Source organism: Podarcis cretensis, assembly GCF_951804945.1.
Source record: "Podarcis cretensis genome assembly, chromosome: 6".
Classification (NCBI taxonomy): domain Eukaryota; kingdom Metazoa; phylum Chordata; class Lepidosauria; order Squamata; family Lacertidae; genus Podarcis; species Podarcis cretensis.
Genome location: NC_137175.1, coordinates 47,940,468 through 47,991,619, shown reverse-complemented (window position 1 = coordinate 47,991,619; position 51,152 = coordinate 47,940,468). Strand labels below are relative to the sequence as shown.

The 51,152-nt window shown below is 42.6% G+C and overlaps 1 protein-coding gene across 2 annotated transcripts; it reads right to left on the bottom strand.

Moving 5' to 3' along the window:
- Positions 1–23,810: 23,810 nt before the first annotated feature.
- PI16 (peptidase inhibitor 16) lies at positions 23,811–41,793 on the bottom strand. 2 transcript variants are annotated; one of them, XM_079980619.1, is made up of 5 exons: positions 41,365–41,793; positions 29,542–29,760; positions 28,307–28,416; positions 26,568–26,656; positions 23,811–25,530 (listed from the first exon to the last, which is right to left on the bottom strand). In XM_079980619.1, exons 1-5 carry the CDS (start codon positions 41,536–41,538, stop codon positions 24,689–24,691), a joined length of 1,434 nt encoding a protein of 477 aa, XP_079836745.1. In that variant the 5' UTR covers positions 41,539–41,793; the 3' UTR covers positions 23,811–24,688. The 2 variants fall into 2 exon arrangements, with proteins under 2 accessions (XP_079836745.1, XP_079836746.1); XM_079980620.1 differs by lacking the exon at positions 41,365–41,793 and adding an exon at positions 31,458–31,860.
- Between the last annotated feature and the right edge of the window lie 9,359 nt (positions 41,794–51,152).

The following is a 51,152-nucleotide window of genomic DNA, read 5'->3' as shown; positions in this document are numbered from 1 at the left end:
TCATGTTACGGATGGGATCCATTCCGGAGGCCTGTCTGTAACACGTAACTGACGCAAGCCAAAGTTCTGTGTCTGCACACACACTTCTGCGCATGCACGAGGGCGAAACCCAGAAGTGATACTTCTGGATTGCCACAGGACACAACACGAAAACACGTAACCTGAAGCGGACACAACATGAGGTATGACTGTATGCAGTCAAAACTGCATATAAAAATGTTTATTGGTGACAGTGCTGATGAATTTTCATAAGAATTAAAAATATATATAATCAGCCACAAAATGTGAAGAACAGCATTTAAAATTGGAAAAATAAGAAAGTGAGAGAACCAAAATCAACAGATCATTCCACCCCTATTTGTGAATACAAGGGAGTCAGACTGCGCATTAAACGCAATATCATGAGTGGAGTATTGTATGTAATTTATTATCTTCAGCCTGTACTTTTGTCACTAATATATTTCTCTTACCATCATTATTTCACTGTATTTAATGTACCATATTATCACTAGGGTGCCCTGTCTTTTATTTGGTTTTTCATGTACCCTTTGTGGCACAATTTAAAGTAAAGGTAATAAGCTGAATATTTCACTGGAGTACAAAGTGCTGGTTATGTTCTAAATCCCCATAACTTACCTTAAAATTGCCATAATAAGTAAGGACCAGATCCTCGATTGAAAACCTCACTTATCAAAGCAGGTGGGAGCATTTCTATGTGGTTTATCTCACTGGTGCTTGACTGTTCCCTTTTGTTTGTGCATCCTTATGTACATATTTATTTCTGCCTATTCCCATGTCTCTAATACTAACAGGTCTATGTAAACAGCCTCTTAAATCAATTGCTTTGGTTTCTCAAAATGTGCTGAGTAGAAGAGATACTATGACAAAGTTTCTCCTTTTCTCAAGAGGCCATAATATCCTCTCATGCCCTACCTGGACTTCTAGTGTGCTGCCCATGTGATCTGTAACCCAAGCTGATCTATAGCAGGGCCCTATCCTGTTAAGATTTTGATAATATTTCATTTCGTTTCATTTCTGATGTACCTAGAGGACTTGTTTAATTTGAAATTATGTATAGATGTGTATTTCCCATGTGCATTTATGTGGGGAAAGGAAATGGAGAGTGTTGCATTGCAATCTGTCAATCTATTTTTTTTTTAATATAATTTTTATTAATTTTCCAACATAGATTGAAAACAAAATAACATACACACATAGACATACAAAAACATATAAACAAGTATAATTTCAGATCCTCTTTTCATAAACCTTCTTTCTTGGACTTCCCCTTACCTCCCCCTCTCTGCATCCTTATTTTAAATTTTTTCAACAACCCTTCGCTCCAATTAAATAATAACTTATTTTCTTTTTCAATTTTTTCTCCTAATTCATCAACCAAATACAGCTATAATTCTATCTTTTCCTTTCCCTTGACATTTTAGCACTCATCAATTTTACAACAGTTCTTAAGATATACTTTAAATTTCTTCCAATCTTCTTCCACCGTCTCTTTCTCTTGGTCACGGATTCTGCCAGTCATTTCCGCCAGTCCCATAAAGTCAATCACTTTCGTTTGCCATTCTTCCAATGTGGGTAATTCTTGTGTCTTCCAATACTTTGCTAAAAGAATCCTTGCTGCCGTAGTGGAGTACATAAAAAAAGTCCTATCCTTCCTTGACACCAGTTGGCCGACCATGCCCAAAAGAAATGCCTCTGGTTTCTTATGAAAAGTACATTTAAGTACCTTCTTAATTTCATTATAAATCATTTCCCAAAAGGCCTTAATCTTTGGGCAAGTCCACCAAAGGTGAAAGAAGGTACCTTCAGTCTCATTACATTTCCAACATTTGTTATTGGGCAAATGATAAATTTTCGCAAGCTTGACTAGGGTCATGTACCACCTAAATCTGTCAATCTATCCCATGCTATGCAGTTCACACAGTTAAGATTCACAAATTTAGTATGTCCAACATATATATATACAGGAGTGACTTACACATCATAATGCCCAGTCATGTCTTGCACCTTTAAATGGGGTGTCTCCAATGGCTATTTATACCTGGGAGAAGTCTAGCACCTCCAACTCCCTTTATGATCTTTTGAAACTTGCCCTTTTCCTTAAAGAGGAGCAGGCCACCTCTAGTTTCATATGAAGGAAACGGAATTTGGGACACAGTGGAGTCCTTGGAATCAGAGCAGCTGCCTTGTGATTTGGTTGTATCATGCATGTGTTCTGCACAGAGATTAATAGTCATTCCTAAAGCATGCAGCAAGCATGCCATTCCACCACTGATGCCCCACCTATGCACAATGATTATGCCAGTCTTCAAACTAGGCCCACCATCCACCTGGTTAATGTAAAAAAAATACTATTAAGTGTGCAGCTTAGAGATTATTCTTTTAGTGGGAAATTGAAAATAGGAAGAGGCTCCACGGGGCATGTCCTGATCTAGTATATAACCTTTAGAGACTAACTGAATTAAACAAGACAGATATGCCTTGACTCTCTTTTTCCATGGTCTTCCTAACGTACCTGGCTGGGAATTAAGTTCCCTTCAGTGCTTTGTGTAGCTTTTACGCAATGACCTGTCCTGATCCTTGCTATTAACTGAACAGACTTTGGCTTATGAGGTTGGATTTCAGCAAATTTCCTTGGGATGTGCTGAGAAAGCAGTTCTAGCTAATCGTATCTTGACCGTTGCTTGTAAGACTTGACTCACTGGTGTATGCTAGATGAACCATATAACTGATGCTACCAACTAAGTCTAACTGGTTTTTCCCCAAAAGAGACCAATATCACTTGATCATCTCTGGAAAAGGATGTGCAGCTGATTTATGCACCCCTGTCACCTGTCGTCGTCCCCTTCCTTTTTGCTTTGGCGCATTCCATGGAGGGGCATTGTAGACTGTGTTTCCAGTTGCTTGCTTCCAGACTAACATTTGAACCCACATTTGATCCCAAACATTTTCACTAGATATTTGGCCTTAGAGTGGCACCCTACCCCATTCTGCCAAGCACCAAGCTTTGAAACATTTCTAACTCTGGACCATTATATCTTACGTCTGGTATCTGGCCCTACTGAATAACTCTCACTAAGAGTTAATCTGTGCTCTGCTGTCACACCACTATGATTAAAAAAAATGAAGATTACTCCCAGAGCAAGCACCTCTTCATTTATAATAAATCTGCCATTAACTATACAAGGATGTCTCTGGCCTTAGCAGCAGAAGTAAATACCATATTTTTCGCTCTATAAGACGCACCAGACCACAAGACGCACCTAGTTTTTGGAGGAGGAAAACAAGAAAAAAAATATTCTGAATCTCAGAAGCCAGAACAGCAAGAGGGATCGTTGCGCAGTGAAAGTAGCAATCCCTCTTGCTGTTCTGGCTCCTGTGATAGCTGCGCAGCCTGCATTCGCTCCATAAGACGCACACACATTTCCCATTACTTTTTAGGAGGGAAAAAGTGAGTCTTATAGAGCAAAAAATACGGTAACTAAATAAATAATACAGCTAAATAAGGTGGTTCGAAAGAATTGCCTTCCAGAGAACTAACAGACCATGCCTTCATATTTGCATTTGATAAAAGCATCATGTGAAATATTACAAATGTTGCTACACTAGTCTCAAATTACTGTCAAAGCATTCTTATCAGCTCTAATGGCATGCCAAACAATAAAAGGGTCATCAGCAGTCCATTTATGAGATTGCTATGTGGTTTGTTCCTTCCTATAAACATTTTAAATATGTCCACTTGTTCATTAACATAATCTGCTATACAGTCTATCTTTGTTTCACTATTGCTAGCAAAAGCTCCCCCAGCTTTCAATATTTTGCCAGCAAAATCACGGCTATTACCAATAAATTTCTCACCAAAACTGTATGCTTTTTCATGACATATAGCTTCAGCCCTGATGGTAACTTATATACAACAATATATTTAGTTTTTAAACCAATATTTGTCCAAAAATCCATCGCTTATTTGAAGTTCAGCTGGATATGCATAAAATATAGATCTGCATGATTTCACTTCCAATTTCTATCAAATTATTTTAATTTTCAATAGCATGTAATATCTTTGACATAACAGACAGCAAACATTTTTATCTGAGTTTTCATTCAGTTATATTATGGCCTTTTCTTACAAATATATATTCAGTGAGCATTCAGAATTGCAGCTTGTAGGCCTTTTCCTATCTGAAAGCACTCAAATTCCAAGAAGGAGATCAGCATGTAGAAGGATCTTCCATGTGTGGATATATTTCTTTGGATTGTGAATCAGATGCATAAATTGGATGTGCAGCTGGATGCAGATGCCGTCAACCTACATTACACGGGTTTCAATGGGAAGCACATCTCCCTTCAATACTCTGGTGCAACTAGTCTTGTGTAACAATGTGAGTAGAACTGCAGAGGAATAAGGATTCTTTGGCTCAATTCCCATTAGTATTTCATATATCTTGGATGAGAAATAGCCTCTCAGATACCTTATGAGGTCAACACTTCTATTAATTCCTGTATTTAGCCTTTAATTTGCAAATACTGGCAACAAACAAGGATGGTTCTGAATTTTGCCCTTCAGTTCATTGTAACTTATAATATATATAGGGGTTTTGAGCTCTTCTAGAGGAACTATAAGCTGTTCATGAAACATCTTTCTCCTTGTCATTTCTTCTTCATTCTTTTTCTGTTGTGATGGAAAATCATGTCTTACGCAATCATCAGAACTAGGTTATTGGCTTCTTTCACAAATATTTCTGAAGGATTCCTTAGCCATAACAACATAGGCTTTATATTGATTACCATCTTCATACTGATCTCTACGCCTTTCTTCCTGGTTCTCAAGGCTCTCCAAAGCTCTCCTTCGCACCCTCCTTGAGTGCTTTTGCCTGACTGGAATGTGTCCTTGAAGTTTGACAACACCTCTTGCTAGTCTGGATGGAGGATGGAGAAATGTGGAAGTGGGAGGGAGTGTCTGTAGAACCTCTGACTGTTGTGTGGCTGGAATGTAGCCTATTGTACAAAGCTAAGAGTCCTATCCATTGCCCTGCCCACTCTGGACCCATTCACTGCAGGCCCACTGCCCACTGAAAGTTGCCCACGAGGGAATGCAGTCCTCAGGATGAAAAAGGCTTCCCATTCTGCCCCATGATCTAGATTTGGAGTGGACAATTAGAGGACTTAACACGTCCAGTGGCAATTATATTCTGTATAAAGCTTTGAGCTTTCTTAGATAGCTGGTTTGTCTGGTGATGCTAGTAGTAAAATGTAGTGGGAAAGAAACATTTGATGGATAGGGTCCTAACTAAGCATGGGAGGTAGGCACTGCCATCACTGGTTTTGTGCCATCTCACTGATCTTATCCATCCATCTGGGCGTAATGAGATCAGCATGGTGATTTTAACAGCAGGGATCATAACTCTCTACATAGAAACTCCTTTTCAATATTGTATTATAGAATTGTAGATACTTCGAATGACATGCTGAAGACTGTAGCACCAGAATATGCTAGCAGTGAAGATATGGTGTTCACATTCAAGCTACAATTCAGTTATGCTCAACTATTAATTACTACTACTGCAGGTATTGATGAAAGATGATGTGGTCCTAAAAAGAAAGTGGATTTTCCCTTGCAAGCCCTCTTCATGGTGGCATGAGGAGCCATCTAGAGTCAGTGCTGTCCATCTAGCCAAAGACCTTCTGCTGAGGGAACCCTAACTGTGCTTTTATTGAAATATTTGCGGAGCTTCCCACTGGTCAGGAAAGTTTGACACTGCCAGGTGGTTTCCATTACCCTGCTTTCTTCCCAATGGGAATTTTCCTCAAGAATTTTTTCCTCCTGTATGTCCCTTTTTGGCTAAGATGTATAAGCTGAGTCATGTTTCTACTTGTGCCAGGAGTAGGCTAGCCCTAGGAAAGGCGTGTTTCTCCTTTAAGATCAGGAGATTCAAACTTCAGGAGCAATAACATGTTAGAAACCTCAGAAGCTGGTCTTTTTAGGCTTAGGTCTTCTGTTCAAATAGCAGGAAAGGAAGGTGTGTCTCTGTGGAGCTTTGATGTTCCCTATTTTTTAAACTCAAAACACACACTCATATCCTGGCCTCCCTCTCCTCTCCTCTCTTCTCTTCTCCCCTCCCTTTCGTTTTTAGTCTCCCTCTTTTGAGGCGTGCAAAATGGCTGCCGCCTGGCCAACATATCTTCCGTCAGGAAGGGGAAGCGAAGAGGCTGGGACGTGGCTCTCTGGCTATCTTCGGCCATGTTAGGACCTAGCTCTCTCATCTCTGCATGGCACCATCTGTAACAAAACCGAGAAAGCCAGTTTGGAATAAAACCAGAGTTGGAGGCAAATGTGGGTAGTTTTGGCGTGTGCCGAGTGTTGCAAATAGGCTGGGTTGCCAAAATGAGCTATTGTGTTATCGGTGTACTCGGAATGTGTGACTGTGCCTAGAACCAGCTGGAAAGGTTTGTTCGCAGTATGAAAGGGAAACGGTCGGTCTTGTATGTTTCTTGTATCAGTTGCTGTTATGTGCTAGGATTGTAAACAATTATATGTGGTTGGGCAATGTGCTTATCCATTCTGCAGCGTAGGGTTTAACTTATTTCATTTCTTGTATTTCATTTATGAAAATGGAATTCAGTATTTGGGGGGGGGGTGCTGATGGTCGTTCTATTGTGGGTCTGCATCTATCAATTTATCTATATCAACTTTTTCTCAAAAATGTTATCGTCCAGGGAAATCTAACTTTTATTTTTATTTTTTTTAAAAAAGCACTGTGGTGGTTTCTCAGGGCCCATGATTTCTTGGTTGTTTATAGGAAAAGTAGAGCTAGCAATGTAAAGAAAAAAATCTTGTAGAAATAGGTATGTGTGCTGAAATAATTTGTGGGATTCCGTGACGTGTCATGCAAGTTGAATCTGAAGAACAGTTGGAAAGACCTTGGTCTCATTTTGAAGCGTCTCTCTACAAATCCGTGTAGAGAGTCTGCTAGTTGAGTCTGTTAAGGAATGTATATCTGGTCAATAGTAGCAAAGAGCAGGTACTAGAGAAGAAAGTGGTCCATGACTATTTTATGAATGCCTACTGTAAAGGTTTTAAACTTTAAAGGACTGGATTCAAGTTACCTAGCAAGAGCAATGTATTTATATCTATATGTTTCCATCTATCTGTCTATCTATATAATTTCTCTCTCTTTAAGCAAATTTAAAAGATCACAATGGATTCATAAAAAATGGCAATAACTACAATTCTGTTATTAGACAGTCATTTTTGAAATACTTAACTGGGAATAGAGAAAATGCCTTTCCCCTTTTATATATGGACAATGAATTTCTATACAATAGATGAGTAACTACAAACATGGCATTAAAGAGACTAGAACAGCCCTCCTCAGTCTGGTTCCCTCTAGAAGTTTTGGACTACAACTCCCATCACCCCATGGCTGTGCTGGCTGGGATTGATGGGACTTGTAGTCCAAAATATATGGAGACCATCAGACTGGGAAAAGTTGGAGTCATAGATGACAGTCACAGTACAATATGGTTTGAATTATGAGGTGCAGGTACACAGTGAATGCTTAACAAAAAGTACCGTTGCTCAACTTTTCAGTTTGCCAGAAATATTCCAAAATGTGATACAATGTATAGAAAGCTACTTTATGAGCAACTCTTTAAATCAAGATTGCCAGTTGTAGTTTAAAAAGTAAAAATAAAATAAAATACTGTACTTTATCTCACTATATGGTATCTAGCATGCTGAAACCATATTAATGCCATGAAATTACATTCTAAGGACTCTCCTGAAAGGGAATCTACTTAATAAAGTAAATTATGGATGGTATGCGGTATATAGAGTGGATCTAATTTGCAGCTATGATGTGTGTTGCATTTACATTTACAGTGGAACCTCGGCTTACAGACGTAATCCGTGACGGAGGAACGTCCGCAACCTGCAGCGTTCATAACCTGCAGCACTGCATCTGCACACGTGCGTGATGCAATTTGGTGCTTCTGCGCATGCGCAAGCGGCAAAACCCAGAAGTAACACTTTCTGGTACTTCCGGGTTTCCCGCGGTACGCAACCTGAAAACGCGTAACCCAAAGCGTCTGTAACTCAAGGTACCACTGTATAAATATTTTGTACATGACTGATGAAGAGTTAGTAAAAATCATAAGCACGATGCAGGAACAGTTAAAGTGACATTGAAATTTGTAATCATAGTGAAAACCGTTGAAGGTAATTAAGGAAGATGTGACAATATATTTAGAGCTGCAGACCTATAACCAGGGCTGGATTTAGGTTTGATGAGGCCCTAAGCTACTGAAGCTAATGGGGCCCTTTATATATTCAGCTGTCCTTTGTCAACAACAAATTGTCACTGTTTTTTGTGTTGAATATATACTATATGGTAATTTATGGACCTAATAGGTATCTAAATCCATTTGCACATAACAAAATATGTATTTTATCAAAGTAATTGTTGAACTGAAATACAATTAAGAAGAAGGATATTAATAGTGAAATAATCATTAAGCTATTTTATTTGTTTTTTATCTTATATTTTGGAAATGTACACCCAGGTGGGGTTTTTTTCCCTATAATTTTTTTGGGATGCCCCCAAGAAAGTGGGGCCTTAAGCTATAGCTTGTTTAGCTTACTGTATACGTAAATCCAGCACTACCTATAACCACTTATCTGAAGCAAGCAGCATTAAACTGAATAGACACATACCGGTAATTTCACTGTAAATCAGTAAACTCAACTGCTATATTCCTTAATACAGTGATTGTTTCTGATATGAGTCGTTTTTACAAATGTCACATTAATCTCCAACTTGAATTACAGCTGAAGGAAAAGAAGGGGGAATTTCTCACTTGCGCTGTTCCTATTTTTAAAACATAGCATGAGTTGCATAGTTTGTCTAAAGAATTGAGGTGTCAAGCCATTGAATAATCTGTTGAGCTGCCTGCGGAGTTAGGAAAATATTTTCCTTCCCTGAAATGTGAATGGCAACGGGCCATTCTAAGGGCATTTCCAAGTTTCATTTATTAGTGCAATATGGATTGTAGCCAACTAAAGTTTACTAAGAGTAGACCCATTGAAATTAATGAACCTAAGTTAGCCACGCTCATTAATTTCAGTAGGACTGCTCTGAGCAGGACCAGCCTAGGTTTCAACTCTATATGTGCAATCGTCACCTGCTTATTGTTGTGAACCAGAAATCTTCCCTTCAGGTAGTGCTTCTGTTGCAGTGATACTGGGTGGTATCAAATTCAGAGATGGCCTATTGAATTAAATGGGCTTAAGTCAGTCTTATAACTAATTTGTCCACTGATGTCACTCATTGCTTTTTCCCGGATTGCAAAACTTTGTTGCTGGGGAACTGCTGTTCTTCCCCTGACACTACCCCCATTTCTTATGCTTTTGCTATATGGAATGTGCCTGTAGCATCACTGGTGCTGAGTGAAATGAATGAGAACTTTAGCATATTGTGCACTTCCTATAAAGGCTTGGTAATTCCTTCTAGCCCAGGAATACTCATAAAGCCTTTCTAAAAGTGGAAGATGGACACACATCTAGGAAGACCACCCCTTCTGCTTCAAAAATGCTGTCAAGGCAGCTGATGGTCATGTTAAATAAATGCATGCAAGCAAACACGTGCAGGGCTGTGGATAGCCAGGCTTTCATTTTTATTTCCTCCCCTGCTGAAAATTCTTTTTTTAAAAAAAAAAAAAAAGAAAGAAAGAAAGAAAGTCATCAGCATAGAAATGGGTAAATCTGTTAGTCTGGGTATCTCTCAGTTTCAGATTTTTTTCAGGCTTAACCTGAGTTATTCACATTTCCACATCAGTTTGTTGCTGTCGTTTTTCAAAAATCCTCATGAAAACTCACCAGCATTTTAGTGTAAAAGTCTCCTAATTTTCGTATGCAATTTTGCGTGATATACAGAATTCGGCAAATGGATATATTCCCTCTAATGTAATGCAGTTTTGCATGCAGTTTTCACTGATGTGTGCATTTTTTATGCACACTTTACCACGATATACGAATTTGTGCATGCATTACTAGGCTAGAGTATTGCATTGCAAAATTCGGAGAAGAGCAAATTTCAAAGGATGCTTGTTTTGGATTGCATATTGTTTCAGAAAGTGCATTAGGTAGATTCACTATTAAATGCAAATTGAATTGAATTTCTCCTGCATCCCTATAACCCACTGCAAGGCCAATACTCACCCCAGTCCATTGTCCATTGCTCAGATAAGGGACAAAATATTGCTTTGCCGCTTTCAAACTAGAATCTGCTATCCTACGGCACCTAGTCCTTATTTTAAAGCTGTACACATTGTTGCCTTTCTGCTTGTGGATTAATGACTGCCGGATCTGTTTATCTGCATGCATTTTGCGATCATTTCGGTTTTCAGATTATGGCTGTCAGCTGCTTTTAAACAAGGCATAAAGTGGATGCAAATTTTAAGGAAAAGTTTTTTATATATAAAAATGTTTTGTTTGCGAGAAAGTTCCTGAATGTTTTACAGATGCTTGTTGCTTCCCTATTATTTGGACTTTCATTCTTGCCATAAAGGATTGAGCCTGGCATTTGGCAAACTAATTGAAAGCAAAAAAAAATTTAAAATATTCCGGTTACTTCAACTGGGCACACACAGACGAAAGCCCATGACGATTAAGATGCTACTGTGTGCTTTAAATAAAATAGTTCCAAGTCGAGATTATAAAGTACTCTGGATGCAAATAGTAATACTGCAATGTTTTGAAAGTTTGGGTGACTTTAAAAAATATTCATTCCTTTTCGTTTTCCTGCTTTCTAAAGAAATCAGTTACACAAATTGGATATCAAATCGCTGCAGCCTTCCATAGGCAAATCTAAATGACAAAATGGCTGACTGTCAGCCATTTTGTAGGAATGCAGACAGCTGACTTAATGCAGTTCTTTTCTTTCAGGTTGGTTGTCTCCCAATTTAGCTATCACTGTGCGCGACTGAAAAGATTTTAGGAGAGACTGGCACAAATTTTTCTCTCTGGGAAATGTCCCCGGATCGTTTTGGCAGCGCCTCTCCGGACTGTGACTACACAAAAGCTGAAAGCAGCGTCCTCTTTTAAAAGAGCTATTTTGTTCTTTGTTTTTTTCAGTTTGACAGACTCTCTTAATAAACCAGATCAGCACCTGAAGCTTTTAGAAACGTCTCCTAAAACCTTTTTCGGTTTTGAAGTGAGCTTAGGATTTCACAATGGCTCAAGTTTGTTTGCATTCTAAATTGCTGCCTTAACTACTTTCAGACTTTCACTTTCTGGCATTGCGAACGCTCAAATTCTAAGACATTTGATCAGATATGCTGGTCATGGACAATGCTGCTTTGATACCAAGCCATAGGGAAAGCACAGCTGTGGCATCTCTCCCGCCCGCCCCCCATCCCCCAGAAATGTGCATGAAACCAGCATTCAAAGCACCTGATTTCTTGCTATGGATGATTTTTTTAAAAAAAAAACCATGACATCTTGAGAACCATCCCAGTCTGTACAATGAATAGTCTTTGCAAACCGTATTGCTTCCCCCCCCACACACACACTGCTGTGTTATACTGCTTGAACTTTTGAGCTGTGGCCGTGGGGAGGGGGGACAGAGAAGAACATTCTGTTTTGGTCTATGCTCTTTCTGGAGATTGGAGCAGATATTTCCTCTAAAATCCACACAGAGAGGAAGGCGGTGATACCAGCATGCCGAAGAGCTCTATTTCTGTACAGAATGCTAAACTTTACCAAATAAATGCATTATTTGGGTATTAGGGGTGGGGTTTAAAATTTCCCTTGTCCATACCATGAATTTCTTTCCTGCCAGATGTTCACTATTTTTATCACAACACGCGCGTGCACACAATGTTGGGATTATTCTTGCATTTGCTCTCCTGGATGCCTTCCTCCCTCAGCAAGTTGTGTGTGCCTAAAACAACTAAACAAGTAGGAAACAATAATTTCAGAAGGGTGGGCAGGGGACCAGCCTTGCTGCCTGCTTTTCTGGCAATTGGCCCGAAAGCAAAACAGAATCACTTTCTTTTAGCTGCTGGATTTGCCTCGCCCCCCCCCTCTCCACAACCGTAGTTCCTCCCCATCCTGTGCTGTACAATGTAGCAGCCATCAGAGGAAAGGAAATGGAGCTTTTATGTCATAATTTCAAGGTTACAGCAGGTCCCTTGCTATAAGAAGGGCAAGGCAGGGTTGTGGAAGGACAGCCTTTCTCAAGAATATTTCAGGGCTGTTCCTGAACATTCACCTTTCATCATTTTTATGTATCTTTTGTTCAACTATGCATACTGTTTACTGGAGCACAAATCCTCTAAGTGGTTTGCAAGATGTTCTAAGGAGTTTATTTAAAATGCCATTTAAAAAATAAACATCAAAAAGAAGTTACATTTTAAAATAATAATAAAAGCAGCCATTTTAAAGCACTGAAACAACATGTCAGAAAGGTCGGCTTGGTGGAATAATAAAGTTTTTCCCATGCTCCGTTAGCATTTTTTTAGTAAGTCTCTAGCTCTTTTGGAGATCTCATTTAAATAACAATAATGTGGACAGTATATTCTGTTCAGTAGCACAATACTAAGTAAATGTGGTTTTGATTTCCAGTGTTCTGACCAAGGAGTGTAAAGTCACGGAGATAATAAATGCCAAGTGCCTATTAATTATTTAATTTTACTGGGGCTTTAAAAAAAAGATTCGCGTTATTTAATTAAATACTGTAGACACATTACATTACTTATATTTATGCCTCTGCAGTTTTATGTTGACTTATTTATGTTCCCTACCCGCCACCGCAAAACGTCTGGCTCTGATCGCAGGTTCAATGCCCACTTGTGTGCCTTTCTGGTGGTCTTATTTAATTATTTTGTGTTTTCTTCCTCATAACAGCTCTTTTCAACTGTACTTGCACAGTTTCAAGTTAAGGCGGGGTACTTGTTACAGTTGGCGCCTCTGTCCCCTATTGTAATACTAAAAATAGAGTTTCCTGGATCAGCTTCTAGCTGTTGCTATGAGGGGCAATGCAAGTTATTGTGATACTTTGCTTCCCATGTTGCTCCTTGCTTTATATAACATTGTCGACCGGGAATTGTAGTCTCCTGGATCTACAGCATTGCTTGCTGGGAGTGGTAGTCTCACAGCTTCAAAATAAAGGGATTAGGATAGATAATTCTCTAGAATATTAATCCATATAAATATATAACATATATAAAATTGACCTAGTATTGAGGTTAAGCTTTAAAAATGAGAATGAACAGATGGCAACCCTAAAGAGGATTTGCTCAGGCATTGCTAAAGGTAGATTTGCGCTGCACTTGTGTCATGTTTAATGAATCATACTTCTTTTTCGAAGGGAAAAAGGAAGGGGGAAAGCTCTTTATCACACACAACTTTTTCTCATCCGCAAAACAAGCTATCTTGAATTTGTCTGACAGCAGTGTTAACATGAACCCTACTTCTTGAACTGGCAAGACCCAGCACAAAGGCCATTCTGCCTGCAGAATATTTTCTGCCTTTCTTTAAAAACAAACAAACAAAAAACAAACCAAAGAGCTTCACACATACTAATGCTCAATGAAGACTAATCCCCGTGGTAACGTGTTGGCCAGGAGACATTAAGAGAGAAACTTTGTTGTTTTTAGACAATGATCAGCTAGTGGGATGGAAGAGATTGGTGCATGTAGAATAAAAAAAATTAACAGGATGCCAATATATTGCATGCTCCGAGGCAGGGCGGCTGTGGCCCCCTCACAGGTTTTTGGACTCCCCTCAGTCTCTGCCAGCATGACCAATGTTCAGGGATGATTGGAGTCGTAATGCAGCAACATATGGAAAGCCACAGGTTCCCATTCATATTAGACTGATACTAACATGGCCCCTAACTTTGGAATGACTTCCCTCAGGAACCTAGTGTGGGGTCTTCATTGCTCGCTTTTCAGCAAGCAGCAAAGACCTAGCTCTTTAGGTTTCATTCATTGTATGATTTATTAGCTGTTGCCATGTTTTAAATTATGTCTGTATCTCCTTTTGCCTAGGAATTTATATTGTTTTAGTTGTGAGCAGTGTTGAATGTTTTGCTTTTTAAAGATATTGTTAGCTGCCTTATGGGTCAGTTCCAGTGCCTTTTTTCTTTAAAAATATGTTTAGGGGTACTCTCATTTTGACTCAAGAAGAATCACCATTTTATAGTTCAAATAGGGAAAAATAAATACAGAGAATGGACAAAAGTACAAAGATTCACATAATATTTAGGAGTATGCGTACCCCTGCATACCCCCAGAAAAAAGCACTGGTCTGTTCCAACTGTAGAAGTATTTTAATTCATAAATAAATGATGATGAGGATTATAGTCCAGTCTGCTCAGTGATTTTAATTTACTGTTGTTATTTTCATTATATAACACCCAGTAGCCGTCCAGAGTGGCTGCTGGGGGAACCCAGCCAGATGGGCAGGATATAAATAATTTTTATTATTATTATTATTATTATTATTATTATTATTATTACCATAGATTCATGCATGTTATGTCTTTTGCTGCATATTGGGTAGTGGGTTTTACATGTCCAATGTTTTTGACAAACGCACAGCTGAACTGGGGAAGGCAAGTGAAGGTGTAACAGCCTCAAAGTGGTTGCAAGAGGCCCTCACATTGCGCTTATGTTTCTTCGTCTTTTCTTTTTGCAGGCTGCACTTCACCAGCTCCCTCTCCCTAAAGCCTCCGACCATCGCCGTTCTCCTCTGCCATTGCTTCGCCATCGAGTTCGCCATTCAGGATCATCAACAAAATGATGCTGTCCTTGAGGCTGAGGTAGTAGATTGAATAGTTGTGGAGCCATATTCTCCCTCTGAGCTAACTATACAATCTACTGTCTTTCCTAAGGAGACAGTCAGGTCATCTCACTCTTTCAGATCACCCATCCTCATCTGCCATGGAGAATATCGCTTTTGCCCCCTTTGGCACCGGGCCCACGCTCCCCCAGCTGCTGGAAATTCTGGGACATCCTCTGTCCTGCCCCGTGGAGGTGAGGTAGTAGGTTGTATAGTTTGTGGGAGGGATTACATCCCAGTTCAGGTGATAACTATACAGTCTATTGCCTTCCTTAAGGAGCAGCAAATCTGCCTTAGGAACAGTTTGATGCACTCAACTTCAGAATGGTTTCTCCTTTCATGACACGGGGCCCTCATTATGTTCAGGAACTTGTTTCTTACAAAGCACACCATGAGTTTTCCTTTTGAAGGTCCTTCATGTGCTACTTTCCCTCCTTCCCTTTTCCACAGGAGTGAGGAACTTTCTTCTGCCCAAAGGTCACATTTCCTTCCAAGGGCCACAAGCCTATAGTGGAATGATTGAGGGTCAGTAATTCCTGGATGATCAACTGCAAATCACCAGTAGATCCTGAACTAACTTTCTCTTGTTCCTGTCCTACGTGCATGGAAGATGGACAATTCTGGCAGTTTCAATTTCTCTTTTTTCTGGTCTCAAATTCAGTTTCCACATTAGCTAGTAGCCTAGCAGTTGTGCTTTGTACTAACTGCAGTTTACCAGATCATTGGTAACTGTAGCAAAACTATAACTCTCCAGGAGGGATCACGACCGGCACCCTGATCTTAGCTGATGAAAACTGTTCCATGCCTCTTGGGCCTCTGACCATAGAGCTTTCCCTCACATGAAGCAGGACACAAGCCAAAGCATATTGTATTTGTCTTACGTTTTATGTTATGTTTTAAAATAGGTGAGTTGTGAAGTATGGAACTCTTAAAGATTGTATATTGTTCTATGCCTTCATTTTTTGATTCTCAGATGATGTCAAAGGGCTAACTAATAGGAAACCAGTATCTTCTGGATGGGCCTCTGGAATGACTGTGGTGGGAGACTAGAGAGGCTGAGCAGGCCAGGAAGCACAGACATGTGCCCAGAACCAGGACAGAGGCACACAAGTAGAGCACAAGAAACTCTGGCCAACTCTTGTTACATATCACTGTGACTCCTGCTTCAAGTTGCACTTGAAACAGAGACCTAGGGAGAAGGATTGTGTGGGTCTCCTAATGTTTCTGATCTACAGCTCCCATCATCGCTGATGATTAGTCATGCAGGCTGGGGCTGATGGGAGTTGGAGTCAAATGATACCATGAAGACCACATGTTCACCACAGGCATAATACATGGGCAGGTTTGTATGGAAGCAGGCAGCCCTTGTGCAAGAACCAGTAGCTTGAAGTTTTCCTGGAAACACATTCATATCTAGTGAAGGTCTTTGAACATTGGAGAAAAACAGCCAAATCTATGGGTCCCTGTTATTAATTGTGCTGCCGTATTTTGTACCAACTGAGGTTTTTTAATTTTTCCTTCCGAGACGGCACCACAATTAATGCACTGCAACAATCCAGTTAAGTGTGGTAAAATCAGGTTGGCTAACAGCAACTGATACAAATCTCCCCACACATCCAGATCTCGCTGGTGCCACAGACAAGACACTGGGCAGGATGGTCTCTTGGTTGGACCCAGCCAGGCCAATCTGGTTTAAATACAGCTAACCACATGACAATAAATTTCTAGGACAAATGCCAAGTGTAATATAAACCCTTACATTTTTGCATCGCTTGGGGGAGAGGAGGAGGAGGAAGTGAGAGATGCGGGAATTCAGAATGGAGCCTTTTTGAACTTCTCATTGGTTTTGCTGCCATTGGAGTACGTGGCTGGCTTTGTGTGCTGTCTGTGGCTAGATAAACACTCGCCTCAGACTTGCTGTAGATACCCAGCACCTTATGCCAACAGTTCAGCTCTTATCACAGTGACAGGGAGCTTGCAGAAGCTGTTTCATGAGTCATGAAAATCCATAAAGTGACTCTGAGCTTCAGCAGCAGTGACCTACGAACATAGCACCCTCTCCTGCTAAATGCATGCAAATGGGTAATTCGCTGGTGCCAGGCCGCATGCAAGCACCTCACCATTGGGGGTCACCATAGTGAGGGGAGCTGAAACCCCAGCTGCATGCAGTCCTGCCTTCCTGGAGCTTCACCCTTCCTATGCGCAGAATGTGTAATTCAGAGACTTGTGAAGCTTCTGACAGAGGGAAGGGAGGGGTAGCTTGGAGCTGGTCCATGAATGCTAACAAAAGGGCTTGTGTTTGACAGCTTCAGCTGCTATAGCAACATGGCTGCAGATAAAGAGTGTTAGCTGTCCCATCCTGCAACTCTCAGGAGAGGCAAGTTTAGGCAAAAAGGGAGTCATCAATGCCCACGGCCAGCAGGGCAAACGAGGGTGGGACTGCCAGCTCCCTCTCATTTGCCTGCAATCCACGGTTGTAGGAGGGGTTTGCAGCTTCTGCAGCTCTTGTGCTTGATCTATATAACCTTGGTAGATTTTTTAAAGTAGCTTTTATCACCATCAACAATGAGCCCAGAGGAGACTTTTGAGCACTGGTTGTGCCATACAGAGGCATTGTAGCAATGTAAGTTTAAGGGTTTCGTCCCTTAACTTAATGTTTTTATTTAAATAAAAATGTCAAAAGTTCCTCTCTCTGTGTTTTGGCAGGTTACTGAGTAAACATTTGGGTTTTGACATCCAGTAAAAAAAATTGAAACGTGCAGAGGGGAAAAGTTGAAATACATATTTGGATTTCAAAATCTGACATCAGCATCTAAGAACTGCATTTATAAATCAAGATTTGGCATGGGTGATCTGGAGTTCGAAATATGAATATTTTGAAATTCACCGGATTTCACATTTTTTCTCAATATTCCCCTGACTTCCTCAAGGCCAAAGCTGAGGAACCTGAAGCCCTCCAGAAACTTTAGGATCATCTGTGATCACTGGTCATCTGAGATCACTTGCTGGGGCTGAACCAACAATGTTAGAGGGTCTTAGATTTCCCATCCCTGCTCTAGGTCATGGAGGATAGTCACAATTCGAGGCAAGAAGTTAGATGTTCTTGAGATGCACCTAATAAAAATGTTCTTCTAGGATGACTCCACAGTTTTGTTTATTCTTTCATTTGTTTTTAATCTAAGTCAGAGCTAAGCAAGAATGGCCTTGCTCAAGAAGTTGGGATCAGCTGTTCCTGCACTGGGGAGCCTGACCAGATTCATAGCTCATCTGAAACAAATGATGTGGCACCTGCTTTTCACATTGTCGATCTCAAGTGTTTCAAAATCTTGAAAAGAGCAATGATCTGACCCAAAAAAACCACAAGCACCTTTTTAAAAAATGGATTCATGCAACAGCATTCGGACTGTAGTGCAGCCTTCAATAACCTGGGGTCCTCTGGACATTTTGGACTATAACTCCCATCATATTATCCGGGGCTGATGGGAGTTGTAGGGAGAAAGCCAACATTCATCAGTAGAATCTTTGAAAGCAAAGGTTCCTGATGCAGGGGTAGGCAAATAAGGCCCGGGGGCCAGATGCGGCCCAATCGCCTTCTCAGTCCGGCCTGTGGACAATCCGGGAATCAGCGTGTTTTTACATAAGTAGAATGTGTCCTTTTATTTAAAATGAATCTCTGGGTTATTTGTGGGGCATAGGAATTCGTTCATTTTTTCTCTCTTCAAAATATAGTCCGGCCCCCCACATGGTTTGAGGGACAGTGGACCGGCCCCCTGCTGAAAAAGGTTGCTGATCCCTGCGACGCTTCCAGTGAAAAAGGAACCTCAGATGCTGAAAAAGACCTTGCCCTCAGGTCTTTGAGAGTAAGCCACTGCCAGGCTGAGCTGGCTGTACTGAACCAGACAGGTTGATGTTGTGATTAAAGCAGCTTTAATATGCTTCTCTGCTTCAACCCTCTCAGCCTGTATTGGCTAGTGTTCTGGTGGCAGAAAATACATATATAAGGGCCTGGGGTTTCCTTTCAAAATGTTGCAGCAGCCTTCCCCAACCTGGTGCCCTCCAGAGGTTGCTGGTCTACATCTCCAGCACCAGCCACCATGACCAATGAGTCGAGGTTGACACTATATAAAGCGCCACAGGTTCCCTACCCTTGTTAAAGTAGATGTGAAAACATCCAAAATGCTCCTTTTGGCCACCTTAGTGGATGATTCAGGGCAGATAGGAGCCCAAGGCTCACCTAGTCTTATTTCTGAAGCAATGAACCCTTATAAATGGTATTAATGATAATTTATTGTTACACCCAAATATGGTGTATATATTGAATGGGAAGAGAAAAGCAAAAGGTATTTGAGACATCTTTTAAAAGCCATTAGCTTGTGTCTGATATCTCTTTGGATGTTGTTGTGTAGGGTTGCCATACTTCGAACGGTGAAAATCCGGACAGAAAAGTTTTTGAGCTTTTTAAAGTTTTGCCCAAAGCTTTTGAGCTTTGTGGGCAAAATCAAAAAAAAATAAATAAATACTATTTTTGAGCTATTTTGATGGGAAAATGGCAATAATAATAATAATAATAGCACTGCCAACATGGGCTGCTATATGGATTTCCCCGGACACTTTCCTGATTTCCGCCTGGACACTGCTGCCGACTGCAGCATTCCAGATATGTCTGGGGAAATCTGGATGTATGGCAACCTTATTGCTCTGACTCCAGTTCCCATCATCCCTGGCTTCTGGCCATGCCTGGGGCTGATGGGAGTTGGAGTCCAACACATACAGTGGGCCACAAATTCCCCACCCCTGTTTTAGTCACTGTATTGGTGATGCCTAGCAGACCATTAACCAGTCATCACCAGCATCCAGCAGCAGCAGGTGCAATAGCTGTACAAAAGAAAAAAAAGGGTGAAAGGTAAAGGTATGTATTTGTAATCAACGTGGCCAGATTTGCATGTTGAATGGCATCTGTGCAGCATTCAACTAAAGCACACGTGGCAGACAGATCATTTCAGCACATTCCATACTCTCAGCACAACCCACTTTTAGGTGTTTGTGTTGTTTAATGGTTATTACAAGAGAGAAGGATCAGTAGGTCTTAAATCCTATTAACCATCAAGATTACACTCCTTTCAGCTTGCCGCAGCGCAAGTGTGAGATGGCATTACTTTTGATTTGATGGTTAAATACAAGTGAGTTTCCTGATTAATTAAAGAAGTTAAAGTCTCTGTAGATCTGTGCCAGAAACAGGCTTGCTGTCTGTTCGGTGCTGCTCAAGGATCTGTGTTGCTTTTCCTCTTCTTTTTAAAAACCGTCAGCCGTTTAAAAATACAGTCAGCCTTCATCAGTGCCATCTACTGGCTAGAAGTTAGAACAGCTGGTGGGAATATGTGACCTCAAAAAACCTTAGCTCGTTATTATGCAACTGCTGCATTACTGTACAGATATTAATGAAAGAAGCACTCTGCATACTTAAATGTAAATTAACCAGACTCTAAACTCAGGAAATGCCCATTTTGGGCATGGTTTTGCTGAAATGCCATGCAAACCATAATGACACAAGAGTGCACAAGTTATGTTAGCATTCAACACGGTTGTTTGATGCAATTTAGAGTGTGCCAATGCCACAGTTTCAATAACCACTGAAATTTCCCTTACTTTGTAGCTTTTGCACTTCTGCAACAGTAATTATTTCTCGTGTAAAGTTCAGCCAAAACTAAAAAACACACTTTATAGTGGCAGCACGAGCCTCTGTGTGTTTACTAAGCAGCAAGTCCCGCAGTGTTTAATGAGACTTATTCCCATATACAGTAAGTGTGAAGAGGATTTCTGCCTTCATTATTCTTCCTTTCTGCTTGGGTGCAGAATAGGATTAAGTGTCCATGCATTCTTTACCTCTCAATTGATCAAATGATGGAAAGATAGTCCTGAGCCTATATTTTTCAGTAAGGAAATCCTGACTATCCCATTTCTCTGAGGCCAGGATGCTAGTTGATGTGGGAAATGCTATATAGCATTCCTTGATCTGTGGCCTATACACCTGTTGAGTCACTTGCACTAGTAGACAAGCTACTCTCCCCTTCTCAGGTGCCTTCAGCAGGGCAGGCAACTCCACTTGCTACCTAGTTCAAACCCTCCTTTTCAAAACAGCTCTAGCAATGTATCCACAAGAGAATCCAGCAACCATCCAGCAAAAACAGTGCATTTTCCAGACCAATGTTTTTTAGAAGAACATTTATTAATAGCAGGATTTTCCAGGTGCATTAAAGACACACCTCACAATGTTACTTCATTGCACCATTTCAAAATTAATCCCGTCTTCACAACTCTTGTTGGCAAAGAACACCACATTGGCTGACCTCCATTTCAAGTAGCACCTTCAACTGGATCTTAGCTAGGCCAGCTGTGGCTTGTCATGATGAGGTTAGTATAATGCAAGGACCATTCAGCAATACAGAGGGGGGGGGGGAGAATGCCTGGATGTGGCGTGCAATGAACCTAATTGTCCAGCAATTTGGTCTCTGTTCTTCATTGGCTAGAGCCAGTATCATCTGGTTTGGCAAGGTGTGTGGTTGGCATCTCACTTTATATATATCCCTAATTTGAGAAATCCATCTAAAATACTGCAGCCACCCCACAAGGTGTTTTGGAAACCAACACACCTTGTTTTGCTGGGTGACATGGAATGTGCCCAAGAGGCAAGGCAAAACTGATGAGCTGATCTTTAGAGCTGATCTATGTCAAGACCTGTATGAAAGAACTGGGGTGTGCAATGTTTCAGCTATTCCTTCAAACTAGGAGTCAGCCATTGCTAAGAGAAGGCACCTAACCCATGATCCTCCAGATGTCAGTGGACTACAGCTTCCCACATCTCTGAACATCAGCCATACTGGCTGGGATTGGGAGGAGTTGCGAGACCACAGCTTCCCCAAGCCTGCCTTGCTAGCTTTCCTTAGAGACAACTGGAAAGGGCCGGCTCCATATGGATACTGGAGAACTTTGCCTTATTGCTCTCAGATTGGAGACAGTAGTACAGCTCACTGCCTGCAGAATTACAGGAAAGAAATGAACTGATGTAGTCTTGGTCCCTTGGTCTCACTCCTATGAACCACACCACTGGCTAACCTGGAGTAAAAGATGGGATATTGAATGACTTCAGGAGCAGCACATGATCGCAGATCTTTGGAGATGGTGTGGCCCCATACCGGGGCAGTGTCCAACTGCCTCGTTCCATCAGCACTAGGATTTCTACTTGTGCAATGGAGCTTTCCCGCTCTTCTCCCCATGCATGTCCCATACCCTCCCCCAAACTGTTGCGGAGAGTCGGGAAAAGCCCCAGAACAGGGGGCACACAGGTAGAAGAGGGGGCGAAATCCCATTATGCAAGTGGAAATCCTTGTGCTAACAGGATGAGGACATTAGCACTACACTGGATTCCACCCAGGGAAGTAGCAAAGATGCAGTAAACTGGGCGCAAGTTCTGATGTACAATCCTGCAAATTTTACTGTGCTGCCTAGGGCTGATGAGAGTTGGAGTCCAGCAACATCTGAAAAGTCACAGGTTCACCACCTCTGCTTTACGGAGCTGCAAATACTGTGGGCCAGACTAAGCAAAGACTGCTCCTGTAGCTATGACAGCCTAAGTTGCTCTGTGTACCCCTGTAGCTATGCACACTTTTAGGTGGGATGCAGAGTTGCAGTTCTAAGCCCAGTTACTCGGAAAGTGAGCTCAGTTGAAATGAGTGGAATAGTCATCCAACCAAACATGCATACTATAGCATTCCAGTATTGTCAAGTAGTTTCAGGTTGAACTTGGTGATAAGTTGAAGGCATATTCACATACCTGGCTGAGATGCTAGTCAGTTATCAAGCAATGTACTTTTGCATATTGTACAACAGTCACATGATAAGAAAGCTCAGTCAGTTATTAGCTGAGCCAAGAGGCATCTCACACCATCGTGTTTCATCCATTGTAGCAACTGATAAAAATGGCTTTGTGAATCAGACTCATACAAATGATCTCTCCTCCTTCATTTACACACCCACAAAGAACCATACCATCACACCTGAGGCTAGATGCCAAGAAGTAGGAGCTCTGTTAGACTCTCCAGGCCTTTTTATTGAGAGGGACCTTAGAGCACATCACATGCTTTGCATGCAGAAAATTTCAAGCTCTATCCTGGCATCTCCTCTTTTCCTTCTTTTAAAGAATCAGTTAGCAGCTGATAGGAAATACTTCTGTCTGTTGACCATTGCCAGTCACAATTCTGGGCTAGGTGACTTGACCTGATAAAGGGCAGCTTCCTATGTTTCTAATCTAACCAGAATGACCACAGAGGTCAGGGGGAGCAAGAAACAGGGAGAGAGTTTCACCTTTGTCTTTCACACACCCCAAACACAGCAAGATGAAGAAACAAACCACAAGTAGCATAGGAGAATGGCAATCAGGAGCAAATATTCTTATAAGACAACCATCAAAGGAGAAGGCTTATCAGAACAGGAGTACTCAGGAATGGAAAACAGAAAGGCAAAATAGGGCTGCTGCCTGTAGGTGTGGGCTGCTCAGAATCTTTCCTGGGTGAGTCTGTCAGCAGATCTTCAGTATCTTTGGCACCTGGTTGTGCTTTGAAAAAACGTAAGAGAGGGGTCAGCTGAAGAGAAGAGGAACCTGCCCTGGTTCCGTGCAACAGAAACAGGAAGGGATGCAGCATGCTACCAAAACACATGGGCAAAGCTCAAAATGCAGCTATCGTGGGGTTCCAGTCTAATACATATCTCTGATATGCAAGCAGGCCTAGTCAAAAAAGTCCTCTGAAGTGCAAGGGCCATAGCCTTATGAATGAGCCTTAATAATGCTGCCTGATCAAAATACTGTGGTTTGTAGAGTTCCAATTGAAGAAAGATCTACTGTAATGAACAGAGTTGAAGAACTACAAATGCAAACACTCACAGAGGCACTCGCTTCACTTTCACATGCAAATATTTGGTCCACATGCACTTTATTTATTGATTGCTTAATGTAGCTCTTGTGCACTGAGTTTCTATAGAGACTCACATCACTCTCCCTAATCAGTCATTCATTTTCTCTCCATCCTCCTTACAAACAAGCCATATCAGTTTGCTTTACATTTCAGGTGGGCACAACCAATTCTTTGATCAACACAACTGTTTGTATTCCGAGCCACAAAGCTCCAGAGTTTGTACCAAGGGAGCACAAATTCATGTTTTGGGATCAGCTAAAGGAATTCAGTAGGTGTGCAGGCCTTTGCTTATCTTGCACAATTTGTTCAGCTTTCAAGATACAGGTTTTTTACATTATCCAGGTTTTCAAGATCCAGGTTTTTATCAGCATTTTGGGGTAAAGAATGGGTTGCCAGTGGAGAATGCAGACACCTTGTCACCAATTCACAAGCAGAATGGGAAGCCTGGGAATGACTTCCAGGCACAGTCCTGCAAATAAATAGATCCCCCATTTGTGATGCACAGAGCACAGACAAGAGGGAGGATGATCACAGGTGAGTCATTGGGTGGAATGAGGTTTCATTACAGTATGTCATGCTTGACCCTAGCAAAGCTTAAAGAGAAGGAAAGTAGGGAAAAGAAATCAGATGTGCTCCACATTCCTGAATGGGTGAAAACAGGGGTTGTGGAAATAAATTGCAACCTCCCAAGAGCATTATTGCTTGGGCAAGATTTGTACCACCATCTACAGAATTTTCAGCCACTGGCCATGCTACAGTGCTATTCCCAGCAGACTGGCAAACTCACTAAAAGGGTAGAAAGGGAAAGAGAAAGAGAAGACAGAGGGCTCAGCCTATAAATATGTTGGATCAAATACCGCTATAAACTGTTGAGCCAATAAGGCCTGGCCTTCCTAAGTGTGTTGCCCCACTTGCTATGCCTCTGCCACCGGGGAAGCGGGGAAAAGCACGGAGCATAGGGGTACCTGGAAGTCAGCTCTTTAAGCGCAGTCTTTATTTCTTCAGGGTGGCTAATCTGTTTGCATCCAAGGCAAGGGAGGCAGACAGAGATTGAAGCTGCCTTAGCTGCAGTGTTGTGAACAGGTACCTTATCTGCAGAGACCTGAGCAGCATTGCTGTGCTTGTTTATTGCTTTGGAGTAAGCTGACAAGCGATGGCGTGCAGGTGTTTTAGAGACGGGAGGCTTCTTTGGGGCAGGTAGCTTGGAGAAGAAGGGGTGCTTATGGGCTGAAAGGGGTTTGGGCATGGAAGGAGGTTTACCTGTTGATGGAAGTTTAGGGGCGAATGCAGGTTTAGGGACCAAGGGTGACTTGGGGGTAGAATGCACTGGTGTGGGGGGAGTTGAAGGTGGCTCAGGATTTTTAATGGTGGCTTCAGGTGTGGCTAAGCCACCAGACGAAGGAAATTCTGCGGAAGTGGCTTTTTCAGTTCTTGATTCTGGGTAGGGAGGACGTAGAGTTGTAGCTCCCATTGTCACCAAAGAGGAAACTGTTGCATCTGAGTTTGACAAGTCTGAAGTTAGCTCTAGTGAAGAGGTTGGCCCTTCAGCTGTTGGGGATTCAGATTCTGCTCCTGTTTGGGGACTGTCTGGTGTATCAGGTGTTGAATCTGGTGTAGTTTGCAGAGCTGGGCTTGCAGTCAAGACAGCCGTTGGCTCCGGCTTAGGCGATGCGGTGGCGTCTCCCACGTCGACACCGGATTCTGGTGGGCAAAAAGAGAGACCAGCAGAACAATCAGCAAGCAGATGCACAAAGCCACACCCTCCTCCCAGAAAACCAGTGAGAATGGAAGGCTGATATTTCACTTTTGCACAGAAGGTGAGCCCTCCTTTGAAACCAAATGTGGCCAGGATCACAGGCAGCAGATTCTAGATGCCGTTAAAGGGCAGCACATTGCCATCCATGTCTTCATAACTTGGACTGGAATGTCATTTGAATTTTCTCCCAAAGGTGCAAAAAACATCTTGGGCAGAACTCAGTGAAATGGCATATAGCATAGTACTCAAGGCATAGGACGCCCCAAGCAGAGACAGAATGCATGAAAGGAATGTCATGGCTTCCAGTGCCATCCCTACTATTAGGGTGAGGAGGTCTGTTTCAGATGGAGCAGCATTAGGGGGCAGCCAATGGTCAATTCGTAAACTTCAATGCCCAGAATTCTTTGAGGGAAAGAATCTGTTCCAAATGTGCTTTAAAGGTGTACATGGCCTGTGTACATGGCATGGAGTGACATAAGCATCCATCTGGGGACCAATAAGGGCTAAGACCTCTAGCGTGCGTGTGCTGCATAAATTCATATAAGCCAAAGTGCCACTTCCTGGTGCTATGGTAAGGACAAGAAAAGCTAGCATGTTTTAAACACACTGTCATCTCCCTGGGAGAGGAAGGGGATTAATGCTGGCAGGTCCTTGTGTATAATGGTGGTGCACTGAAGGCAGGAGGCAGGTGTTTGCAGCTGAAAGGGAAACTGTTCCTCCAAGCATCTTTGCCCATCCTTGGCAAAGCAGCAAAACAAGACGGAAGAAGGAATTTACTTCTCCTGTTGGAGAACAGCTTTGACAAGGATAATCATTGGGTGAAGGCAGCCAAGGAAATCACTACACTCCTAGGTGGCTGGATAATCTGCACCTGTCAGCCAGTGGAAATTTATTTCACAGTAACCTTGAGTGGCATTAATTTGGGGTGCAGATAAGGAGCTCTCCACCTTATCTGCTGGCTCCTCTAGTTCCACTCACTTACCACAAAGAGAGTCCTTACAGGAATAGCCATCTGGGCACATGGAACATGGAGCCCCTTCCTTGTACGGTTTGCGTCCCTTTATGTTCCCCCTGGAAGTGAAAAGTCCCAGGCGTTACCCAAAAAATTGACTAGGCATTTCCCTAAGGAAGGAGAGCATTGACACAATAGAAATAAGAATTTCATAACATTTTGTTGCTCCCTCACATTGACAGCTGCACCTAAGAACACTCTATGATCACCGTTGATGGCTTTTGCCAAGAGTTCATTTCTCCAGCATGTAACTACCTTCCCAGCTTCACTCGGAAGATGGAAGGTGGCCAGCTCAGCTAAAGAGGATGCTCTGAGGGACTGCCAAAAGGCATCAGTTATTTGGTGCCTGTTTGTGTCTCTTTTGTCCTTGATTCTACAGCCAGTAGACCTTATGAAGATGATTGGAAGTTGCCATTTTAAAATGAGGTAAAGGAAGGCAGAGAAAGGACAAAGATCATCGGGAACATACTGACCAATTTGACCCCATTTTCAGAAGCGGCAGCATCACAGATCTGTTAATCCTGGAATTAATACAAAAACCTGGTGCCAAGAGTAACTGCAGTTTAACTAAGGTTGACTCCTGAAGTGGCTCTTCATTATCTTGTATATTTACAGTACCTGTTAACTCCTGTCAGAAGTACACATACAATGAAATCCAAGTAACTGTTTGCTACCTTGATCTGTAACTATTGCTGTTATGGTGTCCACTTACCTACCCCAGATAATGATGGGCAGCAGCCCTCATAACCTCTGACCATGCTGCCTGGTCTTGATGGGAGTGGAATAACTGGAAGGCTCCACTTGGACTACCATTGCTATAGTTCCTTGTTCACAATAAATTCTATGACACGCCCCCCCCCCCCCCCCAATGATGAGAGAACAGCAAAACTCTGCAGCCAAGCTGCCAAGAACATAATGCAACAGTTCTGAAGGAGTTGTACTGACTGTCAATATGCTATCGTGCTTTGGGTGGAGCGGGGAACAGATGAATCTGTCAGTTTCAGTTTTTCTCAGTTTCTCATTTTCCTCCCCATCAGTCATTCACACTTCCATATCAGCTTGTGATTCCACCCCCACCCCACCCCAAAAAAGTCCTCATGAGAATTTCTCCTAACGTACACATTATTAAATTTGCTCAATGTACACATTTTTGTAAACCAACTTTCCCTTCTATAATATGCTATTTTCACTAATGCATTTTTATGTACACTTAACCTCAGTATTTGTATGACTTGGCTGTAAACTGCATTGCAAAATTAGGAGAACTGCAAATTGCAAAAGACACCTGGGTTTGGGTTAGGGAGATTCACTTGTAAATGCAAACTGGATTGAATTTCTCCCCCCACCCATAGTGCTTGTAGTGATATTTAAAACCCTACATGGCTTAGGATCTGGACACTTGGTGAAATGCCTTCTCCCATAACAGACCTCCCTATCTGCTAAGACCAAGGGAGGCACCCTCATGTCACTACCATAGTTTTGGGAAATTTAGTACTATGCATTATTTTTAGTATTACCACCCTCCCACCCTTCACCAGAAGAGCTCAGGGCGGCTCACAGCAATGTAAAATAAAACATCAAAAACAGTTGAAAATAAATTGCAGCAACTGCACAAGCAGGAAGAATCAACATGGTTCAAAGCACACATTCCAGCCAGGCAAAAAAACACTCAGGAAAAAACACCCCGGCCCCAACAAAATGAAACTTACGGTGGCTGATAGTTGCAGACTACCAAATGCATGTCGGTGTCATTCAGGAATTCCAGGGTTTCGCAGAACACCGTCCCACAGCCCACACGCTCACTACTTGCCCAGACCACCTATAGAAGTAAGAAAGAGCAAGTTCTGTTTGCTATTGCAGTCAGAAAAAGAATTGACAGATATTGCCACCCTAGTCTTGAAGCATTTGTATGGAAGCCACTGGTCCCCTGATGGCAGCACAGCCCATACTTTACCTCAGGATGAGAACAGAAATCATGCGGCAGTGGCGCGGCGGCAGCGGGACGCCCCATTAGCTAAAGTGGTGCTTCAGGTTAAGAACAGTTTCAGGTTAAGAACGGACCTGCAGAACGAATTAAGTTCTTAACCCGAGGTTACACTGTACATGAGAAGAGCCTGCTGGACCAGGCCAATAGCCCATTTACTCCAGCATCCTGTTCCCACAGTAGCCAGCCAGATGCCTATGGGAAGCCTGCATGCAGGACATGAGTGCTTGTGAATCCCCAGCAACTGGCAGAGGCACATCGCCTCCGACAGAGGAGGTAGAACGCAGCCATCATGGCTACTACCACCATTTCCCAGGCTTTACCCTCAGCTCTTCCCAGGATGACATAATCCAGAGGGGTTCCCTCAGCCTCCTCTCCTTGGGAGTCCTCTGGGCAGACGCTGCTGCTGCCACCCCTGGTCTCTTAGCTGCCCCCACCCCCACCCCAAAGAGAGGTGCCTCCTCACACTGCCCCACAGGAGCCTGGGACTTGTCCCCCCCCATGATCTTTATTGATTTTATTAAATATACAGCTATTCTATTCATTATTCAAAATAACATAAAATGCAAAAAGAAAGAAAGAAAGAAAGAAAGAAAGAAAGAAAGAAAGAAAGAAAGAAAGAAAGAAGAAAAGCACACTGCCCCACAGGGGCCTGGGACTTTTCTGCCCATTCTCAATAGCAAGGGCTCCCTTGCCTGCTTGCTTGCTTACTCCAAGGCTGCCTCAGCTCCTGGCAACCAGCACCCCCTGGCCAGCCCCAGAGGCACCATTTGCCTGCGGAGCTTGTAGCCAGGGCTGCTGCAACAAACAGCTGTGCAAGCTTTTGGGAAGCATAGATGAGAGAGGGCATCAGAGGAGGGAAGGAAGGAAGGAAGGAAAGATGGACAGAGGCCAGTGTTGCCCATGGCACCCCGGGATGTTATGGCACACTGGTTGAAAACCACTGATATAATCAGATACCTGTGTATAGTGACCACACATCTGCCCTTCTTGGCAGGTTAATGTTGTCATATTATAAAAGGCGTACTCGTTGTACCACTCATCCACTGCCATCTTCACATCCAGGTCGCCAGACATGGCAAAGAGGTTCTCGCCTCGCCGTCCGCGCTCCGCATTGTGTTCCCAGATGCATTTTGTTGCGTAGTCCTTGGCAAAGGCTTCCAGCTCTGGATCCCAGCTCTGAAATTAGGACAAAGCAGGACGTCACCATCACGCAGAACGGCTTCTCATACAGGCCAACCGCAGGAGTGCTTCCCACTGGAATTTGGTCAGCGTGCCTGGCCGGCCTAGCAATAGGAAGGCCTGGAGCTCAGCCCAAGGCGAGGGAGCTGTTGTCATCAGAAGGAAAAATGGGAGTCAGTCCTCAAAGCAGCTTTTCCAGCTTCAGTTATAAATGGTTTTCACATGTACCCTTCCTAATTAGCTAGTGTATCCAGATGCAGCACACTTGTTTAGAGACCTCTGAGTGGTTCAAGGCATCTGTAAGGCACAATCGCAATCATTTCTGGCTATTTGGAGAACACTGGACCTCTTCAGGTGCTTTTGCAAATACTAGTCCAAGGCAAATCTGTCTGCAATATCCATAGTGAAAATATTGCAGCATTGCTTAACCTGCTTTACTACCGAAATGGTTGAACCACAGACAGCACAAGATGCTTCTCAACCGTACAGATTACTGTATATCCATTTATATATATAAATAAATAAATTTAAAGTAGCAAAACATTGGTGTTCAGTTGACTCTTTTAGATGTGGCAAAACATTTTTAAGCCAGGGAGCTTTAAACATGCAGGATGAAGAGCTAAAATTATGGGGCAGCCACTCTAGACTGCAAGTTGGAGATTACATTTTTTAAAGGCTCCAACTCTTGGTTTGCAATAAACTACTACACCAGCAAAACAGAATTAGTGCTGTCCTCACTCTGATGAGCTAGCTTACTACAAAAAATTCATTTTTAAAAATTTACTTATTATTTATTAACTGCATTTATAGCCTGTTCTTCATCCAGAAATGCTCCCAGAGTGGTTTTTGTCAACAAAAATGACACCGTCTTTGCCTTCATGACACAAAAGGAAAAGGGGATGAGGAGGGAAGAGGAAAAACAAGCAAACCAAGGCACAACATTCTTAATGTTACAAAAGATCTTATAACAGTCAGCTAGGATGAAAAAGGGCTTCTCGGAGTTCAAAAGGCAGGCCTGTCAGACCCCAGAGAAATAGTCTAGTGATTCAACCTTCCTGGTCAGCCAGAATTTGCTGACTTCATAGGGTGAGGCTTTGGCCTTCTGGGTGACCAGATGGAACCTGCCAGCTACTTATCGCTCCTGTCACTAAAGGTAGACCTGGTGCGGTGGGCAGCTGACTCCGCCATTTCCCACTCTCTGAGCAGATTGTTTGCTACTCTTCCTCACAAGGCAGTTGTTTCTGAAATCCTCTGTGAGGATTTTATACGGAGGAGCATTAAAAAATGCTTCCCAGATGTCGTAATCTAGCACGTCAGGGAGAGGGCCGCCATCCAGGACTCTCACAGCCTACCACCTCATTTGGCATAAGGTGCAGGATGGATTCGGAGGCCAGTAGCAGAGCTGAGGTACAAAGCCCCCTCTCTCCCTTACAACCCTGCTAAGAGGAAGGTACAGTAAATATGCAGAACTCCTCCCTACTGTGAGGATAAAGTCATGCCCAGTTTAACAGCTGTGCTTGGCCAGAGCCAATGCAAACATCTGGAAAGCTTGTTACTTAACAGAGACCAACAGCTGCTTGCCAGCAGATCCCTCTAGTGCAGTGATAGACAGTCCCTTCTTATCCAGCTGAGCTCCACAGGCTACTTTAGCAGCAGCAGTTGCTAAGCAGGAAGAGCAGAGAGCGTTTACGCACAAGAGAGTGCGGTTAGGGAAGGTTACAGTACAAAACTGAGGCAATGTTTTCTTCTACTTCAAAGGAGCTGCCAGGGCTTCTGCGCTGCCATCCAAAACAGTCAAGTAAAAGCAAGAGACAGCCTTGACTAACAAATTCTGAGGCCCACCCCTCTAAGACATCTTGGAGCGAGCCGTTTGCCGCAAGGAATGGTGTGTCATCTATTTGGTCAGGAGGAGAGAGAAATTTGCTTTGGTGGAGGCAGAGGAGAAATGGTCCTGGTTCCACTTCGCTTCCAAGCGTGAAGCTATTCTTGACATGGAATCCAGCATCCCTATGGTGAATTTCCCACCCTGTTCTGGCTGCAGGTTTTGTTGAACTCAACGCACTGAGTTTCCTCTCGCCTTTCCAATGTGACAGGCAGGATTGGGGAGTTCTACAAAACAATGCAGACTGAAGGGTGGGAATCTCAGCACAGAGCTAGAACAATGCACAATGGAATTGTATGACTATGACCATGTGGAGGAAGGGGGGGGGGAAGCCCTGCTGAGTCAGGCCAAGGGCCTACCTAGTCCAGCATCCTGTTACCCAAAATGACCAACCAGATTGTTCTGCAAAGTCCACAAACAGGACATGCAGACAATAGCCTTGCATGAATTCATACACCTCTAAGTTGTCCCACTTTTCTCTAAACTAAATTGTGCCAAAATTTGTAACCTTTCCTTGCTGGAGAGCTGCTCCAGCTGCTGGATCACTTTGGCTGCCCTCATCTCTACCTTTCCCTGTCCTACAATATCCTTTTCAGAGGGGACCAGGGAAAAGAGACGGCGGAAGAAGATTGGAAGAAATTTAAGGACTATCTTAGGAAACATTGTAAAATTAATGAATATTAGAATGACGTGGGTTTAGAAGCTAAGTGGTTTTCAGTGGTATTGATTAAGTAAAAAGAAAAGAAAGGTGAAAATTAATTTGAGAATAAGGGAGAGGATTTGTTGAACTGATAATTCAGAAATTGGAATACAGAAAGGGGAGGTATGAGGAGGTCGGGGAAGTAAGGTATATGAAAATAAGGGATTGAAATTATACTTGTTTGTTGTTTCTTTTTTGTTTTTATTGCTTTTTTTGGTGTAATATTTGAAAATGTAATAAATATCTTTTTTAAAAAAAAAAAAATCCTTTTCAGAGGGGCAACAGCTTGAACCGTGCAGAATATTCCAACAATTTGGCAAATGGGCAAGCGGTGCAGATCTCTGAGCAGAGGCGATATATGCAGAAAAGGTCACACTCCTGTGAGCAACCGCCCTGCCCTGTACTAACTGCAGCTTCAGGATCAAGTATAAGGGAAGCCCCAGATAGAGTGCATTACAGTAACCACAACGTGAATTTTGGAGAAGGAAAACTCTGATCCTAAACCTCTGCTGCCTTGCAGGATATCTCCGGGAGAAGAAAAGACTAAGGTGTAAACCAGGGGTAGGCAATCTAAGGCCCGGGGGCTGGATCCAACCCAATCGCCTTCTCAATCTGGCCCGCAGATGGTCCAGGAATCAGCATGTTTTTACATTCGTAGAATGTGTCCTTTTATTTAAAATGCATCTCTGAGTTATTTGTGGGGCATAGGAATTCGTTCATATTTTTCCCAAAAAATATAATCCGGCCCCCCCACATGGTCTGAGGGACAGTGGACCAGCCCACAGCTGAAAAAGGTTGCTGCCCCCTGGTGTAAACCCCGCACAAATCTGGAGCTGAGTCCCTAAGATGGTTGGATGGTGCCTTGTATGCCTCCTTCCGGCAACTCCTGCAGTGAAGCAGGAGCATTGCTCTGCTTTCCCTTTGGACCTCCATACACCCTCACACGGTCACTCCAATGCTGCTATGATTTTTCAGTGGTTTGACTTCACCCCCGGAAGTGCATTCCATTGTCTCTCGACAACATTTTAATGCTCTCTATGTTAATATTTCATTTGGTGGATGTCAAAGTGAGATTTAAGTTCCCCATAGTTATTCTATTGTAATATCTGGTGGAGTTTTAAGGAGGAAGGTCTGAGTAAATCAAAGTATTTAAGAGACGGAGTCTCCTGTGGTTTTTAAATAAACAGCTGGAACTTTATTCAGCCCAAGTGGGATCCAGCAGTAGGTCAGGGAACTTCTCTTGAAGGTCACTTTGAGCGTAGCTAGTCTTTTTTATTGATAATTATTGTTGTTATTTTATTGTTATAATTTATTGTCCAGCCTTCACCCAAATGTCCCAGGGTAGGTTACAATAATTGAAAACAGCTTGAAACATCTGACAAGTGCAGAAACAAGGTGGGTCCTAAAAATATGCATCTCAAGGGTCAAAAAACATGTGTAATGAAGATGCCAGACACACCTCTGTGGGGAGGTTTTTGTTGCATGACTTTTGAGGATGCCAAGGAGCACATACAGAAGCAGAACAGGAATCTTCACAGTCCTGCATTGCAGATGTGAATTTTCAAACTCCCATAGGAATACATGGAGACTTAGCATATAAATACAGCAGAACAGTAGAAATCTGAGCTGCTAGCATGGACTCTCCTATCCCAACCCTGCATCACTTCATGGAAAGTACCATTTTTGAATGCATCAACATGTGGAAGTTTCAAAAAAACAAAACCTTTTTGCCAATAAAAAGGTAGCCTGTCAGGGTAAAAGTTCAAGTTCCTTTATGTGCTAGTTTTCTATTTGCAGCGAGTTGGTTATGCAAAGATCTGTTGTAAAAAGTGATTCTTCCACCTGTAGTCTGGAGTGACATAACCCATTCTCAGAACCATCTTCATCAGCCTGGTGCCTTCCAGATGTTCTTAACTAGCGCTTTCATCAAGCTTAGCCACCAGAACCATGCTGGCTGTGGCTGTGGCTGTTGAGAGATAGAGTCAAAAATATCTGGAGGGCACCAGGTTGTCAAAGACTGCTTTAGAACTTGCCACTTCATTCCCACCTCATTCTGCTACAAGGATGGAAGGCGCTCTCAATTGTGGTTCTCTCCGTTTCCCATTTTCCCAGTCTTAAATCCAGTTCTCCACATTTTGCAGCAATTGAGGATTTTTAAAATAAAAAATCATTAGCATTTTGGTGCAGATTTCTCCTAATATACGCATTTTTATATGCATTTTTTTTTACTAATGTGCACATTTTTGAAATCATTTTTTCCTAACCTCGTGCATTCTTGTGTGCTATTTTCATCGATATGTTCATTTTTACACACACTTTCCCCTAATGTATGCATTTTTATTTTTAAAAAACTGTTTCGTGAACTGCATAGCAAAATTTAGATACATGCAAATTTCAAAGGCTAGCTGCATTACGGTTCACAGGATGTTTCTCAAAGTGCAAACCTGGATTGATTTGGCTTCAAACAAGATGTCATATATGATAGTCATATGTGGGCATGGTTTGGAGAAAACAAATTCCTTAATTATACCCGCAGTCCCCACCCCCATTGCCTTTTGTCAGGCATAGGCAAACTCCGCCCCTCCATCATCCCTGACCACTGGTCCTGTTAGCTAGGGATGATGGGAATTGTAGTCCCCAACATCTGGAGGGCCAGAGTTTGCCTAGGCCTGCCTTATGTTCCTGTTTTGGCTGCTGCATCCACAGTGCAGGTTGCCCAGAATGCAGTGCTGGTAGCAGCACCTGGCACCTATGAGCCTTTCCAAGACCACCACAGGTGTCTGCCATGTCCTCACTTCCTGCCTGCTTTAATACAGTAGCACAGAGTATTACAGAATGTGCAGTTCTTTCACTGGCTGTTACAACTGCCCTGGACCTGAAAGCACTCCCCTCCCATAGTACAACATATCCCTTCACTTAAACAATATTATGACGCCCCTCCCCTTTTGATCCTGGAGAAAGCTTTGGCATGCTTGCAGGAGGCAGTTAAGTCAGGTGGACTTCACACTTGGATTTTGATCTGTGCTGGCAGAGGAAGCTGGAGATTTGGGAGTATAGCTGTCAACTTTTCCCTTTTCTTGCGAGGAATTCTATTCGGAATAAGGGAATTTCCCATTTAAAAAGGGAAGCATTGACAGCTATGTTTGGGAAGCTGGCCGCACATTTTGAGAAGGATCTTCCAAACTACCAAGGTTGTCTCCAAGCCCAGCTCCTTCAATTTACCAGAATCTCTGATAATAAACATGGCATCTGGGTCAAGAGGGAAGGTCTGCTGCCACCATCTGTGGTGGTGAAAAAATTTCGAAAAGGAATGAAAGGTCCTACTGCTACTGCTAAAAGATCAGCCCAGCCCAGAATGCTGAAGGCAACACCAACTGGCCATTTGCAAACAAGGCTGTCACATTTGGGGGCCTTGGAGAGAACAGCCTAGCTCAGTGGTTCCCAATTGGGGGTCCACATAATCTACCCAGGGGGTCCATGGCACCATTCACATAACAAAAACATTTTCAAAAGTAGGGTGTCCATGGATTGGCTTTTGAAAAACAAGGGGCCCACAGTACTTCGCTAATTGGGAACCACTGGTCTAGCTTATAGTTTTCTGGGGAGAAGGTGTTACCATTAAAACTATTAGGTCTGTGGTGCAATCATTCTCATTTTTCTTGATCAAAATAGCTTTGAAAGTTTGGAAGAACAGAAGGCCAGTTCCTGGGACACTAATTCCTCCCCCTCTGGGGCAGCCCTCTGCATAATTTTGGGGAGGGGCTGAAATGGCAGGTCCAGCTTGAGTTTATTATTCCCTTTTTCGTGAACCAGAGCCAGACTCCATATATAAGGATCCAACAGCTGGTTTTCTTGTTCCATTAGAATATAGTTTGGCACACATAACTTAATGTATATATAAAAATTTCCAAGGCAACTAGTTCTGCTGATCCAAACAAAATTGAAAAGTGTGACTTCAGAGGGGGGGGGGGTTGGGAACAGAAGAAACTGACCGCAAGTCTGATGTTAAAGGGGGGTGGAAAGCATAGGGAGAAGCCTGAAGCAGATGGAGGTAACTTTTAGTATCCACATTTTGAATAGAGAGAAGGAGCATTTCCAGAAGCAGTACTAGTACTACCACACAGGATACATCTAGGAAGTATAGCATAGGGGCTGACATAACTGAAATTATTTAAGCCCCACTGTTGCCATGTCACCTGAGCAGAACCCAATCAGTTCATTTTTTGGACTAGCAGCCATCAGCACCATTCTCATCTGTATTGCAAGTACAGTGGTACCTCGGGCTACATACGCTTCAAGTTACATACGCTTCAGGTTACAGACTCCGCTAACCCAGAAATAGTGCTTCAGGCTAAGAACTTTGCTTCACAATGAGAACAGAAATTGTGCTCCGGCGCCGCGGCAAGCAGCAGGAGGCTCCATTAGCTAAAGTGGTGCTTCAAGTTAAGAACAGTTTCAGGTTACGTACAGACCTCCGGAATGAATTAAGTACTTAACCTGAGGTACCACTGTATAATCAAACACGAGACTCCTGAGACACATCTGATAATTTCAAAAGCCTTCAGCTTGGAAGCAGCCTCACACCAGCAGGTCTTTCCCACTCTTCAGGCCAGAATTGAAACAAAATATATACACATCAGCACGTTTTGTTCCACTAAAAAGCCAAAGGGTCCGTCCAGATGAGTAGTTCTTCACATTTTCACAACGTCCTGCTGAAGGCCAGATGGAGCATATTGTTCTGGTAGTTGTTGATCTGCAACTGCTTCCAGTTTTAAAGCTACTACTTCTTACCTTAAGGTTTAAATAGCTTACAAGGCCTAGGTACTGCAGAGCTGCCTTTCTCTGCATGTTCCCTCCAGTGTTTTCTGGTTTACATCAGGAGCCATAACTGAGATGGGGTGGGTGGGTACAAGAAGCAGGGTCTGTTCAGTCATGGCACCAATGTGTTGAAATGTCTTTGCTAAGATCTGTCCGGTCTCATCTTTATATGCATTCCACCAGCTGGCTAAATGTGGGGTTTTTTTAGAAGACAGATGTTTTTCTAGCTATCGTTCCGCCAAGATTTATTATATATTGCTGTCTGATTATGGGTCTGGTTTATTGACAGGGTATTATTTTAAATGTCTTGTTGTTAGCTGATTTGAACTCAAGAACGGAGGAAAAGTGGGCTATCATTAAAAATAAATAAATCCATGACCTGCTACAGGAAATCACTTAAGGAAAAAGCACACCACATTCCATGCTCCATTACTGTTTGTGCTCCACTTACTGAGAGAACCACATACCCAAACACCAACTGCAGGAGGACATATCTAATTAAAGGGCTATGAATGGTTCTTGGCAGAATTCTTACAGCAGGGATGGGTAACCTCAGACCCTCCTGATGTTGCATGATTCCAACTCCCATCAGCCCCAGACAGCATGGCCAGTGGTTGGGGATGATGGGAGCTGTAGTCCATTAACACTTGGAAGAGCACCAGGTTAGAAAACTTCTAAAAAGTTTTAGACTCTTACTAGTTATCCTCTTCAATCAGAGCTGTTCTTTTTGTGTTTCGGTTGCACCCCTACAGTCACTCACCACAGACACCTGGTGGAGCTCATCTGCTGGCTTTTTTTGGGGGAAGCTAAACTCACCACCAGAAGGTTGGTGAAAACATAGGACAGGGCCTTGTTGGTGGCAGCACCCTGGTTATGGATCTCCTTCCCTAGGGAGGTTAGACCTGCCCCCATCCCTGGTGAGTTTTGTTTTGGCACGAGGGTAAAAACATTTTTATTCTGGCTGGGTTTTGACATTATTTTAATGTTGGTTTTAAAAGTTTGGCTCAATTCTGTTTTTGCTTTGAATTGTATTTTCTTTTCTTCTAAAGCCACCCAAAAGTGATGTAGAATATTTTAATTACTTTTAAAATAAAGTATTATTAGCATCCTGCAACAGGCAACTACACGATCTTATCTCAGGCTCCAGCCTCCTTAAAGTATCAAACGTATCAGGATGTGTATGGCTATGCTTGTACAATTCAGAAAATTCAGTATTTTAAAAGAAAACAATTGCAGTATTTCAGAAAGATATGCATATGTACAAGAACCATGAAAAGATTAATACAGGCACAGCTGAGGTATAAAAGTGAAATAAAATTAAATCCATCTGTATCAGCCTAGAAATGCCCAAGACGTACAATGCACTTGAAATGTCTTTTTTAAAGTGGTTTTTATGCTGAACAAAGCCAGCATATTTCACAATTCAACAGTATTTAGCTAAAATTTGTTTTTTCTGAATAGTACAGTATTTATTGAACTTCTAACTCATATTGTACCTACGTATACACTCGTGCTTAAAAGAAGGAATCCACCCATGTATGTTTGTAGCATCAGGTGACGTCTGCCATGGCTTCCAGGATTTTGCAATGACAGGAGACAGTTCATATATTCAGCTATGAGTCACCATGTGGGGGGGGGGGGAAACATGCAGTAAAGTTTTAGCCTGTGTGTGAATCTCCCCCAAGCAAATATGGTCCACTAAGCAACAACAACAAAGTAACTAAGGGTCAGATTATTCTTGAAGGTATTTTTGTTGGCTGTATGTTTAAGTGTGTGTGCTGGAACTTGCTTGTCCCTCCTCCCCCTCAATCCTTTTTCCTTGTGTGCCATGCCTTTCTAGAGATTGTGAGCCCGAGGGCAGGCTCTGTCTTAGTACTGATTTTCGTAAGCAGCTCTGAGAACTATTTTTTTGCTAAATGGCAGGGTACAAACGCCATAAATAAAATAAACATGATCATTGCATATCTTGCTTAGCTAACACGAATCTAAGGACCTGCTTTCCGTTGTATGATTAATCTCATCACAGAGAAGCTGAGAAAAGTGATAAACCCAAGTAAGGCTGGTGATCATTTGTCATCCCGTCACTTATCACTCACATTGAATGTGAGTCTAACTTTGGGTTAATTCTTATATTTGAAAAAAGGGTTTGTCATCTGTACACAAAACTGTATCATAATGGGGGCAGCCGTTGCTGCCAAGAAGAGATGCTGTTTAAAGTCATCCCCCGCTTACCTTGCTAAGCCATTCCCATCACCCAGGTTCCTCCAAAGCTTCTTCTACCTGCTCCAGCCATGGAAGCATCACCTGCCAGCTGTGCTAGCTAAATGGGATAGCTAAGTTCAGAGGCAGCATACAGTTACGGTATGTGCTCTTTCCCCCACGTCCTCTCTGAAAACATCACAGACACATTTGGCCAGCCACTGCAGGAGCCATCCTAGATGTGATGTGGGAGATCCCAATGGGTCAACACTTAAATGCAGGCACCAGGGAGGGGCTTGCCCATACCCCCTTCCCCACCCATGGCTAATACCAGCAGCAGGGCGGCACTTTAGATTTAGTTACAGGCATAGGAGCAAAGTTTAACCTGTCTCCCAATCACACTGCAGCTCTGATCTCCTCCCCACAGTTGCTTTATAAATCTCAAAAAGAGTCCATATTCGGGAAATCAGTTGACAGACCTGCCGTATTCCATCTACTTTGACTCTTAAGAGGTCTGGGTTACATGCAGATGAGTTACTTACTGAAGACCACAAAAAGTACAAGGCAGGGGTGCAATTCTAGCCCCAAACATTAATTCTCCGAATCATTCCCCCCCCCAAAAAAAATCCAACACATTTCCCACTGGCAAACCCCCAATCAATTCATTTACTCCCAAAGACTCACTTCTCCTGCCCCCCCCAAAAAATGGGGAAACCCCTTTTTCTCTCACCTCACTTGTGCTTGCCCAGCCTTCCCTCAGTACAGCCTGATTTCTTGTTCCTCCCTCTGCCTCCAGTTCAAAGAGGCAGGACTCAGATTTAAAATGTCCAATCAGCAGGCCCTCGGCATCCCAGCCAGGCCAGCCTACCTCCAATAAATTGCATTCTCCATCAAAACATCGTGCAGGTGGCGGTCCTTCAGCTTTCACTGCAAAGCAGGTAAGCAGCGAGTTCTCTCACCCCTTTCCTGAACCTAAACAAACCTGAATCATAGGAGGGGAAGCTGAAGCAATAAGCCCAGCAATGAAGAAATAAATTTAAAACAAAACCTTTTTGCGGGGGGTGGGGGGTGGAGATGGGTAGAAGTAGGTGTTGCGGATCCTGTCAACAATGATAGCACAGGCACTATCCAATAGATTCCTGTTGAAACTAGATGACCATGTTAACACACAGGGTCTCACTAGTAATGGTGGGCTAGAGGAAGGAGAATCATTTGTAATCAGCCATGCCAGAGTGATGTTTGAGTGCCGAGTCTCCGGCAACAGGAGCACAACCAAAAGGCAAGAGGTCTGTTTTGTGTCCCCTGAAACTAATGAGTTACAAACGTGCAGCCTGATCTTTTTTATTTTCTTTTTTCTTTCAGTATGTATAGAAGTCCAAACGATGCTCTGGTAGAATTGTGAGCTGTGCGTTCTCAGTACAAACAATAAGGGTGGGAGGGAACAGAGGAAAAGGAACTTGCCCCCAAATGACAAAGCTGCTTGATATCATAACCAGGCTCAGAATTGTGGCGGCTGGGTCCAAGATGCCTTCTTTAACTTAAACTAATTCATCACAGGAAGCTGATAAAATGCAGGTGATCCTGCCATTTGAAAAGCTCCAATGAAATGCTTAGTGCTACGGTATCTACAAAGCTCAAACTCATTTAAGGAAACAGACTTCTGAAGTTAACAGAACACCTTACACACAAATAGATCACAGTGCTTAAAACAAATATTTGGCATGTAAAAGTACACCATGGAGATCTACAGAGAAAATCAGTCTAGGTGCTCATTTCAGTTAGAACCGAAAAGCTTTGCACTTATTTGTCTCAGTCACTTACTTAGATGCAGACGCACAAAAGAAAGGGAAACTCTAAACCATCATTTTATTAAACAAACAAACAAACAAACAAACAAACAAACAAAGTTGCTCTTTCCAGAGAAATATTCTGAGCAAGAAGACAGAAAGTCTCTGAATCCCGACATTACAGCAAAGTCCAGGGCTGCCCAAGGCTCACTTACCATTTTCAGCATATCTGCAGCTGGAGGGGAAACCTTAGCCCGATACTGATTGTGCAGGTCCACGAGTAACTTCTTGTCCTCCTCTGTAAAAGAGCAGCCGAGCTCCATTGCTGTGAGCAACAGGAGGAGGAGGAGGAGGAAGAGGGGGGGAATTTGCAGGCCTGAGCTCAGCATTGTGGCACTGTCTTGTTTTAACAGCCCACGGGTCTGGCAGACAGCTTTAAATCCCTTCCCAGAGTAAGGAACACCCAAAGCCCAAGATCGCAAGGAGGAAATTTATCTTTTTATTAGAATGCCTTTCGGAGCCATAGAGGGGACACACCCATCTCACAGAGTATCACTGATGGAAGGAGAATAATGGTCCTTAAGGGACGGTCAGATGAGCCATGCCCATTCGATGAAATCAATTGTGTGCATGAAAATGATGCATCAACTGTTCCTCCAGTAAGAGGAATTCTGGCTTGAGGGGTCATGGTGCTGTAACCTGATGCTGAAGCATACCAGTAACCCTAAGCATGATCCAGCCCATTTGTGCACATAACCCACTCCTCCCCTCACTTTCCAAATAGTTTACATGTCAACCAAACTCAAAAACTACCCTCGGGGTTGTCTTCACTCATCAGCAAAATTATGCCAGACACAGTGACCGCATGTGATGGTGCTGCCAGTAACACTGAGTTTAATAATAATAATAATAATAATAATAATAATAATAATATCAGGACCAAAGCCATTATCAGACTTGGATCAACCCTGTGGTCCTTCCAGACCATTGTCTATCTACATGGCTCAGGCTGGGGAAAATGGGCAAGGATAAGCTATATGTTTGAGCAGCAATGAGCCCCTTGTGTGTTGCAGCGCAATGCAAATTACAAATAATGCAAAGTACTGCCTTCATTTTCAACAGAGGGAAAGACTTTTGGCAGTTTTGCACCTACAGCAATGATAAAGGACAGCAACAGCAAAATAGATAGTGAAAGGCATATGGTGTTTTAATACTCTGATGGTATCATCTGGAAGTTGAACCAGATATGGCAAGATCTGCATGTCCGCAAGAGTTCAGGGGAATTCCACATGAAGATCCATGACCCAGGAGGCTGTTACTCAACATGGAAGATCAGGCTTGGGCGGAAAGACATGCCATCTACAGAGCTGAACCTACAGTTTTTAGAGAATATCTAGTGAGAGAGAAGCAGCCCATATAGCTTCATTGTGCTTCCAAACGGTGTTTTCCAATTGATGCATATTAATTGTGAAGTCGTTACTTCTGGATCCTGTGCAACATGTATTTCCAGAAGATAAAACTTGGTGTGAAATACAGTTTTACTTCTGGGAAAAGTGGTAATTGCTTACTGTAGCAAAATTAAGCTTTTTTTCCCATGAGAACTTAACTGGAATTTTGAATGCTCTGTAGAATGTGGCTGCATGCCGGGGACACTGGTTAGATATGCCTGGGATATCACATGAAATGAGGAACAGTTGTGCAACACCAACACCACCATTAATAATATCCTTTTAAAAAAGGCTTTCTAGGCTATGCTCCTCGCTACACCTTCAAACGGGATAGTAGTGCTAACCTCTTCCCTCAGAACTGCACCCAGGTTGTGACTCCTCCATCTCTCTCTCCTTTCGAGTTCTTTGAAGACTGTGTGCTGCTCCCCACTCTCTCATAAAGGAATGCACATCTGTACTAATCATTTTTGTAAACTTGCAAACATGGGATGTGGAACAAGGTTATTCCTCTGAAGCAAGACTTCTGCTTTTTATGCAACTTAACATTGTTTAGGGCAAGTATAGTGTACAGTACAGTGCTAAGATCTGGGTGGGTGATTGATTGATTGATTGATTGATTGATTGATTGAATCAGTCTTTCATGGTTAAACAACCATCTGGAAAGACCCTAATCATGGATGATAGATAGATAGATAGATAGATAGATAGATAGATAGATAGATGATATAGATGATAGATTTGTGGCTTTATACCAGGCATCCCCAAACTCAGCCCTCCAGATGTTTTGGGACTACAATTCCCATCATCCCTGACCACTGGTCCTATTAGCTAGGGATGACGGGAGTTGTAGTCCCAAAACATCTGGAGGGCTGAGTTTGGGGGTGCCTGCTTTATACCATGAAGGTTTCAAGGTGACCTAAAAATTATATACAATAAAAAGTGATATGCAGCAAAGAAAAATGTTGGAAATAGCCCCAGGGTGTTGATTATAACCACCCCAGCAAATCATATCCAAAACCCTCCAACTATTCATTCACATCAGTTGCATCCCAGTAAAGGGATAATCCACCAAACAATATATGGACTGCCTTTTATAGGCTATCTGTTGTAATGCTATATGAAGACAACCTGGCCATTCCTATCTTCTGCAGGTCATTGCATTGTATATAAAATCCCAATGGGTTTGCAAACCATCTGACTCCTATACGTGAATGAGAAATAGGTAAGCCCAGTCCCTGTCTATAGCTGAGAAATACACCTGTCTTTTTACAACGATTGATAGAATATGCAGGGTAGCTTGAAATCTTGTCCAGTAAAGGCACCTTCTTCACATTAACATAAAGCCATCTGAAGCTGAAATACAAGAGCTGATAGAGGAGATTGAGAGCTTATCAGGGGTACAGTTAAAGGGAAGAAGACTGTGCACAGGCATCGCTGGTGACGATAAGCTCCGTTTTATATAATATTTAATAAGAAAGTTCATTAACTAAGGGAATGGAATCACTTTAGTTTCAATGCAGTCTATGTAGTGAGATTGTTTTAATTAGTTTATTTTGAACACATTGTAAGTCTTATCATCATCAAACCTTTTATTGGCACCACATACAAACATCCATAGCAAATCAATACAGAATTACTGCCTTCCCAGTGACACAAAACATTTGTCGAATGAAAGAGGCAGAGCAGTCTAACATTACATCTCTAGGTCTCCAGGGAGATCAGACGTCTGCAATGTGTTTCGACGACAAAAACCAGATAAAGATATTTAGCCACTAACTTGGTGAGCTCCTGATTATTCCCCAATAATAGAAAATGTATGACCTCTAACTCTGGTTTCCATTTGGGGATGCAGAGTTGATCTAGAAACTGCTGCCGGAGATCAACATATAATTTACATTTAAGTCTTATGGGAAGCCTAAATGCCCATGGTATATAATCTGCAGCTATTGCAAGTAATTAAAAAACCAGTGGTTTCTCACCACTGAATGAACCATAACCTCATGGAAGAGGAAGGTTGCTTACCTGCATCTAATTCTTTGAGTGGTCACCTGTGCTGTCCCATATATAGTTTAAAGGGTGTTTTTCAAAAAACAAAGGTAATAACTTTGGAGGTAAATTTTCCTTTGACTGGCACAACCATTTTGCCTGTGGGAGGAACATCAACTCATGTTTGCAATATTAAGAAATCCACCAAACACACACAACATAATAGATTGGCAAATCAACTCTGTGAAAGTGGACGGCCCTCATCCTACATCTCATGCTTTCACACCTATCTGACACAAAAGTCTTCAATGTGAGCTTCTTGGACATGCTCCTAGTGGTCTCAAACCCAAGAGGGAAGTCTTCCACATAATCCACTTGCTACATGAGTACTATAGACTGCAATCGACATGAAAGACATTTGAGTAAGTACCAAAAACGAGTGGAAGCAAGAGGGCTCACTGTGTAGCCAACGAGAGCTGTCACAGCAACTGAAACTGATTGAAGAGACAATAGCAAGGGCAAACAGGGTGAAACTGAACTCAGTGTCATGGTGGCCCTGGCCAAAGAATTAACTGCAGAGATGGCCTGCTCCCACAGAGTTGCTCAACAGTCTGTTATGACATGCATTCTTTGTCGATTTCTGACAGTGGGCGGCAAGAGCCTATAACATGGGCAAGAGTCTATAAGACGTTTCTCACCCAGGCAAACCAGCTGTGCCTAGAGGGAGCTTGCTCCCACAGCCATGGCATTCTTTTCTAAAAAATGCCTGATGTGCTATACAGTGGTACCTCGGGTTATATACGCTTCAGTTTACATATGCTTCAGGTTACAGACTCCGCTAACCCAGAAATAGTACCTCGGGTTAAGAACTTTGCTTCAAGATGACAACAGAAATCGTGCTCCGGTGGCACGGCAGCAGCAGGAGGCCCCATTAGCTAAAGTGGTGCTTCAGGTTAAGAAAAGTTTCAGGTTAAGTACAGACCTCCGGAATGAATTAAGTACTTAACCCGAGGTACCACTGTATGTGGAACTGCACAGAGACCATTAAGGAAGACTTAAGTTTTATCTGTGCTTCAAGATCAGCTACCATGACCAAACAGTTCAGGCTTGAGTTTCCCAGAAAAACACCCAAGTCCTTCCTCTGCAAATCTTGCATCAGCTTTTGATTTCACTGACCATGGTATCTTTCTGATCATCTACGGAAGAGGGGGGCAGTGTTTTAACAGTCTCTCCCAGCTGCATAAAAGTGTCCGCTTATAAAAATTTCACACTTTTTTTTTTAAAAAAAAAGCTTTTGTGTTTTTAGCTGCTTTTAATCATCTTATATGCAAATCACCTTGGAAGAGCAGTTTAGAAAGCAATTCATAAATTGTAATCATCATCATAACCGTACCAACTCACTTTACCAACATGTATACACACATGCTCCATTATGCTCCAGACCAATTTCACTATAATGAGTACAGGGATTAAAACTCAGAACATCAGGAATTTTAACAGAGTATTTTAACAACCAGTCAGTTGGCACCTGTCTGTCTCGGGAGGCAATGGAAGAGTGCGTGTTCAAGGGTGAAGTCAAACCGATGGGAGAGTTACAGCGCCAATATAGTACTACTAACAAATTGCACCAAGTTTATTGGCCAATATAACCTAGAAGGAAATATTCAGAGTGAAAACAGCTCAGGAAACATTTTGAAAACTCATTAGCAGCAGAAAAGAAACTGGAGAACCAAAAAGAGCCGCTTAAATCCTTGCTCGCAGCACTTCATCAGGACACTGTAATGTGAGTGAATGCGCCGAAGGGGATAAACAAGCAGGTGAGCAAGTATTCCAGTAGCGATGGAGAGAAAAAAGAATAATGCAGAAAAACAAATGAGGTGACTTCAATCAGAGCAGAAGTGACACTCTGAAAAGCCCAGTTTGAAATTTATTATTATTATTATTATTATTATTATTATTATTATTATTATTATTCTATACCGCCCTTCATCTGAGGCTCACAGGGTAGGTTACAATATAAAAACACAAAACTACCTAACATAGTAAGAAACTAAAACAATACCCACACAAACAGAGTTTAAAGGCCATAGCTTGTTTAATTAGCCAAAGGTCTGGAAAAAGAGCAATGCTTTTGCCTGACACCTAAAGATATGCAATGAAGGCACCAGGCGTGCCTGCCAGGGGAGAGCATTCTACAAATGGGGAGCCACCACAGAAAAGGCCCATTCTCATGTTGCCACCCTCTGGACTCCTCACTGAGGAAGCACACGAAGAAGGGCCTCAGATCATGATCGCAGGGTCTGGGTTGGTTCATATGTGGAGAGGCAGTCCTTGAGGCATTGCGGTCCCAAGTTGTTTAAGGCTTTATAGGTCATATAGACTTTCAATTGGGCCCGGAAACTACGGTAACTGGCAGCCAGTGCAGTCAGGCCAGAACTGGCGTTATGTACTCAAACCATCTTGCTTCCAGGCTGCCATCCTCTCCTCGATTTCATCCCACAACCTAGGAATCCAATTACCCAGCAGCACCTGCACTTCACCCATTTCTCTTGAGACCGCAGAGTCCCAAATTATCATTTATTGGATTAATATCCCACCTTCTTCCATAGAACAGTCATAGAGCAGATCACAACAAACACAGTACATCAACTCAGCACAATATTACATCTGACTGTGGTTTAACTGAAACATTTCTATGCATCTGGATAATATTAACACTGCCTATGCTATTGTGCTGAACAATAACGAAAATTGGTTTGGGAAGGTTGGGTTGGGTTGGGTCCCCCCCCCCCCATTTCAGGGTCCTATCCAGAACTGTTTGTTTTGGAACTGATATTTGTTACACCAAATTCTAGAAGACATATCGACTTCCCACCCACAGACTGACGAACTTGTCTTCTACGGAGCCTGCTAGACAAATATTAGGTAAGCGCATGAAAATGTGGCTCTCATTATTATTAAGTGCTTTAGCATAGAAATGTATGGTCCAACTATAACAAGCCCGGTTGTAACTGGGGAAAAACAAATGTGGCTACGTAACAGCTGCATGTGCTTCGCATTTTGACACATTGTAGACTGGGAGCCAAGATGACAGGCATGCAGTGAGGCCCTGTATTTCTGCACATAAAACGTTAGGAACATATGAACTGTCCTACTGGCTCAGTGCTGGGATGCAGCTATCATATCCCCTCAAAGGACAACCAAAGCCAGATGTTTCAGAAGAATGCCAAGAACTCACAGTGGGCAGATGTGGGCTAATCCAGATGCATGGTAGCTTCATCCAATAGCTTGATATTGCATCAAGGCAAATAATAATAATAATGCTGTTTTTAGATGCATTAAATGCCCAAGCTCTAAACATTATTTTGACTGACATCTAAATAACACATCACTCTTTTTATCTTTCTACAGTATGTATTCCAATACAGTGGTACCTCAGGTTACATACGCTTCAGGTTACATACGCTTCAGGTTACAGACTCTGCTAACCCAGAAATATTACCTCGGGTTAAGAACATTGCTTCAGGATGAGAACAGAAATTGTGCAGCGGCGGCGCAGTGGCAGCAGGAGGCCCCATTAGCTAAAGTGGTGCTTCAAGTTTCAGGTTAGGAACAGACCTCCAGAACAAATTAAGTTCTTAACCTGAGGTACCACTGTATATTGCTCCATGTACAAGTCGTGTGCAACCATCTGTGGAGATGCTCGAGTCTCACTGCAGCTTCAAAATCGCAAGATAATCTGCACATGTTGGGAGCGGCCTTGAAAAAATTATATAGGCATAGTTCAACATACCCTGATCACTGGAGAACCATAAAAGTCAGACATTTGTCCATTTCTCTCCCCCCCCTCCTTCATGCAAAATGGGTCATTCAAAGCCTGACCCAAACAAGGTAGTTAAAAGCATTTCCAAGCAAATATGGGGGAGATGACACGTGGGGCACACATAGACAATACGCAGTGCCCCAGTTACTACAATAAGCAAGAGGTAAAAGGTAAAGGTAAAGGTACCCCTGCCCATATGGGCCAGTCTTGACAGACTCTGGGGTTGTGCGCCCATCTCACTTAAGAGGCCAGGGGCCAGCGCTGTCCGGAGACACTTCCGGGTCACGTGGCCAGCGTGACATCGCTGCTCTGGCCAGAGCCAGAGCCAGAGCCAGAGCCGCACACGGAAACGCCGTTTACCTTCCCGCTAGTAAGCGGTCCCTATTTATCTACTTGCACCCGGAGGTGCTTTCGAACTGCTAGGTTGGCAGGCGCTGGGACCGAGCAGCGGGAGCGCACCCCGCCGCAGGGATTCGAACCGCCGACCTTTCGATCGGCAAGCCCTAGGCGCTGAGGCTTTAACCCACAGCGCCACCTGCAAGAGGACTCCCTAGCAATTGGATGGGAGCTTTTTTCAGAGGTGGGGAAGCAGTATATAAAAAAGTGGTATGAGCTTTCAGTGTACGTAGAAATTTGCAGCACCCATAGCCCTATGCACAGTCAAAACCTGGGGCAGGAAAACTTTACCTAATGCTGGAGATCAGCATTGTAGCTCCGAGGAAACCAAACACGGCATAGGGCGAGAATATTGGACGGTGGGGGTTCTGCTGCTCCTTCAGTTGGATCCACAGGAGAGGGTGCTTCCAGGAGGAGCATGTGCAATATGTTTAAGCTCCTTTTACTAACAAGTGAATGTGTTCTAGGTTTGTTGGTAGGTTTGTTATCTTTGTTGGTAGGTTAGGAGCTTGAGTTGGTGCATCGTGAGACAATATGCCTTTTGACTTCTCTGGACCAACAAGAACGCCCTAGAATTTGTATCTTATTGTCTTGCAGGACAATTCAATGTCATGTTTTATGTCTATAAAACATCTAAATAGTTGAGGTTCTATTCTGGACTGGTTGCTGATTTGTAACTGGCCAAGTTCAAGGTGTTCCTTTAGTGTAGGAAGCCCTCAACAGGTTGGGATCAGTTTACTTGTGGGGTTGCCTTACCCCATATATGCTCACTCAACCGCTCCATTTGTGGAAATGGCACTGTTACCGCTGCCACGCTATACTCATTCCACAGTTGTAGGAAATCAGTCTGTTAGTTTGGCACGACCTACGCTGTGGAACTCCCTGCCTATTGACATCATGTTTAGCACCTGCATAAAACATTCGTTTAAGCAAGCTTATCCAGGCCCATAGATATGCTTCTATCTATCTATCTATCTATCTATCTATCTATCTATTTATTTGCTGTTAAAAACATTTAAAGATTATTAAAATTAACTGTTTTTACTGATAACCTGAATATTTCCCATAAACTGCTTAGAGGATTTATTACAATCAAGCGGCATTTAAAATTTGTTAAATAAATAAAAAATGCAGAAGGAGGGGGAACTTCAAAGGAAAGGAATCCAGATTGCGCCCCTGAGTCTTTCTTTTCTTCCTTTATAGGCGCAGCTTGGATTCAAGCCATGTCTACAAAAGACAATCACTGCCACAGGGAGGGGCTCCACCTGGGAGGTCCCGAGTGGAGTCGATCCCAACAGAGCTTGCACCTGGCTCCAAATTTTAAAGGCACTGAATGCAAGCCCCACTTGAAGAACTCTTGGGAGTGCTAGGGGAAAATGATCTTGTGAATCAAACAAGTTCTCCTGGTGGGCCTATCTTGGCCAGCGGTTCCTCATGCCTGACATAAACAAGTGTGTCTCACTCTTCCAGAAAACCAACCAAAATAACACAACTAGTCCTTTCCTGCACCTTATCCAATAGCTTACTCATTTCGGCTATATCTAAAACTTCAAATCAGCTATTCTTTAACAGCAACAATTTCCAGACGGTTACTGGAGGCCATTCTTGATCTGAAGAACTGCCAAAGGGAGACTCCATTATAAAACCACTGAATTATGACTTATCAAGGTCAGTTCTAACACCCATGGCCTGACGGTAGCAGGTCTTATTCCACAATGGCAGGATGTCTGTATCACTACTAGAAATGGTCAGTCTAATAATTTTATATCCATTTGCACTGTAGCATAATTGTAACGCTCTGCATTTTTATTTTTATTTTGCATTTCGTTTCCCTCTGATGACTCTGTTTACAGCTGACCATTCCCCTTCCATTTTCAAATCATGTGTACATGTACTTGTCAACTAAGGATAACATTTCATGCATCTGGTGAAGTGAACTCAAGTCCTTGAAACTTTATATGTCTTTAAAAAAAATGTGTTAGTCTTAAAGGCAGGTGGCTAACCTCTGGCATTCCAGATGCTGTTCAACTACAAATCCCATTATCCCTGTCCAATGGCAATGCTGTTGGGGCTGATGGAAATTAAGAGTCTCAGCAACATCTGGTGGTTTAGCCACTCCTGCTTTAAGATGTCGCAGGACTTTATTGTTTCCCCTTAACAGTGGGTACTGATGCCACTTTCTAATTTTTGCCATAAACACATCTTGCAACAATTTAGACAACATTTGTCAGCCATCCTAACAAAGGCTCAAAAGAAAACATATCAAATGCAAGTCACATACTTGTTCTTTGAAGGACACCACCTTCTACCCAAGGATCAACCTGAGATAAATTTGGTGTAATCATTACAA

Bases quoted from the DNA above. Each gene is read 5' to 3' on its own strand.
- PI16 (XM_079980619.1), bottom strand. From the start codon at position 41,538: ATGCTGAGCTCAGGCCTGCAAATTCCCCCCCTCTTCCTCCTCCTCCTC. The intron at 29,761-41,364 runs GTAAGTGAGCCT...TCCTAATTTCAG, and splicing joins CTGCAGATATGCTGAAAATG to AGCTGGGATCCAGAGCTGGA. The intron at 26,657-28,306 runs GTAAGTTTCATT...TTTCACTTCCAG, and splicing joins GTCTGCAACTATCAGCCACC to GGGGAACATAAAGGGACGCA.